Source organism: Microtus oregoni, unplaced genomic scaffold (genome assembly GCF_018167655.1).
Source record: "Microtus oregoni isolate MIOR12 unplaced genomic scaffold, Mior012 000056F_ref0000123, whole genome shotgun sequence".
NCBI lineage: Eukaryota > Metazoa > Chordata > Mammalia > Rodentia > Cricetidae > Microtus > Microtus oregoni.
In genome coordinates, this window is record NW_024543832.1 from 10,108,371 (window position 1) to 10,180,459 (window position 72,089).

Here is a 72,089-nt window from a genome sequence, read left to right on the forward strand (position 1 = left end):
ACATACAACAGTCAAGATCTCAAGATCCTTGGTCTTGACATCTATTGTGAAATCATCTTTTCTAGGATCAGAGAGTTGATTATATGCAACGTTAAAAAATTATCTTCCCTAATTTTTGAAAATTCCAATCCAGTCTATGTTGAGCTGTTTGTTTGTTTGTTAGCTTTTCTAGGTCTGAGACCAAGGATCATAGATGGGATACAAGTATGAGCAAGAGGAATCACTTGGCCCACTCATATCCTCCTCCTCTTGGCTTCCAGAGGTCAGGGGAATAGTAAGGGTTCCTCATTGATAACATGTTTATAGCACCTTTCTATCTTTGATTCCAAGGTTTTAATTTCTTTTTATACAACCCTGAGTCTACAATCCCCAACTCTCAATCCCTATTCATTAATCCAGAATGCTTCCCTGGACTGGAGTAGGCTGTGAGACAGATTAAGGTAAGTGAACGGTAGGGGTTATTCCTCTGGAGTACACATGACCTTCAGTTGTGTCCGTGAATACCATCACCCTGACCTGGAAAGTGCTTTCTTCTGCTGTTGACAAGCATGAGAAATATAAAGAAGTGGCTAGCATATGACTGAATTTTTCTTAAGGCTGTACTATTCCTACCTTTCCCCAGGAGAAAAGGCTTCCCAGAGGCGAGCATCATCTATTCTCTGCTAAGAAAGGTATGGGCCCCCATCCAAAGTCCTGGCTATTTTGTAACAAGGAAAGGTCTTTGACTCTCTCCCTGTCTGAAGCGCCAGGGAGAATTTTGAGACTTAAGATGCCTCTGTCTGCCCTAAGTTTAAGGTTAATATAAATCAATGGAGCAATGGAATTAATATAAAGTATTGAAGCAGATAGTTAGATGGAATTTTCTCAGTTTACTTTATCCTGACATTTTTATGTGTGGGCAGATGAATGTGCAAGCAGACACGCATATTTGCGTTTATATATATTTATATGTGTGTGGTCAGTGTTGGGTATCTGCTTTTTTTTCTTTTATGAGACAGTATCACTTTATGGGGCTATAGCTTGTTTATTTGACTAGTTATCTAACCAGCAAGCCCCAGGGATCCTCTTATCTTCTTCTCCCCAACATTGGGATTAAAAACACTGTTGTGCTTGGTTTTTACATGTATACTAAAGATACAAACTCAGGTGTTTATTCTTTTGCATCAAGCATTTTACCAAGAGAACCATTTCCCTGGACACTGGAAACAGTGTTTTGATGTCAAGAGTTTTTGTGGAAGTGGGTTTGCACTATCTCTGCCAATCACCCATCCTCATTTATCTCTTGTAGAAACCAAGGCCCATATAAAACTTAGAACAGAGAGAAACCATCACTCTTTATTAAGAGGAAAATAAGTATTTTGGGACACATTAAATATCTTGAATGTATTAACACAAGATAAATAATTTTTATAGGAACCAATTTTTTTTCTTTTGATTATGCTTTTCTACTCCTAAAAACTGGAGAGGAATTTTCTAGTTGGCTACGGACAACTTCTCCGAACAGCACAATGCCTAGGACAACAGAGATGGTTTTTTGGGTCTATGATAAATTGATAAATGGTAAATTTTCTGAGATGGTTGGTCTTTGATGTGCCTCTCCTTTGTAGAATACCTTCAGCAGGAGGAATTGCCTGGGTGACTGGGTTCTCTTCTTTGCTCTGAGTAGGAGGTTGGCTTATGGCCATAGGATGACTCTGGAACAGGGGGTGGAGGACTTTCCCGGTGCTGTTTGATCTTGGAAGCACAGAGTTTATGTTTCTCCATCATTTTATTTTCTAGCATCTGTCCAAGGGCTGTCATAAGTTCCTGGGCCTCAGCAACATTGCTGTCCACACGTGGTTTCTTTTCACTTGCTTTCATTGAACTTGTCAGTAGCTGCTGTAGGCTTACCTTTCTTAGGAGATTCCTGCCCTTTGATTTCCTTCTTGGGGTGAATCCATCGAAGAAATGGCACACAAAATTTTGGAAGGGACTGATTTTTTTTTCTAAATTTATCTTCTTTCTCCTTGACTCTGGTGAGCTTGGGCCCTTCTTCTTGGTTTCCTTTACTTTGTCTTTTACTTTCCTTGGTAAGTAGATGCCAACACTATTATTTGGCTCTTCAGTGAGACTTGATGCTTTGGAGTACTGGGCTTCTGCTACACCAGGCTTTTGTCCTCTCCTACCATCACAATGTCACCTAACCCCTGGGAAGCCAGTGTCTGCAGGAAGCAGTGTGCTCCTGGGATGCTCTGGAAGGAGCACAGCAGTGGTGTAGACTTGCGGCTGGCTGGCTGATTGTCTCCACACTTTGTGGAAACTTGCTAACAGCTTTTGTGACTTTTTGCCCTGGGTTTTGGACACTGGTCCTTCAAGGCAGTAAAAGGACTACTTGGGTCTCTCACTCTTTCTCTAAGACAGTCTCAATCTGAAATGGTGTATCCGTGATTTTGTGCTTGAGAGTTTTAGAATGATGCTTGCTCTCTGCTTTGGTTGGCAGGACCTGTGAAGGCTCATAGTCAGTACCAGATGGAAATGCTCTCAGGGTTCTCCTGATACCCTTACAGGAAGGGGAGGCGACGGAGAGACTCACCAGTGATAGAGAAGAATCCTCAATTACCTCCTCTCTCAAACATGTCTGACATGGTTTTTCTAGGAACCTGACACCTCAACTGCTGAACTGGCCCCAGATACAGAGGAGGTCAAGGAGGGCACGTCACACAGTGCAACAGGCAAGGACTCAACTTTTTTAAACTTAAAGAGATTTATGGGCTTGAGCATCTTGAGGGGTAGGCCCCACCAGTGCTTCACCCGAGCCTTAGAATATGTTCCTCCAGGGCCTGGTGAGTGCCTGGATCAAGAAAGGCAAGCTTCTGTGAAGAGCTGATGAAGTTTTCTGAGATCTTAGAGGATGCTAAATTCTTAGTTTCCATTTGAATGTCAGAAATGGAAAAAAATATTATTCATAGCAAGCCAGGATTGATGCAAACTCAGAGGGATCAGATCTCGATTGATGTGCTCTTTGTACCCACATGAGCTTTCAGGGTGCTTTCTAGATTGTTGTTCATCTGTTTTGTTGAGTCAGTTTTGGAGTCTCTCTTTAAGCTCTTCTCTGATTTCTTTCTGACTCCAAAAGATTTGCCCCTTATAACTTTACTGAAACTTTTTCCAAGTACCTGTTTGGATCTTTTAAGATCTTTCCTAGAATAGGTCCCAAATTCTTTCCAGATACCTTTTCTAGTTAGAATCTCACCTTGTGGCCATCCTTGCTATGGTCACCCACAGACACAGAGGATAATGAGGGGTCTGTTTGGTCTCTGGTTTGACAAGGTCCTGTTACTGTATTCTGAGGCTGCATCACTTTCCGAGACTCTTGGATTTTACAAGGAAAGTCCCATCGGTGTTGAATAAGCCACTTTTGAATGTGTTGCTCCAGTTCCTCTTGGAGCTCACAGCTGATAGGAAAATTGTCTGGATGGATAGAGACTGCCCAGTCTTGGCAAAGGTTGGGTGCCAGGACATCATAGACCTCTTGAGGTCTCTGATCCATCAAGGTAAAGGCAGCCTACTTTCTAGTTTTGTAAGCAAATGCCCTTCTGTGTGTTGTATTTCAGTAGGGAGACACTGTGACTGACTATGTGATTGAGAACAAGATGGCCCATAATCTCCATAATCACTTGTGTAGGGTAGAGAAGAGGGTAGTTGGGCTGGGAGAGGGGATTGAGGATGGACTTGATTCAGAGCTGGGGCCTGGAACTGGGGTGGAGAAAGAATTAAGGGAGGGGATTGGAGGTCCAGGTAGGACAGAGGACATGTACAGGAATGCGCTGGAGACATCTTATCCCGCATTTGAACTGGTTAAGCAGTTGAGATGACATTGAATAAAAAAAAGTGACAAGGGAGAGTAGAAGTAGCCTGAGGGATCCAGGCAGTGGCCACTAGGGATTCACTGTGCAGAGAAGGATACCTCAAAAGAGCTGGTTGCAAAAAAAATAAAAAAAAAAGAGCTGGTTGCATTTCTCTTGAAAATGGTCCCCCAAGGTGGTGGGATATGATAGTTTCTGAGTGGCTGTCTGCTCTTCTGATTTTTCTTTCAGGTTCCAGAAAGGTGGCAGGATAGTGCTGTCTTGCTTAGTACTTGGTGACTTAAACATGTTCCCTAAAGAATTCAAATGGTATCCTGGGCTAATTTCTTCTAGAAATGATTCATCTTTTTCTTTTTCTTTCAGCTTTTTCAGGCTTTCTTTCCAAGCTGGAAATTAGGACACTGGGTTATGATAGTGAAGGTAAGGCATAAGGTTTTTATAGTAAGCTAGATTTGTGGGTATCACATTAGAAAAGATTATGAGCTTAGACTCTACGGCCTGCTCATTAACATCCAAGGTCATGTAATCCATGATCAATATCGTTCTCAAGATAGATGGATGGACAGCACTTAATCATTCATAAATCGATCCCATAGCTGTTACCCTCTTCCCATGATCCTTCCATCTGACCTCTGGGAGAAAGGATGGCGTCACCTCAGAAAAGAATCAGCGTTACTCGGGGTCCCACCTCCAAATCCTGGTAACATTGCTCCTAATAGTCCAGAGCCCTCCCTGTTAGGAACACCTGTTGGCTGGCTCATCGCAGCTTTCTTCTAACACAAGAGCCTGAGTAGGGTATTCTTATTTTCTTCCCAGGAACCTCCCTTTTAGGCCTCTGCAACTCACCTGGGAAACATGGTGCTAGCTCCTCACAGGCAAGATAATGGCAGAGACTGACTTACCTTTGGGATCTTTCCTAGTGCCAAACCTTTTCCTGTACTGACTCTGCCAGGTCATCTGTCTTGGAGGCTAAGAGAGAAAGATGATTGATAGATTAGATAGATAGATAGATAGATAGATAGATAGATAGATAGATAGATAGACAGATTGATACATAGATGTTCTCATTATCCTCTAGATAAGCTACAGATATTCATGTATTTTTAAATTTGATATAGGCTTAATGCAATTTTCTATATGTGTGTGGGTCATTGTGTTGTGATGTGTTTGTGTGCCTGTTGGTGTGGTCTGTGTGTGGTTGGTTGTGGTGTGTGTGTGGTTGTGTGGTGTGGTATGTGTGTGTGTGGTGTATGGGATGTGTGGGGTGTGTATTTGTGTTGTGTGCCTAGCCACTAGCATAAACCAATATTAGTGTATTGGAACTTCTGGAACTAGAGTATAGGTGGTTGTTAGCTATGTGTTTTGGGAAGCAAGCTTTCTTCCTCTGGAAGAACAGCAAGTCTTCTTAAATGCTAAGATATCTCTCCAGCCTTGGCTGACCTGGAATTAACTATATAAATCAGTTTAGCCTTGAACTCACAGAGATCTACTTACCTCTGTCTTCCAAGTAATGGGTTTAAAGAAGTGTGCCACCAAGCTTGGTTGGTGGTTCTGTTCTGTTTTTGTTGGTTTAACTTCACATTTTTTATTTTTTTTAATTTTTTAATTTATTTATTTATTAAAGATTTCTGCCTCCTCCCCGCCACCGCCTCCCATTTCCCTCCCCCTCCCCCGATCAAGTCCCCCTCCCTCATCAGCCCGAAGAGCAAGCAGGGTTCCCTGACCTGTGGGAAGTCCAAGGACCACCCACCTCCATCCAGGTCTAGTAAGAACTTCACATTTTTTAAAGTGAGTGAAAAAGTACAGTTGTTTTCTCTCTCTCTCTCTCTCTCTCTCTCTCTCTCTCTCTCTCTCTTTCACTTTGTCCCCTCTCTTGTATGTATTCAACTGTATATGAATATGAAAGACCAGAGATATGTGTCTGTATTCTTCCTTCACTTTAAGTTTTAATGGCAGAGTCTCTGACTAAACCCGGAACTTACTGATGCAGTTAGAGTGGTTGTCCAGGAAACTTCACTGATCTTTCTTTGTTTCCTTAGCACCAAGACTACAGGCACACATCACTATGCCCAACTTTCTAATTGAGTGCTCAGTATATAAACCCAGGTCTTCATGCTTGCAAAACAAGCACTTACCTACTGAACACTTGTCAACCAGTTTTCTTTAAGAAATATAAAAAGGGAGATGTGGAGATGGCCTAGAGGGTAAGAACATTGCTGTGTGCGAACCTAAGTTCAGGTCCCCATCACTCATGTAGTTGCACATGTGCTTGTAACCCTAGTGTTATGGGAGGCAGACATAATTGAGGATCTGAACTTGGCACTAGGCTAGGAGACACCAACTTCCAGAGACCCTTTCCTGTCACTGCCTACTGTAGATGTGGAGTTGCAAGGTCTCTGCACAGCACATCTTCCATTCTTTTTTGGTCTCCTGATTGTTGCACAGGCATTTGCACTGTGAGGCCAACCTTGGATGTCTACAGTAACTGTTCTTTTGCTCAAGAGTCAAATCTCTGTAGCTGCTTCATAGTTGCCAGGTTGAATTCTGCTGCTTGAAGCCAGAAGTCACTCTGGCCTCTGGTCTAATACCTTTTGAGACTCAGCACAGTCCTCAGAGAAACCATCCCAGAGGAAAAGATTGTACAGGAGAAAAGAATATATGAACCAGTGCTCAGTGCTTGTCTTATCCCTGATATAGAAGCATATATCTTCATATCTTCATATCCCTGATATAAAGAATGCAGGACCTATCCATGAAACCATGGCATTCAAGTTCACCCTGGCACACCGGCATACCTCACAGACATACTATAAGCTCCAGATAGATGCCCTGGTGACTGCTCTCAACTCTGCTCCATCAGTTCCCAGGAGAATAGATTTCTGTTCCTTCTGGAGATGTCTCCCCAGCCATTTCTCTACTTGATTTGGACAAGTGGAAATTTGTAGTAAAATGTGGTGTTGGGGCAGAAGAGACCAGTAAAAGGATCCATGTCACATGAAAGCCGAAAAGTGGCTTGTGGGTAGTGGGGGAGCACAAGGTATGGAGGGAGATGAGGGAGAAGAGGGGAATGGAAGACAGCAATCAACAAAAAATGAAGTTTGTTTGAAGATCCCATCATTAAACCCAATACTTTGTATGCTAACTTAAAAATCAAGAAAGAGACACAGAGAAGGGAAGGATGGATTGGGGGAAGAAAGAGAAAAAGGGAGAGAGAGGGAGACAGGGAGGGAAGGAGGGGGGATGGAGAGGGGTGGGGAGAGAGATAGAAAGAGGTGTATTCTCTGTTAGATACATTTAGAGATTCTTACCTTCCTGGTGAACTTTATATTGGGTAGCGGTGAAGACAGATGACTATCAATGAAGGGAAGTAACAGAAGGTAGAGCCCCAGTCCACACACAATGGCAAATATCATGTCCATTGTGTCCATCGTGGAGCTGAGGCTCAGCCATGTGGCATATATGCTTTCCAGAAGAGAGGGAAGATTCTCCATTTGAACTGATCGGGCTCTCCCTGAGGAGTGAAGGATAACCCATGCCCACTTCTTCACATAACTGGGGACTCGACATCACAAAGCCAGGTCTCCACATCACAAAGGGATTCTGAGAGTGAAGGAGGGGCAATGCAGACAGGTGAATTCTCCCTCCTCAGTCTTTGGGGGTACTTCCTTTAAATTCCACCTACTCTATTTTTTCAATGTACTATTAACAGCTCCCTCATCCAAGGAATTCATATATTACCTAGTTCATTTTCTCATTTGCAGATCTTAATTTGAGGTCTTTTAAAGTCAGGGTTTTTGCTTGTTTGTATTTTATTTTACTTTATTTTATTTTATTTTTCTTTTTCAAGACAGAATTATACAATGTAACAGCCTTGGCTGTCCTTAAACTAGCTCTGTAGAACAGGCTAGCCTTGAACTCACAAGAATTTCCTGCCTCTGCCTCCCTAGTGCTGAAATTAAAGGCATGCACCACCGCTACCACACTTAAGATCAGTATTATCATCCTTAAAGTATCTTAGATTGGGGGAATGGAGAGATAGCTCAAGGCTAAGAGAGCTTGTTCAATCATGAAGATTTGAGTTCAGGTACTAGTAGCTACATAACAAGCTAGGCCTCTGTCACTTCTTATAATCCCACTCAAAAAGGAGTAGACAGAGAAGAGCACTTGCTGGAATGTAGAATAGTGATTATTAGAGGCTGAGAAGGAATTGAGAGGAGTGCTGAAAAGGAGGCTGCTTTTGGTTGTGCCTGCTATAAACATGTATTGAAATAAAACACTGAGTTAAATTAATGTTTACAACTAATACATGTTAATAAAATCTTTTATTTTTGTAGCACCCTTATTTGGGTTTCTATGAGAATAATGGTGACCTCCATTAGAGAAATTTGAAAGTGTTCTTTTGTCTTCAAATTTTAGAAACATTTGCTCAAAATTACAAAAGGAAGTCTGTTCCTAGAAAGAAGATCACAAAAATTACCCTCTAGTGAGCATTAATAAGAGAGAGGAGGGGAGCAGGGAGAGAATCTCACACCATGTGAAACTGTTATGGAGCTTTGAAATTGGGAACCATTAGGAAGGATAGCTCTCATGTATTGCTTGGCCCTAAGGGAAAAAGAAAGATAATTTATTGCTTTAATGTCAGGATATACATGGCTTCATGGCCATATATAGCCATTATTCACTCTTACAGGGAGATAGAAACTTCCTTTTAAATCTGAAGAACAGGGGAGTCTTTAATTCCTATAGATTTTCTACCCAAAGCTGTAATTCAGAATGGCCCTTGGTGTAGGATTTTCAGGAGGCAGGGCTTGCTCACAGCTGCAAGTGGGAAGGATATACTGAATTCTTTAAAATCTGTGAAGTTGCGGTACATTTTATCAACTCTTTTGAAGGAGAGAGGCTACCAGGCTGAGAGACCAAGGTTAGCTCAAGTTCTGAGAGAGAGAAAAGGCAGCTAGAGGGTCTATCCAACATTTGTGAAGCATGTCAAGTCTCCTTTAAATGTTTGGTAAAAGGATAAAGAAATGGTTTAGCAAATAAAAGCACTTGGTCTCAGAGAAGAATATAGTCCACTTCCTAGCATTCACCTTTGATTACTCCCAAATACCTGGGACTTAAAACTCTCTCTGGCCTCCTCAAAAACCTGCACATATGTGAGTACAAATACAAAGACACATGAATATGCATAAATAAAAATAAAATAAACCATTAATTTTAAAAGTCATTTCAATATTCAGTAGAATTCCCCATTAAAGCCATCTTCCTCTCCCCAACATGGGGATTAAAAATAGCATCGTGCTTGGTTTTTACATGTATGCTAAAGATACAATCTCAGGTGTTTATTCTTTTGCATCAAGCATTTTACCAAGAGAACCATCTCCCTGGACATTGGAAACAGTGTTTTGATGTCAAGAATGTTTACGGAAGTAGGTTTGAACTATCTTTGTCCATAACCCATCCCCGTTTATCTCTGGTAGGAAGCAAGATCCATATAAAACATGGAACAGAGAGAAACCATCGCTTTATATTAAGGTGAAAATGTGTGTTTTGTTGTACCTTAAATATCTTGAATGTGTTATTATTAGAAAAATAATTTTACATGGACTAAGGTTTTTTCTGTTGATTATGCTTTCCTATTAGTAAAAACTAGAGAGGAATTTTCTAGTTGGCTACAGATACTTCTCTGAACAGCACAGTGCCTAGGACAGCAGAGATGGCAACTTGCAACAGTAGGCACTATTGTTCCATGCTGGGAGCAACAAAGTAGGTCCAAGGTTGTGTTAGGGGGCAAGAGGCTGGGATTCTGAGGGGTCTGGGGTTCATTGCTCAATTGTACATTTTTCTGAGATGGTTGATCTTTAATGTGCCTCTCCTTTGTAGAATACCTTTGGCAGGAGGAATTGGCTGGGTGACTGGGTGCTCTTCCTTGCTCTGAGTAGGAGGCTGGCTTATGACCAGGGGCCGGGGGGGGGGGGGGGGGGGGGGGGGGGGGGGGGGGGGAGTTTCCCTGTGCTGTTTTACCTTGGAAGCACGGAGTTTATGTTGCTGCATCATGTTAATTTCTAACATCTCTCCATGTCATAAGTTCCTGGGCTTCAGCAACATTGCTGTCCACACGTGGTTTCTTTTTCACTTCGTTTCGTTGACTCTGGGCAGTAGCTACTGTAGGCTCACCTTTCTTAGGCAGATACCTGCCCTTCGATTGTTTGCGTGGGGTGAATTCCTGGAAGAAAGCGGCTCACACGGTTTTGGAAGGGGCTATTTGGAGGAACCTGTGTGGGTTTTGGCAGGGACTGATAATGTCTTTTAGTTTCCTCACCTTGGTAAGTAGGTGCCAACACTTTGATTTGGCTCTTTGGTGAGACTTGATGCTTTGGAGTACTGGGCTTCTGCTTCATCAGGCTCTTGTCCCCTCCTACCATCACAATGTCACCTAACCCCTGGGAAACCAAAGTGTCTGCAGGAAGCAGTGTGCTCCTGGGATGCTCTGGAAGGAGCACAGCAGTGGTGTAGACTTGCGGCTGGCTGGCTGATTGTCTCCACACTTTGTGGAAACTCACTAAGAGTTATTTCCTGGTGACTGTGTGCCCCTGGGTTTGGATACTGGTCCTTCTAGGCAGTAAAAGGACTTCTTGGGTCTCTCTCTCTCTTTCTCTAAGACAGTCCCACTCTGAGATGGTGTATCTATGAATTTATGCTTGAGAGTTTAAGAATGAAGCTTGCTTGCTCTCTGCTTTGGTTGGCAGGGCCCGTGAAGGCTCATGGTCAGCACCAGATGGAAATGCCCTCAGGGTTCTCTCGATATCCGTACAGGAAAAAGAAGAGACAAGGAAAAGATTCCGTAGTGATGAAGAAAAATCCTCAATTACCACCTTTCTCAACTGGCATGGTTTCCCTAGGAACCTGACTAGCTCAACTGCTGAACTGGTCCCAGATACAGACTTTGTTGGGACAGCAAGTCACACAGTGCAACGGGCAAGGACTCAGCTTTTTTCAGCTTAAAGAGATTTTTTTATGGGCTTGAGCCTCTTGAAGGGTAGGCCCCACATGGGCTTCATACGAAACCTTGCAATCTGTTCTTCCATGGCCTGGTGAGCATCTGAATCAAGAAAGACAAGCTTCTGGGAAGAGCTCATGGACTTTTCTGAACTCTTAGAGGATGTAAATTCTTAGTTTCCAATTGGATGTCAGACATGAAAAACCATCATTCATAGCAAGCCAGAATCGACACACACTCAGAGGGATCAGACTTTGATTGATTTGCTCTGACTTTGTGCCCACATGAGCTTTCAGCGTGCTTTCTAGATACTCGTTTATGTGTTTTGAGTCAGTTATGGAGTCTCTCTTCAAGCTCTTCACTGGATTTCTTTCTGACTCCAAAAGCTTTGTGGCTTGTAACTTTACTGAAGCTTTTTCCAGGTACCAGTTTGGATCTTTTGAGATCTTTCCTAGAATAGGTCCCAAATTCTTTCCAGATACCTTTTCTCGTTGGAATCTCACCTTGTGGCCATCCTTGCTATGGTCACCCATAGACACAGAGGATCATGAGGGGCCTGGTTTGTCTCTGGTCAGACAAGTTCCTGTTACTGTTTTCAGAAGCTGCATCATTTTATTGTATGCATGTGTGTGTTTTGCCCAAATGTCTGTCTTCTGTATGACATATACCTGGTCAGAAGAAGGCTTCAGATCCCCTGGACCTGAGTCCTGGAAGGTTGTGAGTCACTGATTCTCTGCAAGAGTAGCAAGTACTCTTCACCTCTGAGGTAATGCTCCTCAACTACTTCTTAAAATGGGCCTTGTTTTGTAGACTAGGCTGGTCTTGAACATTAAAATTTCCTGCCTCACCTTCTTGAGTGCTGGGATTCCGGGTGAGCACCACCACACTCAAGAATCCAGACTAGCTGAACATAGCGGTCAATGAGGAATACTGAGAACTCAAGAACAATCACAGTGGGTTTTTGATCCTACTGCACGTACTGGCTTTGGGGGAACCTAGGCAGTTTGGATGCTCACCTTACGAGACCTGGATAGAGTTGGGCGGTCCTTGGGCTTCCCACGGGTCAGGGAACCCTGATTGCTCTTCGAGCAGATGAAGGAGGGGGACTTGATCGGGGGAGGGGGAGGGAAATGGGAAGCGGTTGTGGGGAGAGGCAGAAATCCTTAATAAATAAATAAAAAAAAGAAAAATAATAATCTGATTTTGACCCAAATAAATAGTGTGCTTAAGAGAAAATGTCTGTTCATTAGGTTAGCTTTTAAAAGACCTAAAATACTGAATATAAAGCATATGGAAAATTCACACCTTTCTCCTTGCCTTCTACTGTGGGAGAGAAATGAGCAAAAAGTGGACTTTTCCCTAATTAAGGTAAATACCGTAAAGATGCCAAAACTGTTAGCAATAGATGGTTTATCAAGAATTTATAGTATGCCCCCCAGCACCCCCCCCAACCCTGCCCTGCTATATGCTAGGACCAGTGCTCAAGAACAGTTTTAAGCTCCTGCACTAAGGCTACCCACCCAGAGTGGTGAGTGCCGGCCTACCGGGCAGGCCTCAAGGTCCCCTGTAAGGGAGCCCGGGCACCTTCAGCTTGTGCTCCAGGGTTGCCTGTGCTCTCCTGGATCCCACCCTGAGTGCCCCGTTTTTCCTTTTGTCCCCAGATCATTGGGCTACCAGGCAGCCCTGTTTAGGTGCTGAGGAGTTCCATCTGGATGGGTGAGTGTGTGCTATCCAGGGGTGGATTATCCTGGAAGAGAGCACAAACCCCTCTCCCCCAGCTCCTTCTGCAGGGCTGTCTTTCTTACACATGACCTCCCCCCCCCCCCCAAGCCTGCGTTTTCTGCTAGGTCCTTTGCTCAGGAACAGTTTTCTGTTCCTACACTAAGGCTACCCACCCTTAGCAGTGAGTGCCTGCCTACCAGGCCAGCCTCAAGGACCCCTGAAAGGGAGCACGAGCACCTTCAGCTTTTGAAGCAGGGTGTCCTGTATTCTACTCGTCCCCGCCCCCCAAGTTCTCCCTTTTTCTGCGGGTCATTGGACTACCAGGCATCCATGTTTCAGTGCTGAGGAGTTCCATCTGGAAGGGACGGTTCCTGCTTCTACACTGAAGAGATACACCCAGAGACTCAGTCACAGCAAAGACTGGACCAAGACACCAGGCCTCTCCTGGCTCCATTTGAAGGAAGAGATGGGAAGGCGCCAATGCAAGAATTCCTCCAACAACCTGAAAGGCAACATAACATCACCAGAATCCAGGGATCCCGAAATAAGAAGAATTGTACACCCTACTCTAGAAGAATTAGAAGAAATCGAATCAAAAGTGAATTATATGAAAATAATAGAAGACCTTAAACAGGAGGTGAAAAACTGTCATAAACAATTAGAGATTACAAACAAAAAGGTATAGGAAATGAATAAATCGCTCGAAGATACCCAAGAAAACCAAGAGAAACAAGAAAAAGCAATCAAACCGGTAAGGGAAGCGGTTCAAGACTTGAAGAATGAAATGGAAGTAATGAAGAAAACACAAACCAAGGGAAGGATGGAGATGTAAAATCTGGGTAAACGAACAGGAACGACAGAGACAAGTACTACCAACAGATTACAAGAGATAGAAGAAAGAATTTCAGACACTGAAGATACCATAGAGAAAATAAACACACTGATCAAAGAAAAAGCAAAACCAACAAATTCTTGTTGCGGGAGGTCCTCCCACTCCTCCAGCCTATCACCGCTGATGGGATAATAGATTTGTAATTGTGAGTTACTGTCTTTAGACAAATATATTGGTATAGATTCTTGTATATTGATACAAAGTTAAATTATATTGACTATTGTACGCATGCATGTTTCTACCTCTGTTTAAAACATTTTTTATGTATTGACATATATTGTATTGATATATATATTGTATATATTTACCATATTGCAGTGTACATTTCTACCTCTGATTAAGATACTTATATAATATTTGTGTATTGATATATATTTACCTACTGCAATATATATTTGTACATTGTTTATATTTGGAGGTCATTGTCCTCATTTGTTTCACAGTCGTTTATTGTCTTAGTCTTTAAGTTAGATAGATATTGAGAACTATATAGACTAATAGTCATCTAAGTTTGTCATTTATAATAGATTATTCAGGTTCTTTAGATATATAGAGATTATACTCAGTATAGATAGATAATCTTCAACTTCTTCAAAGAGCTGTAGAAAATGGCCTTTAATCTAACTCAGAGTTTTGTGGTAGTGAGACACAATTGCTCCTGGCAACACCACTCTATTCCCAAGAGAATGTTGAGCACCAAAGACACTCCACCTGGAGTCTTCTTTTTGGCAGAACTGGCCTTTGGGCAAAGAAATGCCCATACCTCAACGACTGACAAAGATACAGAGCATGCATCAATGGATAAAACAGGGCTGTCATATCCTGCCAAGACAGGGTAAGATAGTTTTGAAAAGTTGCTTGCCTTTGAAAATGGTATGTCAGTTATGTTAGGCCTTAGCCAAAGTTGGTTGCTTCAACGCTGCTAACGTGATTTTGGGTGATTGCCCAGGTAGCCAGTTGTCTCTGTGATTTGTTGCATGTTTTGGAAGTTGTTTTACTGAACTTCCTAATTACCCAGGTAACATTATTTCCCTCTCTGATCTTCGATGGGGTTGAAGACTATATAAATGTAGTTACTTTCTCTCATGACTTGGCCAAGTTATTTATTATACAAGACCTAAGCTAGTTAGAATAGGATATTTGTACTTATTGTATATAATTTCATAGTAGGTTTAGAACGCTCTTATTTAAACAAAAGGGGGAGGTGTTGCGGGAGGTCCTCCCACTCCTCCAGCCTATCACCGCTGAGGTACCAGCCCATTGGGGCGTGGTTTCTCTCCCTTTAAAAAAGCGGCCACTTCCCTCTCCTCTCTCTCTTCACTTCCTGCTCCGCCTGAGACTAGACTCCTTTCCTGGTTGCTTAGAGGGCTGTTGCCTGGGACAGTGATCTGTAAGTTTTTTCCCCTTTAAATAAATACCACCCTAATAATCATAACCCCAAATTGGTGTGGCATTGTTTGTGACTTACGCCTTCAAATTCTCATCACAAAACATTCAGGAAATCTGGGACACAATAAAAAAACCAAACCTAAGAATAATTGGGATAGAAGAAGGAGAAGAAGTACAACTCAACGGTCCAGAATATATATTTAATAAAATTATAGAAGAGAACTTTCCCAACTTAAAGAAAGATATTCCTTTGAAGGTTCAAGAAGCATACAGAACACTGAATATACTGGACCAAAAAAAAATCTCCTCGCCATATAATAATCAAAACACAAAACATACAGAATGAAGAAAGAATATTAAAAGCTGCAAAGGAAAAAGGCCAAGTTACTTATAAAGGTAAACCTAACAGACTTACACCTGATTTCTCTATGGAAAAAATGAAAGCCAGAAGGTCCTCGATAGATGTACTGCAAAAACTAAGATACCATGGATGCAAGCCCAGAATATTACACCCAGCCAAGCTTTCGTTCACTATAAATGAAGAAAACAAAATTTTCCAGGATAAAAACAAATTTAAACAATACGTAGCCACAAATCCAGCCTTACAGAAAGTGATAGAAGGAAAATCACAAACCAAGGAGTCCAACAGACCACAATAACTCAAACATCTAGAGACCCTTCACCAGCACAACTCAAAGAAGGGAAACACACAAACTCTACGACTAAAAAAGTGACCGGAGTTAACAACCACTGGTCATTAATATCACTTAATGTCAATGGACTCAACTCACCTATAAAAAGGCACAGACTAAGAGATTGGGTACGAAATCAGGATCCAACATTCTGCTGTTTACAAGAAACACACCTTAACCACAAAGACAGGCACCTACTCAGAGTAAAGGGATGGGAAAAGGTTTATCTAGCAAATGGACCTAAGAAACAAGCAGGTGTGGCCATACTAATTTCTAACAAAGTTGACTTCAAACTTAAATCAATCAGAAGAGATGGAGAGGGACATTTTATACTCATAACAGGAACAATTCATCAGGATGAAGTCTCAATCCTGAATATCTATGCCCCTAATATAAAATCACCCACATACGTAAAAGAAATATTACTAAAACTCAAGGCTGCCATCAAACCGTACACACTAATAGTAGGAGACTTCAACACTCCTCTCTCACCAAAGGACAGGTCAATCAGACAGAAACCTAACAGAGAAATTAGAGAATTAATGGAGGTAATGGATCAAATGGACTTAACAGACATCTATAGAAAATTCTACCCAATAGGAAAGAATATACCTTCTTCTCTGCAGCTCATGGAACCTTCTCGAAAATTGACCACATACTTGGTAACAAAGCAAACTTCCACAGTTACAAAAAAATATTCGTAACCTCCTGTGTCTTATCAGATCACCATGGATTAAATTTAGAATTCAATAACAATGCTACCCCCAGAAAGACTACAAACTCATGGAAACTGAACAGTAAATTACTGAACCTCACCTGGATCAAGAGAGAAATAAAAAAAGAAATTAAAGTCTTCCTTGAATTCAATGAAAATAAAGAAACAACCTACTCAACCTTATGGGACACTATGAAAGCAGTCCTAAGAGGAAAGTACATAGCACTAAGCGCCCACTTAAAGAAAACGGAGAAAGCACACATTGGAGACTTAACAGCCCACCTGAAAGCTCTAGAAAAGAAAGAAGCACACTCACCTAGGAGGAGTAGAAGACTGGAAATAATCAAATTGAGGGTGGAAATCAACAAAATAGAAACACAGAAAACAATCCAAAGAATCAATGAAACAAAAAGCTGGTTCCTGGAGAAAATCAACAAGATTGATAAACCCCTATCCAAACTAATCAAACGGCAGAGAGAGAATTTCCAAATTAATAAGATCAGAAATGAAAAGGGGGACATGAACACAGACACAGAGGAAATTCAGAGAATCATTAGATCTTACTACAAAAGCCTGTATGCCACAAAACTGAAAAATGTAAAGGAAATGGACACATTTTTAGATAAATACCATATACCAAAGTTAAACCAGGACCAGGTGAACAATCTAAACAGACCTGTTGGTCGTAAAGAATTAGAAGCTGTTATCAAAACCTCCCTACCAAAAAAAGCCCAGGACCAGATGGTTTCAATGTGGAATTCTACCAGAACTTCCAAGAAGACCTAATACCTATACTCATTAATGTATTTCACAATATAGAAACAGAAGAGGCATTGCCAAATTCCTTTTATGAAGCTACAGTTACTCTGATACCCAAACCGCACAAAGACTCAACCAAGAAAGAAAATTATAGACCAATCTCACTCATGAACATCGATGCAAAAATCCTCAACAAAATACTGGCAAACCGAATCCAAAAACACATTAGGAAAATTATCCATTATGATCAAGTAGGCTTCATCTCAGAGATGTAGGGCTGGTTCCACATACGAAAATCTATCAATGTAATCCAGCATATAAATAAACTGAAAGAAAAAAACCATATGATCATTTCATTAGATGCTGAAAAAGCATTTGACAAAATTCAACATCCCTTTATAATAAAGATCTTGGAGAGATTAGGGATACAAGGGTCATACCTAAATATAATAAAAGCTATATACAGCAAGCCGACAGCTAACATCAAATTAAATGGAGAGAAACTCAAAGCCATCCCACTAAAATCAGGAACATGACAAGGCTGTTCACTCTCGCCATACCTCTTCAATATAGTGCTTGAAGTTCTAGCAATAGCAATAAGACAATATAAGGGGATTAAGGGGATTCGAATTGGAAAGGAAGAAGTGAAACTTTCGTTATTTGCAGATGATATGATAGTGTACATAAGCGACCCCCAAAACTCCACCAAAGAACTTTTACAGCTGATAAACTCCTTTAGAGGGAAATCAAAGAAGCTTCACCTTTCACGATAGCCACTAACAGCATAAAATATCTGGGGGTAACTCTAACCAAGGAAGTGAAAGATCTATTTGACAAGAACTTTAAGGCATTGAAGAAAGAAACTGAGGAGTATACCAGAAAATGGAAGGACCTCCCTTGCTCTTGGATTGGGAGGATCAACATAGTAAAAATGGCAATTCTACCTAAGGCAATTTATAGATTCAATGCAATCCCCATCAATATTCTTCACAGACCTTGAGAGGACAGTAATCAACTTTATATGTAAAAACAAAAAACCCAGGATAGCCAAAACAATCCTATACAATAAGGGATCTTCTGGAGGCATTACCATCCCTTACTTCAAACTCTATTACAGAGCTACATTGATGAAAACAGTGTGGTACTGGCATAAAAACAGAGAAGTCGACCAATGGAATCGTATAGAAGACCCGAATTTTAACCCACAAACCTATGAACACCTCATTTTTGATAAAGGAGCTAAAAGTATACAATGGAAGAAAGAAAGCATCTTCAACAAATGGTGCTGGCATAACTGGATGTCAACCTGTAGAAGAATGAAAATAGACCCATATCTATCACCGTGCACAAAACTCAAGTCCAAATGGATTAAAGACCTCACTGTCAGTCTGAACACATTGAACCTGATAGAAGAGAAAGTGGGAAGTACCCTACCACAGATGGGCAGAGGAGATCGCTTCCTATGTATCACCCCAGCAGCACAGACATTAAGGGCAACCTTGAATAAATTGGACCTACTAACACTGAGAAGCTTCTGTAAAGCAAAGGACACTGTCACTAAGACAAAAAGGCAACCTACTGATGAGAGAAGATCTTCACCAACCCCGCAACAGACAAAGGTCTGATCTCCAAAATATATAGAGAACTCAGGAAACTAGACTTTAAAATGCTAATTAACCCAATTAAAAAATGGGGCACTGAACTTAACAGAGAATTCTCAACAGAAGAAGTTCAAATGGCCAAAAGACACTTAAGGTCATGCTCAACCTCCTTAGCGATCAGGGAAATGCAAATCAAAACAACTTTGAGATATCATTTTACACCTGTCAGAATGAATAAAATAAAAACTCCAATGATAGCCTTTGCCGGAGAGGCTGTGGAGGAAGGGTACCCTCAGCCATTGCTGGTGGGAATGCAATCTTGTTCACCCACGATGGAAATCAGTGTTTCGTTTTCCCAGGAAATTCGGGATCAACCTACCCCTGGACCCAGCAATACCACTCCTGGGAATGTACCCAAGAGATGCCCTATCATATGACAAGGGCATTTGTTCAACTATGTTCATAGCAGTATTATTTGTAATAGCCAGATCCTGGAAACAACCTAGATGCCCTTCAATGGAAGAATGGATTAAGAAAGTGTGGAATGGCGAACAATGAGGGCTGATGAGAAGCCAAGGACAATGGCACTGGATTTTGATCCTACTTAATGTGCTGGCTTTGTGGGAGCCTAGCCAGTTTGGATGTTCACCTTCCTAGATGTGGACGGAGGGGGAGGACCTTGGACTTTCCACAGGGCAGAGAACCCTGGCTGATCTTTGGACTGGAGAGGGAGGGGGAGAGGAGGAAGGGGAGGGGGAGAAGGGTGGGAGGAGGGGGAGAAGGGTGGGAGGAGGGGGAGAAGGGTGGGAGGAGGGTGAGGGAAATGGGAGGCTGGGAGGAGGCGGAAACTTGTTTTTTTCCTTTTCTCAATAAAAAAAATAAAAATATTCAAAGACCTGTGAAAAGATATATGCAGTTAAATATACATATATACACATACATAATTTTATCATATATGTTATATACAATTTGTTGTAATAATATTTAAAACAACTGGAAATAAACTTCTTATCAAATAAAAAAAAACTCATGAAATGTTTATTTCAGTTTTGTGAATTAACCAATTCACAGAACTAACCATTTTTCTTTGGTTTAGAATTTTAATGTTCTTTTATTATTTTTTATTAAAAATTTCTGCCTCCTTCCCACCTTCCATTTCCCTCCCCCGCCCCCCACTCCGCTTCCCCTCCCTCTCCAGTCAGAAGAGCAGTAAGGGTTCCCTGCCCTGTGGGAAGTCCAAGGTCCTCCTTCCTCCATCCAGGTCTAGGAAGGTGAGCATCCAAAGAGGCTAGGCCCCCCCAAAGCCAGTACATGCAGTAGGATCAAAACCCAGTGCCATGATCCTTCTCAGCAGCCCTCATTGTCCACCACGTTCAGGGAGTCCGGTTTTATCCCATGCTTATTCAGTCCCAGTCCAGCTGGCCTTGGTGAGCTCCCAATAGATCATCCCCACTGTCTCAGTGGTTGGGTGCACCCCTTGTGGTCCTGACTTCCTTGCTCATGTTCTCCCTCTTTCTGCTCCTCATTTGGACCTGGGGAGCTCAGTCCAGTGCTCAATTGTGATGCTCTGTCTCTATCTCCATCCATCACCAGATGAAGGTTCTATGGTGATATGTAAGATATTCATCAGTATGGCTATATGATCGGGCCATTTCAGGCTCCCTCTCCTTAGCTGCCCAAGGAACTAGCTGGAGACATTTCCTTGGACACCTGGGAGCCCCTCTAGAGTCAAGTCTCTTGCCAACCCTAAAATGGCTCCCTTAATTAAGATATATACTTCCCTACTCCCATATCCACCCTTCCTTTATCCCAACCATCCCATTCCCCCAAGCTCTCCCCATCCTTCCCTTCACACTTTTCTCTCCCCATATCCCTTTACCCCCATCCAACCCCACCCCCAAGTTCCCAATTTTTGCCGGGCAATCTTGTCTACTCCCAATATCCAGGAGGATAACTATATGTTTATCTTTGGGTTCACCTTCTTATTTAGCTTCTCTAGGATCACAAGTTATAGGCTCAATGTCCTTTATTTATGGCTAGAAACCAATTACGAGTGAGTACATCCCATGTTCATCTTTTTGGGTCTGGGATACCTCACTCAGGATAGTGTTTTCTATTTCCATCCATTTGCATGCAAAATTTAACATGTCATTGTTTTTTTACTGCTGAGTAGTACTCTAATATGTATATATTCCACACTTTCTTCATCCATTCTTCCATGGAAGGGCATCTAGGTTGTTTCCAGGTTCTAGCTATTACAAATAATGCTGCTATGAACATAGTTGAACAAATACTTTTGTAGTATGATAGAGCATCTCTTGGGTATATTCCCAAGAGTGTTATTGCTGGGTAGGTTGATCCCGAATTTCCTGAGAAACCGCCACACTGATTTCCATAGTGGTTGCGCAAGTTTGCATTCCCACCAGCAATGGATGAGGGTTCCACTAGGTAGAAAGGAGGGCTCTAGCTGTGCTTCCAGCTCCTGCAGCTTTTTGTTGGCAACCACATTTGCTGCTGTGATGTAAGTGGCTGGGGCTGCTAGGGAATAAAGGGACAAAACCAAACAAATGAGGGGTTTCCTCCACTCTCCTGACTTAGGAATTTTTTTTACTGCCCCATGCTGAACCAGAAGAGTTCCAGGTCAGAAGAAAACAGAACTGACTTTTCCTGACCAGACCCGTGCTGCTCAAATTCTGGCCTTTCTTGATCCACCTCGAATTAATCCTTTTTTTGATTCTGAAGCTGCACTTTGTGGGAGAATTTGCCAGTGTATGCTCCATCTTTCTGGGAAGTCTTCTCCCCATCCTTTCTTCCTGAAATCTCTGTTTTGTTGTCTTCCACTGCATGAGAATAGCGTGCGGCACCAACAACATTAAATGCATATTTCTAAACCATTGTCTTACTCACCTTCCAATTACTGTAAGAAAAAAATAACCAGAAAAAGCAACTTAAGAGAGAAGAGATTTATTGTTTTGGTTTACTCTTCCAGTGGCATATAGGCCATCATTCCATAGACCATACAGCAGCAGGCAGGGGAAGGTTGGTGGCCAGAGAAGAGCCCAGAGAGAACAGGAAGTGAGGCCTCTTTACAAATCCCCACATCCTCCAGCAGGACTCCACTTCCAAAATAGTCTCAACCCCCACCCCCTGCGGACCATTGAAACATGTGAGCCTATGGGAGATATTTAACATTAAAATCACTAACAAGCAGATGTTATGAACATCTCTCCATGTCAATACATATAAATCAATGTAACTTTTAATATATTGCATTTATTTGATGTGTGTGTATGAGAGAGAGAGTGTGTGTGCACGTGTGCATATGGAGATCAGAGCTGTGAGAATCCTTTCTCACTTCGCACCTGTAGCTCCTAGGGAGTGAACTTAGGTCGCCAGCACCCTTACCTGCTGGCCTGCTCACGGGCCCCTACAGTGTTTTCCATATAGCAAACCACACACAACACATCTTATGACCTTAGTCATTTTTAGGAGGTTGTTTTGAGTTTTATGGGTGCTTTGGCTGCATGTATGTATGCATCACAGGTGTGCAGTGCACCCCGAGTTCAGATCCTCTGAAACTGACTGAGAGATGGTTGGAGCTGCTGTGTCGCTGAGGGAACCCATGTCCTCCAGAAGAGCAGCCAGTGCTCTTTACTGTGGAGCCATGTCTCCATTTTAAGTGCATATTTCAGTGACAGCCAGGATATTTCACACTGTTATGCAACCATTACCTCCATCAGCAGCAGAATTTTTTTTATCTTTTCAAACTGAAACCCTGTATTCCTTAAGCAGTGCTTTTAGTGGCTTTGAGATATAATGCATATAATTTACTTCTGAATTATTAATATGTATTATTATATAAGAATATAAGGTATTCTTATTATTATACATCCAGGTATACTTTCTACTCTAAGCACTCTTGGTGCTGGAGAGCTGGTTCCATAGTAAAACACCTGTGCTGCTCTTGCAGAGAACCTGAGCTTAGTTCCCAGAATGCATATCAGGTGGCTCACACAACTACAGCTCCAAGGGCATCTAGTATCCCTGGTCTTCGAGTGACACACACACACACACACACACACACACACGTCAGATTGAGAGGCAAAAGTGGCTTACAGAGTGTTTTTTGCCCCACGCCCCTAGTGCTTTCGAAATCGAACCCAGTCCTCTAACATGCTTGGACTTAACACTCATTATTTGGATAAGAAGCACAGATGGGTTTTTAAAAATCTGCATGCCATACTGTCTTGATTTCAAACCTAGAAAGTAGATCAGTTTAGAATAGATGATATTATGTGTATTTTAAACAAACAACAAATTACGTCTGATTTTCCATTTCACAACCTCTCGTTTCACATCAAGTACAGATACGTGTGCCTCGCTAAGATCTTCCAACCTTCACGTCACTTAAATATCCAGCTTGAGGTTTGGACCTGAAATTTGTGAAGTTCAGCTTTGCATCTCAGATCAAAGCCCCAAATTCACCTTACATGCAGTTTCCAAATCCAGAGGCATCAGTACCTCTGGGGGCTCGGTCGGCAGTGGGACTGAGAATTTCGGAAATTTGCTCAGGCTGCTGTTCTGGGGCCCACCCTCTGGCCACTACTGCTTTGCAAAGATGTAGATCACAAAGCAACCCTCTGATATTCCCAGCCCCAGGCTCAACCTGTTGGCTGTTTCCTGACACTCACCAGCAGAACCAGAGGCTGGGTGAGAGCGGGCGTCCATGGTACGGCGGGAGGCGGCCACCAGGGGCAGCCTCGCGCTCGCTTCGGACCGCTTCCTGCCAAGCGGGAGTAGTGGGCAGCGAGCCAGATTTGGTGGGTATCAGGTAGGCTCGGGAGAATAGTGGAGCAGACTGGGGCTCTGCGGGGCCTTTCCTAGCCTGGACCACCTCCCCAACCCAGCCACAGGATGGGATGACTTGGTTCTCCCGGGCTTCAGCTGAGCCTCGCCTTGGAGCAAGTGGTGCTCTCCAGATACTTACCGTGAACCCCCGTCCCTCCGGGTGCTCATTGTGCACCCGCACCCTCGGTGATCACCGTGCACCGCCCCGCTCTGGGTGATCACCATGCACCGACCTCCTCTGGGTGATCACCACGCACCCCCTCCGGGAGATCACCATACAGCCCCTCCGTGTGCTCTCCGCGCAACCCTCTCCGGGTCTCTCTGTGCACCGGGCGCCACCACTCAACTGTGTGAACCCCACTTCCCTCCTCTATTAAAAAGCAATATTTGGAGTTTATGAAGTTTGACATCCCACTCTTTGCCTGTACTAGCTACATAATATCCAGATTATTTAAAATAATTATCGGACAGTGAGGTTTAGCCTGAATTGTCTTGGTGACACCAACATCTCGAATTATGTAAAACATTGTGCATATTGGCAGTTCATTTAGTTGGCTTATTTTCTTTGTCTAAGCAGCCCCCTCCAGTGACCACACTGGGTTCAAGTCTGCCTAACCCCTGAGCTTTGCAAGACCCTGAGGAAGAACGTGGATTTGAGGCAGCCCTTCAATGTACATGGTGTAGATCTTGGATGAACGCCTTCACCTTTGAGTCCGTTCCCTTCTCTGGAAAATTATCTACCTCTCAGAATTGATTTGAGTTTGATATTGTGTGATACTGTGTGAGGTGAGTTTAAGGATGATTGCTTTTTTTCCTAGGGAGATTCAGAATGTGAGGATTATAACTAAAAGATACAAAATACAGTCCATAAATGCCCTAAGGGCTTGCCAACTAATGAGGGTCATATTTTCATTTGAAAAGAGGACTCTAAGGCCAGTGGTTAAGAGCACTTGTTTTTGCAGAGGACCGGGGTTCAATTCCCGAATGGCTCACTGCTGTTCAGAATTTCAGTTCCAGGGAATCCAGCACCCTATTCCAACCTCCCTGGGCACCAATGCATGCAAACAAGCACTCATTCATATAAAATAAATAAGTCTTTTATTTATTCATTTATTTTGGTTTTTGAGACAGGGTGTCTCTGTAGTAAATAAATCTTTTTAAAAAAGAAAATATGAATTCCAGGTTCTTGCAGAATTTTGTTCCTGGTGTTGGTAGCATTTGAGTGTTAGCTTGTATTACTATAATCAGCTTTTTTAAATGATTTGTTTATTTATTTTTGCTTTTGTGAATTTCTATGTGAGGGTGCCATGTTTCCGGGAACTGGAGTTATAAACAGTCGTGAGCTGTTATATGGGTGTTGGGACTTGAACCTGGATCCTCAGCCAGTGCTCTTAACCACTGAGCTATTGCTCCACCCTTACTATAGGAGGCTCTTAGAAGGGAAGGGTTTATTTGGGCTCAGTCCTGGGGGTTCATTCCGTGATGGGCCTTTGCATAGGGACCTTTGCTTATGGCCTGTGGTCATTCTGCGCATCGTGGCAGGAGAGATCCGTGGTGGAAGGGGAATCTGATGGGAGAAGACGGCAATGGAAGAGGTGGCCTTCCTTCATGGCATCCTGGATGCAGAGAGACACAGGCTGGGGTCCCAGTATCTCCTTCTAGGCCGTGCTGTTCCTGACAGAAACTTCCTTGTAGCAAACTCTACGTTTTTAAGATGCTGCCACCATCCAGCAACAGCTGAAGATCAAGTCTTGAATGACTGAGCCTTAGGGGGATATTTTTACCAGAGCACGAGAGTGAAGGTGTGTGTGGAGCTGGAGAGTGAGTGGTGGGTGTGGATTTAGACTTAAGCTCCTCTGCTCGGCCACAAGTCTCTTGCAAAACCCAGGAAAGGGGCTGACAATTTTGAGCTCCAAAGTCTGTGCACTGGAAAGGGTGTGTGCCGGTGTGTGTGTTTCACACGTGTCGTGGCACGCATGCGGAGGACAGGGTACAAGATGGGTGCTGGTCTTGGCCCTCTCCCTTGTTTGAGCCAGGATCACTCTGTGGTGTGCCATGGGTCAGACTGGCTGGCCCAGCAGCCTCCATGGATTCTCTTCACCACCGGCATCACTGTAGGAACAATGGCTTCTCTTGGGTTCTGGGGATTTCAGCTTGGATCTGCGCACCTTACCCACTGGGCCATCTGCCCTGTTTGTGTGTGTTCTTTTCTTAGGGAACCCCCTTTCCTTCCTAAAACTGTAAGCTCTAGGCACCATAAAACTTGTAGTCACACAATAGAAAAGTCAGAGGTGGAAGTTGGGGTGAAAGAGATTTAACACTTGGAAGATGTAACTGTGATATTGATGCAATTGGATGAAAGAAATGGCGGATGGGAGGTGCTCAAGGGCAGGTCCCACAGAGAACTGAAGGGAAACACAGGAAGACAGCAATTGTGTGCCAGACGCCCATGAACACAGAGAAGTGTGGTGTGACTGTCTATTCAGTGTGCCTTGGTCCCTGCTCTGTGCCAGGCACTGCAGATGGTGGGGAACCAAACAGAACAGGTGACAAACATCTTGAAGCACAATCTAAGGGTCCACAGATCTCCTAACGGGTTTCTTTGGGCACCAAAGAGTGTTTGGGGGCTGGAGTATAGAACACTGGGGGGCTCTGTAGTTTACTTTCCTGGGGTTTACTTTTCCCTTGGTGCAGGAGTCAGACCCAGGGCATGTGCTAAGCATTGACTCTCTCACGATCTACATCCCTGGCCACTCAAGACTCATCTCAGAATTTAGACTTGTTTTTCAAGGCACAGTGGGACTATTGAATGTTGTGTTCTTGGCAGGATTTTATCTGTCGTTTGGAAGTATCCCCTCCATGTCAAACAAGAATTCTTCCACATACACGTAGGGAAATATGTACAAAGTTTCTTTCACACCAGGCTGGTTGTGAATACCTATAATTCAGCCCATGGGAGACTTAGACAAGAGGGTGGTATAGTTGGTTTGTCTACACAATGAGACTGTCTGGACCAGGGGGAGTTATTTCACTGATGATGCTCTCTTCGACTGAGAGTAACAGAGCAGAATAGATGAATCTCTAAAGCATAATGTGATGTGCTGGCGAGATGGCTTCGTTGCGATGGGTACTTGCTGCCAAACCCAGTAACCTGAGTTCAACACTCAGGATCCATAGTGGAAGGAAAGACCTGATTCCTGTAAGTTGTGCTCTGACCTCCTCATGCATGTCTTGGCAGGTGTCCTCCCTTCGCGGTCAAAGAAATAAAATGTAAGAAATTAAAACAACAACAACAAGATCAATCTGAACTTCAAAGCCGTTAGCTGCAGAGCGGCTCTCCAGTATACCAGAAGTGACACAGTGCCTGAGAAGCTGCTTATGGTCAGGGACTTGTGACCACGGAGGACGTGGTTTAACCGTGCCCACCCAGAGGGCCTCAGATTTTAGCATTCATCCAGACCACCTGGAGGACTCTAAAAGCAGATTTTGTTTCTGATCAGTAGGTCTGAAGTGAGCACCTATGAAATGGCGTTTCTTCCCAAGTCCCCCGGTCCCCGGCCAGAGAATCCCAGAGAATAACCATGAGGCTAATGGCGGCTGGGGATGGAGAGGGCATGGAAGGTGCTTCAGTTCTATATGTAATATTTTATTTCTTTCACAAAGGTCAGGCTTGGTGGAGAATCCTATGCCCTGAGAGACCCTGGGTTGGGTCCCCAGTATGCCACACTCCCCAAAAATGTTATTTTTAAAAAATTGAAATATATTTAGGACAACTGTAAATTGACAAAACACTGAATAGATTGTCCTAATCTTACTTGTTTTTCCTTTTGGAACATTTCATTAAAGAAGGAAGATCCCATCTGCTGTGTAGAGAATGGATGGGAACAAAGAAAGATAATGCAGGAATCAGCTGTAGACGTGCAGGTAAGAGGCCAAGGTGGAGTCAGGAAAGGACTGAATGTAGGGCTTGGCTGATTCTGAGGTCAGGGGAGGGAGGAACTGAGTCATCCTGGTTTGTGATATGAATGATGATAAGCTGTGTCTCCACGATAGAGTGGGAGCCCCGAAGAGATGTGCTGGGGAAAAAGGGGCACAACAAGGTCAGCAGTGGACACTGAGCCCACAGAGCATTGGGAGAAGGATCTAGACTGCAGTATAGATGTAGGAATCCCAAGAAGCTTGAGAGCTACCAGAGACACTGCACGAGGTGAGATTACATCGGCCTGCAGCACCCTCAAAGGAATAGTATCATCCTCTGCCAGGTTTGGCCAGCTACAATCCACTGCCTGTTTTCTTTTTATAGCCCTGAGCTAAGCAAGCACTTTACTAGTGAGCTGTGGTCCTGGCCTTTTTTAACCTGGTAAATGTTGGGTAAGAGATATTTGTTGAGAAAGCACAGGTTTGTTTTTCTACGCCATAGGGGCTGCTCTTATGTACTCTGGCTACAGGGCTGAGTGGCACAGGCAGAGACAACGCATGATATCATACCACCCCTCTGCACCTCACATCTGTGATGCGGTTATCACTTGATTTTGGCATTGACTGCTAGAGAAAAAAGCAGTTGCAAAGAAACCCTTTGTCCTAAGGTCCACGTTGAGACACACCTGGTCCCTCTAAAGATTATGAAGAAAGGTGAGCTGGAGAGATGGCTCCGTGGGTAAAGGTGCTGGTCATGCAAGCCTGTTGCATCCCCAAAACCCACTTAAAGAGAGAAGAGAGAATCAGCTCTGCTGAGTTGTCCTCTGGCCTCCACACGTGCGCTGTGGCATGTGCTTGCCCATGCCCACACGTAATACATACAATGATAATTAACATAAAGTTTTTTAAAGTATGATGAAATAGATAATACAACAGATGCAGCAGCCTGGGTGGAAACAGCCGCCGCGGCTCTGTTCAGTCTCTAAAGATGAGCCGAGGAAGAGGCCTGAGGTCAAGATGAGGGTCTCGAGTCCCCATGGAAAGACGAACAAGTGACCTGAATCTGAACCTGGCCAGGGAGACCCCAGAGTGTGGGGTGAATGGGCAAGATGGCCTCCAGGTGGCCTGTGAATGAAACCAGAGTGATTGCAGATTTATGACCCCGTGATATAAGGAATAAACACCAGTGTTGAATTCTGTTTTCTAAGCGAAGCTACTGAACTGTCAGATCTAATGTTTTGGGGTTAGAAGTAGTCGCATTGCTTGCTGTGGCAGCACTTCACCCATGTCCTCATTGGTTTAGAAACAGGAAGCTGTGGTTTCTTATTTGCTGACAGGAACTATGCAAAAGGATTTGGGGGACAAGACTTGAGTTTATTCTTTGAAGTTGAGATATAATTCTTTTTTATTTTGTCTGTGCACTGTGTGACTGCAGTACTCTCACAGGCCAGAAGACACCATCTGATCTCTTGGGATGGAGTTACAGAGGCTGTGAGCTGCCATGTAGTACCAAGCACAACTGTGAGCGACCCAGGCATGTGGATGGAGACCCAGCTGAGAGAAAGGAGAGACTCCTGAAGGTAGCCCTGTCAAGATTGACTCTGGGCATCCAAACTGGCTAGGCTCCCACACAACCAGAACATGAAGTAGGATCAAAACCCAGTGCCATTGTCCTTGGCTCCTCAGCAGCCCTCATTGTCCGCCATATTCAGAGAGTCCGGTTTTATCCCCTGCTTTTTCAGTCACAGTCCAGCTGGCCTTGGTGAGCTCCCAATAGATCAGCCCCACTTCCTAGACCAGGATGGGCGGGGGAGGACTTTGGACTTTCCACAGGGCAAGGAACCCTGACTGCTCTTCAGACATGAGAGGGAGGGGGAGAAGAGTGAGGGGAGAGGGAGAGGAGTGGGGAGACGGGGAGAGGAGTGGGGGGGAGGAGTGGGAGGCTGGGAGGAGGTGGAAATTTTTTTTTCTCAATAAAACAAAAAGAAAGTTAAAAAAAAAAGATTGACTCTGGGTCCCTTGTCTCCCAGCCTAATGGTCACTTTGGAACACTTCTGTCCAGCAGTTTGAGGTACAAGCATCCTTTGCTCAAGAGTCCATCCCAGGTCTGTCCCCTTCCAGCTCCCTCAGCCATGGTCCTGCAGTGATCTCTATTCTGGATTTTTTGGGTTCCTGCTACCAGTGTCTCCCGAGTCATCTCTTTGGAAAGTCTTAGACAGTTAGAATTAAACCATCATTCTCACAAGTTTGTCAACTCTTATCCTGGATTATCATCAGGGCCTAATTTCTGCACCTCCATCTTCCTACCCCAAAGCTTCTGAAAAGTTAGCCTTGCTTCTTTACTGGGCCATCGCTCGGGGATAGGGTGCTCAACTAGCTTAATCAAGGCCCTGTGTTCAATCCCCCGGGGCCACAGAAAAAAAAAAGCCTAAATATTTTGTTGTTGCTGTGTTAGGGTTCAAGCCCAGGATCTTGCGCAAGCTGGAAGCTCCCTGAGCTGTATCACCAGAAGACCCTAACTTCTCAGCTTCAGGAAACCCTTGTCTGTTTCCTACGCTCACTAAGCCTCTTTGTCTGCCTTCTATCCCAGTCCCACAATACACATCTACACTCAGGCCACCCACCTAGTGCAAGCTCCCGTGGGAGAAAAAGACTAGATGTGGTCTGGATGAACTCCCATTTTAGCTTGTAATGAAGAATGGTGTTTATCAGGGCAGCTCACATTGCAGTGCATTTATGCCTTCAAGTGATGCTGATCCTGACCAAACCCACCAGTGACGGTGACCACCTTCGGCCCACTAGTGGCATCAGAACACTCCCGTGGAAATCAGCATAGACGTTGATTCTACACCCTGTCTCATGTTCTGTTGTAGGAACTGACATGGGACAGCAACATGGAAGCAGGAAAGGTCTCACCCACAGAGAAGTCCCCTGGGGCGTTGGGCTGTTGCTCTCCTTGGCCCTTATGAATGTGCTCTTTTACCTCTGCCTCGACTGCTTTTCCATTTTCCCCGATCTCCTGAGGATCCCAGGCGCTGTCCTCATGGTTACTTCAGAATGGGACAGATAAGAAACCTCTTGCGCTGGTTGTCCTGCGAGGAGCTGAGGCTGGAAGCAAGGCAGCTGAGGCGCGTTGGGGAAGGAGCCATGAAGAGGGTAAGTGTTCACGTCTGTACTGTCCTCACTGTCAGCTCAGGTACGCTGACACTTGTTGTACCTGGGAGTCCAAGGCAAAAAGATTGCCTGGGGCTGGGCTGTGGTGGCGCATGCCTCTAATCTCAGCACTCGGAAAGCAGAGGCAGGTAGATCTCTGAGTTTGAGGCCAGCCTGGTCTACAAGAGCAGTTCCAGGACAGGCTCCAAAGCTACAGAGAAACCCTGTGTCAAAATTAAAAAAAAAAAAGTACACTTTACAGAAAGAATTTACAGATAGAAGCTCTGTCCTCTGTAGCCGCTGCTCTTTCTGTTTCTGTGATAGGAAAGCTTGTTCACCACCTCCACCTCCCGCCCTCTCCATCACTGTCATCCTTTCCAGGGTGGCCTCCACACACCAGGAAACCTCAGACTGAACACTACTTTCCTCTTGGCCCCTTTAGCAGCCATGGAAGCCGAGGAAGTGTCTCTCTGTGTCTCTAGATATAATCTATATCTAGACCTAGTCTAATGCTGTTGTCTTTGCATATTTAATAAATTCCCAGATGGTTCTCTCGAGACCTGTCTCTCCCGGACTCCCAGAACCGTGCAGTCAACCGCTTATTTGTCAGCTGCACTTGGAGTTCTCTGAGCAAGTCAGAACGTCCTGGGTGGGACTCTTGTTTGTTTGTTTCTTCCTTCCGAATAGAGTCTTACTGTATAGCCTTCAAATTCATGATCTTCCTGCTTCAGCTTCTTGAGTTTCGGGATTACCCATATGTGTCACTACAGGCGGCTTGGTGTGGAACGGTTGATCATCTCTTCTATGGTGCCTGCTGTCCCCTTCTTTGTAGATGGCATCACTTTCCACCCAGGTCCTTTAGCCATACACCTGGGAATCATCTTGGGTCCTCCTGCCCCTTCTGTCGGCCAGGAGCAGGCTGTGCTCTTCACACTGCGGTCCATGGCGACTCTCGGGTTTTGGGAAGCCTTTGGAAGAGTCCGTGGTCTCCGCCTTGGCCCTGCTCTTCCTTCTTCCTTCCTTCCCCTTCCCAGTTAGCTGCTCGCCCTGCTGAGTGCTGCGAGTCTCTCTTCACAGCTCTGGGATGGCAGAGACGGAACCATATCTGGTTTGTTTCCGCGTCCTCTGCACCACGCCTGCCTCCTAAGAGGTGTTCGTTTCACAGCGTGATTTGGTGGAAGCCTGGGTCTGACGTTCTCCATGGCCCTGTTTCAGGGCTTTCTGTCCGAGTGGAATGAGCACAAAGTTGCTCTCTCACGGCTCACCAGGCTGGAGATGAAGGACGATTTCTTCCACGGACTGCAGATGCTTAAGTCTCTGCAGAGCGAGACGTGGTCACGCTGGTTGGCTACTGAGGGGAGGATGGCACCGTTCTCACGGAGTATCACCCCGTGGGTTCCCTGAGAAACCTGGAAGAAACACTAAACCTTTCAAAGTACCAAGATGTGAACACCTGGCAGCACCGGCTGCAGCTGGCCGTGGAGTATGTCGCCATCATCAACTACCTGCACCAGAGTCCCCTGGGCATGAGGGTCATGTGTGACTTTAACGACCTGCCCAAAACGCTGTCTCAGTACCTGCTGACAAGTAACTTCAGCATTGTGGCCAATGACCTGGGTGCGCTGCCCCTGGTGGACTACGCCTCCAGGATCCTGGTGAAGTGTGGCCACAGGGAACTCCACGGGGATTTTGTGGCTCCAGAGCAGTTATGGCCTTATGGGGAAGACACGCCCTTCCGTGATGATCTCATGCCCTCCTATGATGAGAAGATTGACATCTGGAAGATTCTGGATGTCTCCAGTTTCCTTCTGGGGCACGTGGAAGGCAGCGATATGGTTCTATTCCACTTGTTTGATATCCATAAGGCATGTAAGAGCCAGATCCCCGCAGAAAGACCCACGGCTCAGGATGTACTGGACACTTATCAGAAGGATTTACATTCACTCAGAGACTCTGTAATGTCTCAGACAAAAGAGATGCTGAAAGGACAGACCATTAAGTGATGGACTTGATGGCTGAATGGCATCCCAGCTGTTCTACTCTTGGCGATGGACGTGCTTTCGTGAACCTCATGATTTGTGGATGCAGGGTCTCCTCCACATTGCCTGTACATCTGAGTGTGCCCTGCTTTCCCAGCCACCTGGATGAAGTAGCCAAGCGGGAAAACCTTGCTTCAGTGTGCTTCCTGGTGAAGATGCAGAGAATTCATGGGTCTACATAGAATTGAAGGAAGTGATAAAAAGGTAATCATGAAGACACATCGCCTATCCCGGTAACTGTGTTTATAGATTGGTAGGAAATGGAAATCTTTAAATGACCACTTGGAAAAAAACATACACTAATTCTTCGGAGAACATCTCTCCTAATTTGAGCAGTCCTGTTGGAAGCTTGGGATATAGAGCCCAATGGTCGGGCACTTACCTGGTTCTGTGCAAAGCCTTGGACCTGACACATAGCATACACACACACACACACACACACACACACACACACACACACACTCAAAGGCCGTTTTGGGTGTGCAAAGCGCAGCCCTCGTCAGTGAGGTCCTTGTCAGTGTTGGAGATGACTGTCTGTGAAGGTTCCATGCAGTTTCCTCTCACTGAGCCAAGTACACTGTGGCAGCATGCTCTGGAGAGAGACGGTGAATGGCTAGTGCTGACTGCTGGGAACGGCAGGCTGTGGGGACTTCCTTACCTGCCTGGGATGATGCTGACCTGAGGTTTCTGTGTGAACGTTTCATTTCATATCCAGTGTTCCTCTTTACTAGACAGTGTCGAGCCTCCCCGGGCTTGCACAACTGAACACCTTAAACAAAAATTGTGGCACCAGGAACGGTGGTGCACACCTGTGATCCTAGCACCTGGGGAACAGATTGGAGAAACCAAGAGTCCAGGCCTGTCACGGGCTATATACCACGATCCCGTCTGTCCACGCCCCCACCCCAATAAAAAAGTCGCTCCTGTGGTGCTGGCATCCTTATTATGGGAGACATGAGAGAGTCGGTGTGTCTTCATGGCCACTCACGAGGTGTCCCCTGAACCCGAGCAGGCGACAGGGCCCACCTCGGAGTCTCTAGCTTCACAGGGCTAGAGGGAAGTCCAAGGGTTTTCATTTGTAACTGGTTCACCATGCTGCTGTCCCTGGTGTTTCCCTGCTCCTACAGGGACCACTGTTCAAGACTCATGTCCCCCTTGAGAGGAAGGTACCACAGGCAAAAGAAGTAGTACTGTATTGTCTTGTGTAGCCTGTGACTAGGGGGTGAACTTGCCCAGGGTATCTGAACCGTCTCTGTGAAGCACACAGGGTGCTCCATGCACTTTGTGTTTGTTGTCTTACAAAACCTCCACCAAAACCCACTGGCTTAAAGATATTAACAAGTGCTGGCCTGGATGTGGAGTAACTGGACCCCTGACTTTGTTGCTAGTGTTCCCAACATGCAAAAGCATGTAGGGGAAAGAGTCAGGTGGTTAGTTCCTCAGAAACTTTAGATAGAACGATCACATGACCCAGTAGTTCTTCGAAACATGTTTACATTAGCCATGAGCTTGATGGTACAGTGATTGATAATAGGCAAAGGGTTAAAAATTAGTCCAAATGTCAGTCAGTTATAAACTCTGTGTGTGTGTGTGTGTGTGTGTGTAGTAGAATATTACTCAGCCTTAAAGAATGGCATCCCTTTGCATGCTACAGTGAGTAAGCCTTGAAAACACTGCATGGAAGAAGCTGCTCATAGAATATGACGTGTTGCATAATTGTATCTGGATCATCCCAGTCTAAAACCATAGAAACAGGAAGATCAGTGTGTGTGACAGGGTGGTAGCAGGGCACAATCTAAGAACAGGAAGCGATGAAACATGCTAAGCTTGCGCAGTGGGAGACTCCAGCCATCCTCACCGCTCAGTTGTATGCAAAGGGAAAAATTTCAAAGATGACCGCAAGCCTGAACGTTTCTGGTCTTTCCCTTGATGAGGGCAGCTGTAGTCAACCTCAGGGACATTTACAGTGGAATGATTTGGACGTTCAAAGCCCAGAGAGGACGCTGAATACAAAAGAAGATGTAGGACACAAAGTCCTAGTTCCTCGTCTATGACACAGGCACTGTGTTCACCAACACTCCTCTCCGCACCCAAAGGAGGAACTGGTACTTGGCACAAATTCCAAAAAGGAACATCAGAAGTGAAACGTGACTAGCAGTGCTGCTCTAACTGGTGAAGTGTGTGGTCTTCCGCTCACCTTTCTGTGCTTCTGTGAATGGGCTCCCAAAGTTTTTTTTTAATTCCCACAAAAAATTTGATTTTTATCATCTCACATATAGAAGGGAGAAGCCAAAAATATTAAAAATAAATAACTAAATACACGACCATATAAGCGACATTCATAGGAGTCCCTGAAACGGGAGTTAGAGGTGCTTGTGAGCCTCCTGATGTGGGTACTGGGAGCTGACCCTTGGTCCTCTGCAAGAGCGATAAGCATTCTTCTAGCATCATGAGTTACGTGGGTTTTTTTTTGTTTGTTTGTTTTTTATCTATTTTATGTATATGAGTGTTTTGCCTGCATGTATGTCTGTATACTTGTTATAGTACTGACGGAGGCAAGAGGAGGGTGTTGGATCCCCTGGAACTGGGGTTACAAATGCTTGTGAACTGCCATGTAGGTCCTGGGATTCAAACTTGTGTCCCCTGGAAGAGCAGCCAGTGCTCTCAACTGCTGAGCCGTCTCTCCAGCCCCATGAATGATGTTCTCAAGAGTTCTGCCGAGCCCCATGGGGTCTGTGAGGTCTGCCACAATGATTCAGAAGTTGGTCATCTATAGCATGATTAATAAAAGCCCAGAGATAGAAATTGGGGTTCAACCTGAAGGTCAGAAAAGCAAAATAGCCAGCCACCTCCACCTCAGTCCGAAATGGTGATCCTGCCTCCAGGAATCTCAGCATGAGACTGCACATCTGAGCTGTCTCCCCCTGTTTTAGAATCCTCTCTAGGGCTGGGATTAAAGGCATGCACTGCCCAGTTTCTATGGCAAACTAGTGTGGCTACTGGGATTAGAGGTGTGTGTCACCATTGCCTGGTCTGTAAGGCAGATCATTGTGGCGGTTTCACCCTCTGAACTTCAAGCAAGCTTTATTTATTAAAATACAAATGAGCTATCACTGTCTGTGGCAGCTCTTTGAGTCACTTGGCTGCAGAACTCCACAGGGACCTCTTATCTGCTCTGTCTTTTCCAGGTTGTCAGAGACAAGCTGAGGCCCCTCGAGACCATCAGCAATGTCTTGATGTAGTGAAAGACCCTTGTTTTCAAGGGCAGTGGGAGAAATCCCCCAGACTCAGTAATTCAGGCCAACATATGCAATTAGCAAGAGGTGTCTTTATTGATTACACAGGTGCCTGAGGGTGCAACAGCAGCTTACACCAACTGCACACCCCGGGCAAATTCAAACAGCCATATTTATAGGGAAAAATGATTACATAAGAGGGTAGTATAGCACAAGCATTTCATTGGATCTCAAATTGGTGGGCTTAGCTCACCCTGGGAATGGCCCCATGTCTATTCTCGAATTTCCCTGAAAAACCATAAAGACAGATAAAACACCCTGCAGCCAGTTGATAGTTTATATAGAATGTCTTGGGGTTAGAGTATCCCTCCCCTCGCCTAGTCAGTGAGTCTGCAACCCATAGATATCCAGTTTTAGCATCGGCTGAGCCGGGGGGGGGGGGGGAGGCAGGTAAATTTCAGCAGAGTTTAACATAGTACGTGGGCACAGGGGTCCTTCAAGTATTGGGGGGGTCTTTCAGTAGGAGATGCCCAGGGCTTTCTTGGGTATGGGCAGCCCACAGAGTTAAAATAGTAATGAGGCCCAGCAAGATGGCTCAGCAGTTAAAGCCCTTGCCACCAAGCCTGAGGATCCAAGTTCAGTCCCTGGAGCTCACGTGGAGAGATCAGACTCCTGCAAGCTGGCCTCTGACCTCCGCACATGCACAGTACAGCACACATATGTACACACCAAAATTAAATGTAAACACAGATAAAACATAATAAATGTCACTGATGAAAAACTAAAAGTATAAAAACTGCAGGGTTATTATGAAACAAAGAAGAGGAAAATAAAAATAATGCTTAAGTTGCCTTTAGAGTAAGTAACAGGAACACTTAATATGGACGGTAACTTAAAGTTGTCCATTGAGGGCCACTGTGATGGCTCAGCAGGTAAAGGAGCTTGTTGCTGAGCCTGGACCTGGAAGCTGCTGTGTGCTGTGACACCAAACAGACAGGCTCTTGCCAGCTTAGCGTGTCTCTGTCACACAGTCAGCTGCAGGTGCCTCCTCAGTGTGTATGTATGTCATGTGGTCAGTTATAGGAGTCATACTCCTCAGTATGAAAGAATTGTTGGTAGGTTTGCGTGACACTGTGAAGAAGTTTTAGGTTTTCAGAAATGTTTCAGAAAGTTTCTGAATACCCTTTATCTAGCTGTGGTGTATGTCCTTAAATGGTATAATCATACTATAATTACCCTGTATATAAATATTGGGGCCAGGAACTTAACATTTACACAGCCCCGATCTATACACGTTTAAATGTCTCAAGTTGTCTTTTTTAACATACATTTGTTTATTTATTCTGTTGTTGGTTCCACAGTCCACGTGTTGTGGAGTCAAAGGTCAACTTCGGGGCTTTTGTTCTCTTCTCTACCCCGGGGGTCCTGGGTTGAAACTAGGGTTGCAGGCTTGGTAGCAAGGACATTTATTGCTGAGCCATTTCCCCTGGTGTCGCTGCTCTCACTCAGGAGCTAGTCTAGGATCCCACGTTGCATTCAGTTAACAAAACTGCCTTGCCAGCGTCCTCTTGGCCATGCTTTGTCTTTCATGACCTTGATGGTTTTGAGAACTGGTTGTTTAGTAGACTGACCCTGTTGTGTGGTACGACAGGAGACACACGGGGTCACCAGACCTTCTGCAGGACCCATGTCTTATGAACACAGTGAAGTACATAGGGATGAAATGACAAATACCTGGGTTTAAAGTATGTTAGCAAAACAAGAAGAGACTCAATAGATGAAACCTCACAATACTGTTTTTGTTTTGCTGAAGATAGAACCCAAGTGCTTGAAAATGCAAGGTCAGTGCTCCACCACTGAGCTGCGTCCCCAGCTCCAAGGGAGATGGTCTTTTGATGATAGTAATCAATCATCCAGGAACTAAGTGATGGATGCATTGTGAGGATGTCATGCAATGCTCCTGCATGCTTTGTTCTTAATTGTTTATACAACGTTTAACATAGGGATGTGAGCTTTGCTCATATTGCTGTCACTGACAGGGTAATGTGATGCCCCAACAGCTTTGATACTTACGATGCCATTTTGAGGATAATGCTTTCTTCTTTTATAGTTGTGAGCATCGCCTTCCTTGTTGGTCTAGCACTCATCATCGCAACATCTTTCCTGACAATGGAACCAAGTCCCACTTACACAGACAGGAGCAGTAAAAGAAACAGGTAAATGCAGCCTGCAGCCCTCCCTCCCAACTCACATAAGCATTTATTTTTTCTTTTTTTTTCTTCACTGAGGGAAGCCAGGACAGGAACACTGAGGCAAAATAAATAAATAAATAAATAAAAATAAAAACCTTGAGGCAAGATAGAGCAGAGCCCAAGAAAGACCGCTGCTTACTGCCTTGTTCCCTCTGGCTCCCTCAGCTTGCTTGCTTTCTTCACTTTTTTTTATTTATTTATTTTTATTGAAAAAATTTCTGCCTCCTCCCCACCTCCCATTTCCCTCCCCCTCCCCCCACTTCTTTCCTCCTCCCTCTCCAGTCTGAAGAGCAGTCAGGGTTCCCTGCCCTGTGGGAAGTCCAAGGTCCTCCCCTCCTCCCTCCAGGTCTAGGAAGGTGAGCATCCAAACAGCCTAGGCTCCCACAAAGCCAGTTCATGCAGTAGGATCAAAACCCAGTGCAATTGTCCTTGGCTTCATTTTTTCTTAACAATGTACCCAGAGAATGAACTTTCATGAGTGAGGTTTTCCCTCCAAAATAACATAAAAGGCTGACAGAATGTCTCAGCACTAAAGTGTGTTGTCAAACCCGACTGCTTGAGTCCGGTCCCTGAAGCCGACATGGTGATAGGAAGAAGCCACTCCAGTCCCTACATGATTATCATCTTTGTGCCATTCTAATAATTGTATTTGTTTTTATACAACCCTAACTGTACAATTTAGGAAACAAAATCTTGATACTATGTGTTATTATGCTCTCTTTGAATTGTTTGAATGCTAAGGAAGGATCAACAGCTGCTAAAAGATACTTGTTCATAAATGCTGCTAAGTTAATCCAAAAGAGGTATTTTTTTCAGCATCTAATGAAATGATCATATTGTTTTTTCTTTCAGTTTATTTATATGATGGATTACATTGATAGATATTCGTATGTTGAACCAACCCTGCATCTCTGGGATGAAGCCTACTTGATCATAATAAATAATTTTTTATGTGTTCTTGGATTCAGTTTGCCAGTATTTTATTGAGAATATTTGCATCGATGTTCATGAGCGAGACTGGTCTGTAATTCTCTTTCTTAGTTGAGTCTTTGTGTGGTTTTGGTATCAGGGTAACTGTAGCTTCATAAAAAGTTTGGCAATGATTCTTCTGTTTCTATTATGGAAACACATCAGCTCTTCTTGGAAGTTCTGGGGGATTCCAGGTGTCCAAGGGAATATCCCCAGCTAGGTCCTTGAGCAGGAGAGAAGAGGGTACCTGAACTGGCCTTCTCCCATAGCCACACTGATGAATATCTTGAATATCACCATAGAACCTTCATCTGGAGATGGATGGATATAGAGACAGAGACCAACATTGGAGCACTGGACTGAGCTCCCAAGGTCCAGATGAAGAGCAGAAGGAGGGAGAAGATGAGCAAGGAAGTCAGGACCATGAGATGTTGGTCCACCCACTGAGACAATGTGCCTGATCTAAGCTGGTCTGGGACTGAATGAGCATGTGATCAAACTGGGCTCTCTGAATGTGGCTGACAATGGAGGCTGAATGAGAAGCCATTGATAATGGCACTGAGACTCATTTCTACTGTATATATTGGCTTTTGGGGAGCCCAGTCTATTTGGATGCACACATTCCTAGGCCTGGATGGAGGAAGAAGAGCCTTGAACTTTTCACAGAGCAGGGTACCCTGCCCTCTCTTAAGACTGGAGGGGGAGGAAGGAGGGTGACTGGAGGAGCAGGATGGGAATGGGAGGAGGGGAGGAAGTGGGAATTTTTGAATGGAAAAAATAAATAGATAAATAAATAAATGAAAGAAATTGCTTCTCTTTAGAGAGAAAAGTGCATTTCTTTGAGGGAAACTCATGGTTGTGTGAAGAAGCTAAACACACTTTCATAAGAATGTGTTTATCTTTCCAAGTACAGCATATAGAGTGTAGGGGAACACTCCTTTTACTTCTCACATTGCTTTGAACTGTTTGAAGAAATTGCTTCTCTTTCGAAAGAAACACATATGCATTTTTTATGAAAGCTTATGAAGGTGCTAACAATGAATTAGAAAACTTTAACATGCTTCTTTCTCAGAAAGCTTCATGCATTTTTTTTTTTTTTTGAGAAAAACTCCTGGTTCTATTTAGAAGCTAAATACACTTCAAAAGAGTGTGCTTTTCTTTCAAAGTACCGCATATAATCTCTAGGGGAACACTCATTGTACTTTCAACAATGCTTTGAACAGCTTAAAGAAACTACTTGCGAACAATGAGGGCTGATGAGAAGCCAAGGACAATGGCACAGGGTTTTGAACCTACGTAATGTGCTGGCTTTGTGGGAGCCTAGCCAGTTTGGATGTTCACCTTCCTAGGAATGGACGGAGAGGGGAGGACCTAGGACTTACCACAGGGCAGGGAACCCTGACTGCTCTTTGGACTGGAGAGGGAGGGGGAGAGGAGTGGGGGGAGGGGGAGAAGGGTGGGAGGAGGGGAAGAAGGGTGGGAGGAGGGGGAGGGAAATGGGAGGCTGGGAGGAGGTGGAAACATGTTTTTTTTTCTCCTTTTCTCAATAAAAAAAAATGGAAAAAAAAAGAAACTACTTTTCTTTATAGAGAAACGTGTGTTTCTTTCTCACAAAGCTTCTTGCATTTCTTTGGGGGAAACTCATGGTTCTATTAAGAAGCTAAATACAATTTCAAAAGAGTGTGCTTATCTTTCAAACTACAGCATATATAGTGTAGGGGAACACCCCTTTTATTTCTAACAATGCTTTGTACAGTTTAAAGAAATTGCTTTTCTTTAGAGAGAAACATACGTGTGTTTTTCATGAAAGCTTATTTTTTCATTACTTTATTGATACTAGGAATCAAAATTTCCACTTCCTCCCCTCCTCCCACTTTTCTCCCACTCCCCCACTCACCCTCCCTCTTTCTCCTCCAGTCCTAAGAGAGGGCAGGGTACCCTGCCCTGTGGGAAGTCCAAGGCCCTCCCCCCTCCACCCAGGCTTAGGAAGGTATGCATCCAAACAGACTAGGATCCCAAAAAGCCAGTACATGCTATAGAGACAAATCCCAGTGCCATTATCATTGGCTTCTCAGTCTGCCCCAATTGTCAGTCACATTCAGAGGGTCCTGTTTGATTCCATGCTCATTCAGCCCCAATCCAGCTAACTTTGGTGAGCTTCCCTTATTTCAGGCACACCGTCTCAGTGGGTGGATCAACCCCTCGTGGTCCTGACTTCCTTGGTCATATTCTTCTTCTTTCTGCTCTTCAGTGAACCTTGGGAGCTCAGTCTAGTACTCCCATGTGTGATTGGACGAAGGGTCTATGGTGATATTCACGATCAGTCTGACTACAAGACAAGACCAGTTCAGGCACCCTCTCTTCTACTGACCAGTGTCCTAGCTGGAGACATCCCTGTGGATTCCTGGGAATTTTTCTAGATCCAAGTTGCTTTATAACCCCCAAATTCTTTCTCAAAAAGATATCTCTTTCCTTTCTCTAATATCTGCCCTTCCTCCATCTCAACTATCCCATTCCCTCAAGCTCTCCCTAACCCTCTCCTTCTCTCCTCTTCCTCTTATTCCCTTCATTTTACTTCCCACCCCGGCCACTAATGAGTAGGAAGATCTTCACCAACCCCACATCAGACAAAGGACTAATCTCCAAAATATATAAGAAAAACTCGAGAAATTAGATATTAAATTTCTTAATAACCAAATTAAAAAATGGTGTACTGAGCTAAACAGAGATTTCCCAACAGAAGAATTTAAAATGGTCAAAAGATACTTAAGGACAGGTTCAACTTCCTTAGCTATTGGGGAAATGCAAATTGAAACAACTACTGGACTTTCAAAAAAGAGTTATTACCAATATACCTCAAATTATTCCACAAAATAGAAATAGAAAAAATATTGCCCTTTTATGATTGCTGTGATACTTAAAACACATAAAGACCCAACTAGAGTGATATTTTATTTGTGTTTTGATAAATAAAGCTTGCCTGAATATCATAGCACAAAGCTAGCCACACTAGTCAGCCATAAAGGCCAGGCAGTGGTGACACATACCTTTAATCCCAGAATCCACATGAGTTAACCACAGAGGTTAGGCAGTGGTGGTGCATTCCTTTAATCCCAGCACTAGAGAGGAATGTAATACAGAAGGAGACAGGAACTCAGGGTCTTAGTCTGCAGTAAGTCTGCAGTCATGCTGAGGATAAGATCTCCCAACCTGAGAAGAGGTAAAAATTCTCTAGTGGTTGGCTGCTTTGCTTTTCTGATCTTTAGCTTGAGCCCCAATATCTGTCTCTGTATTTTTATAATTCATGGTACATCTGGTGCCCAACGTTTGGGGTATGAATTCACACACACACAAAAAAGCCATTTGCCTGTGGCTTTGCAGTCACCAGTATAGGCTAGAGCTACACACAATCAGAGTCACTGCCCTACTGGCAAGATTCTCCTTTCTTCTCTCCTTGTGGGTTTTGCCTGAACCCCCTTGTTGGGCTGCTGCCAAACTAGGTGACTGCCTCAAAATCCAGTCAGGTTTTTATTGTTCTACACAGCAGCAATAAGCTTCAAATCTTCAACAAATTTGGCAGCAGATCTGGTGAGAAAACTTGAAATTCTTAAGGGAGGAATTAGTTAAAAGGGAGCATTTTTCCCATGTTAAAAATGGGAAACACAATTATGATAGAGAAATCTGGATCTCTGTATGATTATAACTTAAAATGGAACAATGAAATGAAGGGATAATCAACTTTACCAGAATTGACTTACTGTTATCATTTTAATAATCCTTATTGTCATTTTTGTAATTCTTGGTTTGACTTCCAAGATACAAGTCTTAAAAAAAAACTTAATAAAACAGATAATAGAGATAGTCAGATCCAGACAGAAGAATTTAATGGGAACCAATCTCATCATTGCAATATAAAGTTAGAGAGGAACAGCATAAGATTTTTTCAAACAACCAATCTTAAAATATCCAGCAAGCTTTCAGGAATTGTCAAATGATAGAGGATTTGTAAAAGCTAATTGGACTCCTGTACCAATGTTAGATTTAAGAAAAATCAAGAAGGCAATAGTCTCATATGGCATGCATTCACCTTTTGTGAAACACATGTTAAACTTGTGCTCAGTTTGTGATAGAATTATCCCTAAAGAGATAGAATTGCTTAAAGTTGTTTTAGAGCCTAGTCCACAATTCCAGTGAAGTACCTGGTTCAGAGAAGAGTATAAGACTCTTGAAAAAAAAATGGAGTAAAGCTAGAGGTATAGAAATCTCCTAAAATCAACTTCTTGGAGCAGGAAATTATATGACTATAGAAAGGCAATCTCTATATGAGGATCATAATCATACCTTGGCTTTATGCAGTGTATCAGCTTTGAATGCTTGGGACAAAAGAGGAGTAGGAAAGAAAATTGAGTCATTTACTTAAGATACACAGGGCCCAAATAAAGCCTTCATGGATTTCTTACAAAGATTGACTTCAGCAGTAAAAGAATGATACAAAATTCAGAAACCAGACAAATAATTACTGAATCTAAATTTTGAAAATGCTAATTCTCAATACAAAAGGAAAATTATGCCTTTAAAGGCAGGGTCAACACCCTTAGTGGAATGGATCTGTGATACAATAAATATTGAATATCATGACCATAGTGATTCCAGAGGTTTGAGGAAAAATAGAAATGTCAACTATTTTAATTGTGGCAAAAAGGTCACTTTAAAAAGTATTGAAAATAGGAAATTTCTAGAAACAATGTTTTGTCTAAGCTTAATTCAGTAGAATGTTCCACCCTCATGGAATTATGAAGATGGTGTGGCAAAGAACTCATTGGACTAATGAATAGATCAACAAGAGTCATTCATGGTAATTCTTTGCCATTGGGAAACTCATTGAGGGATCTCTCACAGGCCCCTATACCAAATCCAGATAAGTTGTTCCCTGCAATTGTAGAGGAACTCCTTCCCAGAGAAATTAAAAAAAAAAAAACATAATGCCTATTGTAAAAAAAAAAAATACTGTTCTTGATAATAGAACAGTTACAGAAGAAAGAACAAAAATTCAGGAGAAGCAAGTATTTTGACAAACTTTTATTAAAAAACAAAGACTAAATAAAATATACAAATAAAATACGATGAACAGTTCCTGCTCCTGTGCTGAGGAGATCAGTCCAGAGGGGTGTGTGCACGCCCGGCCCCGGCCGGAAGGTCTCTGGAAGGGGGTACAGGGCACCTCCAGCTCCTGCTGCAGGGGCTTCTTTGTTACACATGACCCTGCCTCCCCCAAGCCTGCCCTATTGTCTGTGAGATCCTTGGCCCAGGAACAGATCCTGCTCCTGCACTGAGGAGATCGAGCCAAAGGGCACTCCTTTCCATCTGCGAGGTTCTTAGATCCACTAGCATGACCATCTCCACTGTTGAGGGGCCCCAAGATAGGCAAGACCAAGAAAATTCCTCAAGTACACAGTCAGTCACAGCAAAGATTGGACCAAGACGCCAAGACTCTTCTGGCTGCAATTGAAGGAAGAGATGGGCAGGTGCCAATGCAAGAATTCCTCCAACAATCTGAAAGGCAACATGACAACACCAGAATCCAGGGATCATGCAACAAGAAGACTTGAACACCCTATTCCAGAAGAAGTAGAAGAAATCAACTTTAAACATAACATTATGAATAGAGGCCCTTAAACAGGATGTGAAAAATTCCTTTAACGAAATGGAAAAGACAAACAAAAAGGTACAAGAAATGAATAAATTTCTCAAAGATACCCAAGGAAACAAAGAAAAAGCTATCAAAGAAGTAATGGAAACAGTTCAAGACTTGAAAAATGAAATGGAGGTAATAAAGAAAACACAAACCGAGGGAAGGCTGGGTGTGGAAAATCTAGGTAAATGAACAGTTACTACAAAGATAAGCATAACCAACAGAACACAAGAGATAGAAGAAAGAATCTAAGATGCTGAAGATGCTATTAAGGAAATAAACTCATTGATTAACGAACAAAGCAAATCCAACAAATTCTTACCACAATACATTCAGGAAATTGGAGACACCATGAAAAGACCAAACCTAAGAATAATCGGGGTAGAAGAAGGAGAATTATAGCTCAAAGGCCCAGAAAATTTATTCAACAAGATTATAGAAGAAAACTTTCCCAACCTAAAGAAAGATATTCCTATGAAGGTACAAGAAGCATACAGAACACCAAATAGATTGGATTTAAAAAAAATCCCCTCGCCATATAATAATCAAACACAAACATAGAGAATAAAGAACGAATATTAAGAGCTGCAAGGGAAAAAGGTCAAGTAACACATAAAGGGAAACCTATCTGAATTACACCTGACTTCTCAATGGAAACCATGAAAGCCAGAAGGTCTTGGATAGATGTGCTGCAGACACTAAGAGACCATGGATGCAAGCCCAGACTACTATACAGAGCAAAGCTTGCATTCAACATCGATGGAGAAAACAAGATATCCCAAGACAAAAAACAGATTTAAAAAAAATATGTAGTCACAAACGCAGCCTAACAGAAAGTACTAGAAAGAAAACCACAAACCAAGGAAGTTAACAACACCCATAATAACATAGGCATCTGACAACCCTCCACCAGTACAACTCAAAGAAAGAAAACACACAAACACTACCACCAAAAAAAAAAAATAACCGGAGTTAACAACCACTGGTCATTAATATCAGTTAATATCAATGGACTCAATTCACCTATAAAAAGGCACAGGTTAAGAGAATGGATATGAAAACAGAATCCAACATTCTGCTGTTTACAAGAAACACACCTCAACCTCAAAGACAGACACTACATTTTCCAACGTTGTGGCATATAGGCTTTTGTAGTAAGATCCTAATGATTCTCTGAATTTCCTCAATGTCTGTTGTTATGTACCCTTTTTTATTTCTGATCTTGTTAATTTATGTGTTCTCTTTCTGCCTTTTGATTTGTTTGGATTAAGGTTTGTCAATCTTGTTGACTTTCTCAAAGAACCAGCTCTTTGTTTCACTGATTGTTTGGATTGTTTTTTGTGTTTCTATTTTGTTGATTTCAGCCCTCATTTTGATTATTTCCAGTCTTCTACTCATCCTGGGTGAGTCTGCTTCTTTTTTTTCTAGAGCTTTCAAGTGTGTTGTTAAGTCTCTAATGTGAGCTTTCTCCATTTTTTTAATGTGGGCACTTAGAGCTATGAACTTTCCTCTTAGCACTGCTTTCATAGTGTCCCATAGGTTTGGCTATGTTGTGTCTTTAATTTCATTGAATTCAAAGAAGACTTTAATTTTTTTCTTTATTTCTTCCCTGACCCAGGGGTGGTACGGTAATTTACTGTTCAGTTTCCATGAGTTTGTAGGCTTTCTGGGGGGTAGAATTGTTGTTAAAGTATAACTTTATTCCATGGTGATCCAATAAGACACAAGTGGTTACTAAAATTTTTTTTGTATCTGTGGAAGTTTGCTTTGTTACAGAGTATGTGATCAACTATGCATGTTTTCACTGGGCAACTATTTTAAGTTCTGAATAGGCTGATTCGGTATTCACACATTTACCAGAAGTTATAGCCATTATGGGTATATTTGTCCAAATAAAGAATGACAATGCTTCAGCAAATGTCTCTAAGAAAATGAAACCATTTTTGATATTGTAATATTAACCATATAACAGGCATACCAAACAATCCTAGAGGGCAGACAGTTATGAAAGATCAAATCAAACTCTAAAGGATATATTAAATAGAGATTATAAAGACCCCCAGAAATAGATTGCATAATACTTTGTTAACTTTGAATTTTCTAAGTGATAATGAGAAAGGAACAAAAGCTATGGGGAGACACTGAATAGCAGAAGAGACTATGGAATTAAATCAGCCTGTATACTTTAAAGATGTACTGACCTCAGAATAAAAACCAGGACATGTGTTATGTTGGGGAGGAGATTTTGCTTTTGCTTCCACAGAAAATATCATCAAAATTGATAAAGAGATGATAGTTCATCAAATTGTCTGGCTGTCTAATCTAAAATAGCCTATAAAACTAATAAATGTTTTTCATTTGATCAGAAATAACTTGCCATCAGAGAACATCTCCAAAATTAGGGTTGGGAAAAGGTGTTGTTTTTTGTCTTTTCAGGAGAATAAAGAACTAAGGAATAACTTAACTAAGTAGTTAAGACTACTGGACAAATGAGATATCTGAAGAAAAAAGACAAATCATCAAGAAAAAGATCTCATAAAAGGAATAAATTAGCTTATTGGTATATCACATTTCCAACATATAAATTTCATAAATCTTCCCAAATATTTGTTTCTGCTATTCTCTACAGACATATAATGCAAATGGTATTTTTGTAGTCCCAGTCCAACCAAAGATTAAAGCTGGCTTTGGAGTTGGAGTGTAGCTCTCCTCTTTCCTTCTCTAAACCCAAACATGCTTATTAAAGTGTTATCCAAAATCTCTGTCTCATGTCAGAAGAGCCACCTGATATGGGACAGAAAACAAATTTTAAGGACTATTTTATTGCCACTAATTTCATAATTTTTGGTTATATATTGACTTTTTAACAGCTTTTCCTGAGGTATAAATATTATCTCAAAATTCCTAAGATTAATACATTCTGTACATGATTTTATGTTTGAGTCTCTATAAGTTTCCTGCAGTGAACCATAAGCATGCCTAACAATGATCTTTGAAGACTCAAAGAGGATGATGAGGCCCCACAATGATGATTACTCTAGGACCATGATAACACCACTACGCTGAAAAACACCACTTAAAAATTGACTTTGGGCTACAAACAGCTCAAAACAATTTTGAGGCGGCTAGCTGACATGATCCAGCCTCACAGACTACTCTAGCCAGTATTTGAGACAAGCCCTGAACTTTTCCATTAATCAGAGACTAGACAACAAATGATAAAGTTACTACTCCCAGTGCTTGACAATTAACCCAAATTTTTCTTTTCAGGATCCCCTAAAGATGCTGTCACCCGCAAACAGCAGGAAGTAAATTTAAGAACATGATACCCACCTTCCCAAGAGGTGGGGTGGGTGGTTTTGGTCATTCAATGGGTAATGGATATTTGTCACTGTTTAGGGTAGTTGGTTACAAGTTGTTATTGGTTACAGTGAGGAGAAAAGTTAAGCAAGGGAAATTAGAATCAAAGTTCTTATTTTGAAAAGAAAGAGAGGGTGCACATTGTTATTGGTTACAGTCAGGAGGAAAGTTGCACAAGGGAGATTAGATTCAAAATTCTTGTTTTGAAAAGAAAAGGGGGAATAGAGATATGACAAAGAAAAGGGTAGATTATTGAATCTACTCTGGAAAACAATAAGGGAGGATATAAATATGGTAATATAGAGGATTTCAATAAATTAGTCCCACACTAGCTCAGAATGGAGTACAGTAAAGGGTTCTTTACTTAAGGATAGACTCTTTGCATAGGTATACAAATATTATAAACAAAAAAAGGCATATTCAATATAACAAATATAATTTGAATTTGTATCAATAAATAAGAATATATACCAATGTAAATTCTCTATAAATAAGAGTTCACAAGTATCCACTCTTTTACTCGCTATTATTATTAGTGTGAGTAAGCTCATTCTAATCTACCTATTATTCCACACAATTTCCCCTTTTTTTTCAAAGAAGATCCCTGAGCCTACATTTCCACCCTCATCCCCAATGCTTACTAGTTGTAATCAACCCCATATTGATGTCCCTAATTATGAGGAAAAATTTTTTGGGGAGAAGGAATGTCATCTTCTAGAACGGCTTCCAGCTGTCACAGTGGTGATATTCTTCTATGGGATCCTGTAAAACTAAAACAATAGTTAAATTTCAATATTACAGTCTGGTATAATTGCAAATATTCTTTGAGTAATTGGGGTTTTCTGAATTTCTTAATTGAAATTCTGGCCAAATTGTTGTAAGAAGGTGCACAATTTCAGCTAACCAAATTGGAATCATTTTAAGCAGCTGGTACCCAAAACCAATCTTAAAGTAGTGCTATCAGCATTATGACATCATGTCAAACAGGCAGAATCATTGTGGTGCCTTTGCTTCTATGACCTGCCTGCACCAAGCAGGGTAGGCGCTTTGTTTGCGAGCTGCCCCATCAGCACCAAGGCCTGATCTCTCGGCGCCAGGAAAGCCTGCATTGGGGTGAGTTTCTGGCCCCGCAGCGCCAGCCTGGGACAGGGAGCTCAGAGGTTCCTTGGCCCCCTATCCTTCTTGGGCTCTCTGCAGGGCCTCTACTCCCAGCATACCGCCTCTTTCTTCCTAGCCCACCCAGCTTCCATCCAGAACCCTCCCCACTTCGGCCCCACCACCCTCTTTCGGCACATAACATCACCCAGCCCAGCCTGTCTGGGCACTGGGTCCGAATCCTTGGGGCACCCAAGCGGGTGGGAGTTCCTTTGCTTCTATGGCCTGCCTGCACCAAGCAGGGTAGGCGCTTTGTTTGCAAGCTGCCCCATCAGCACGGAGGCCTGATCTCTCGGCGCCAGGAGAGCCAGCATTGGGGAGAGCCAGCGTTGGGGCACCAGGAGAGCCAGCATTGGGGAGAGCCAGCATTGGGGAGAGCCAGCGTTGGGTAGGCAAGAAGACCTGATCCAGTAAAAGAAGATCCATAAAGGAGCATTTGGAACAAGAGATGGGCAGACACCGAGGCAAGAATTCGCCCAACAAGCTGAAAAGCAAAATGAAGCCACCAGAAACCAGCGACCTCACAACGAGAGGACATGAACACCTTAATCAAGAAGAAGTAGAAAAGATTGACTTCATGAAAGTGATTGACGCCTTTAAACAGCATGTAAAAAACGCCCTTATAGAAATGGATGGGAAATATAACAGAAAGTTTGAAGAATGAATAAATCAGTGAATGATACCCTAGAAAACCAAGGAAAAACAATCAAACAGATAATGGAAACAGTTCAAGACTTGAAAACTGAAATGGAGGCAAAGAAGAAAACACAAATAGAGGGCCAGCTGGACATGGAAAATTTAAGTAAACAAACAGAGTCTACAGAAACAAGCATAACCAACAGAATACAAGAGTTAGAAGAAAGAATTTCAAATTCTGAAGATACCATAGAGAAAATAAACACACTGATCAAAGAAAACAGCAAGTCCAACAAACTCTCATCACAAAACATTCATGAAATATGGGACACAATAAAAAGACCAAACCTAAGAATAATAGGAATAGAAGAAGGAGAAGAAGTGCAGCTCAATGGTCCAGAAAATATATTTAATAAAATTATAGAAGAAAACTTTCCCAACCTGAAGAAAGATATACCTATGAAGGTTCAAGAAGCATACAGAACACCGAATAGGCTGGATCAAAAAAAAAAAAAAAACATCCCCTCGCCACATAATTATCAAAACACAAAGCATACAGAATAAGGAAAGAATATTAAGAGCTGCAAAGGAAAAAGGCCAAATTACTTATAAAGGTAAACCTATCAGACTTACACCTGACTTCTCCATGCAAACCATGAAAGCCAGAAGGTCCTGGATAGACGTACTGCAGAAACTGAGAGACCATGGATGCAAGCCCAGATTACTATACCCAGCCAAGCTTTCATTCACTATAAATGGAGAAAATGAAATTTTCCAGGATAAAAACAAATTTAAACAATACGTAGCCACAAATCCAGCCTTACAGAAAGTAATAGAAGGAAAATCACTAACCAAGGAGTCCAACAATGACCACAATAACTCAAATATCTAGAGACCCTTCACCAACACAAATCAAAGAAGGGAAACACACAAACTCTACGACTAAAAAAGTGACCGGAGTTAACAACCACTGGTCATTAATATCACTTAATGTCAATGGACTCAACTCACCTATAAAAAGGCACAGGCTAAGAGATTGGATACGAAAACAGGATCCAACATTCTGCTGTTTACAAGAAACACACCTCAACCACAAAGACAGGCACCTACTCAGAGTAAAGGGCTGGGAAAAGGCTTATCAAGCAAACGGACCTAAGAAACAAGCAGGTGTGGCCATACTAATCTCTAACAAAGTTGACTTCAAACTTAAATCAGTCAGAAGAGATGGAGAGGGGCATTTTATAATCATAACAGGAACAGTTCATCAGGATGAAGTCTCAATCCTGAATATATATGCAGCTAATATAAAAGCACCCACGTACATAAAAGAAACATTGCTAAAACTCAAGGCAGCCATCAAACCGCACACACTAATAGTAGGAGATTTAAGACTCCTCTCTCACCAATGGACAGGCAATTCAGACAGAAACCTAACAGAGAAATAAGAGAATTAATGGAGATAATGGATCAAATGGACTTAACAGACATCTATAGAACATTCCACCCAAATAGGAAAGAATATACCTTCTTCTCTGCAGCTCATGGAACTTTCTCAAAAATCGACCACATAGCCGGTAACAAAGCAAACATCCACAGTTACAAAAAAATATTAGAAACCACCTGTGTCTTATCAGATCACCATGGATTAAAGTTAGAATTCAACAACAATGCTACCCTCAGAAAGCCTACAAATTCATGGAAACTGAACAGTCAACTACTGAACCATACCTGGATTAAAGAAGAAATTAAGAAAGAAATTAAAGTCTTCCTGGAATTCAATGAAAATAAACAAACAACATACTCAAACTTATGGGACACTATGAAAGCAGTCCTAAGAGGAAAGTTCATAGCACTAAGTGCCCACTTAAAGAAAACAGAGAAAGCTCACACTGGAGACTTAACAGCCCACCTGAAAGCTCTAGAAAAAAAAAAGAAGCACACTCACCTAGGAGGAGTAGAAGACTGGAAATAATCAAACTGAGGGCTGAAATCAACAAAATAGAAACACAGAAAACAATACAAAGGATCAATGAAACAAAAAGCTGGTTCCTGGAGAAAATCAACAAGATTGACAAACCCCTATCCAAACTAATCAAACGGCAGAGAGAGAATTTCCAAATTAATAAGATCAGAAATGAAAAGGGGGAAATAACCAAAGACACAGAGGAAATTCAGAGAATCATTAGATCTTACTACAAAAGCCTGTATGCCACAAAACTGGAAAATGTAAAAGAAATGGACACATTTTTAGATAAATACCATATACCAAAGTTAAACAAGGACCAGGTGAGCAATCTAAATAGACCTGTTAGTCACGAAGAATTAGAAGATGTTATCAAAAACCTCCCTACCAAAAAAAAACCCAGGACCAGATGGTTTCAATGCGGAATTCTACCAGAACATCCAAGAAGACCTAATACCTATACTCCTTAATGTATTTCACAATATAGAAACAGAAGAGGCATTGCCAAATTCCTTTTATGAAGCTACAGTTACTCTGATACCAAAACCGCACAAAGACTCAACCAAGAAAGAGAATTATAGACCAATCTTACTCATGAACATCGATGCAAAAATCGTCAACAAAATACTGGCAAACCGAATCCAAGAAAACATCAGAAAAATTATCCATTATGATCAAGTAGGCTTCATCCCAGGGATGCAGGGCTGGTTCAACATACGAAAATCTATCAATGTAATCCATCAAATATATTAACTGAAAGAAAAAAACCATATGATCATTTCATTAGATGCTGAAAAAGCATTTGACAAAATTCAACATTCCTTTTTGATAAAAGTATTGGAGAGATTAGTTATACAAGGGTCATACCTAAATATAATAAAAGCTATATACAGCAAGCCGACAGCAAACATCAAATTAAATGGAGAGAAACTCAAAGCCATCCCACTAAACTCAGGAACACGACAAGGCTGTCCACTCTTGCCATACCTCTTCAATATAGTGCTTGAAGTTCTAGCAATAGCAATAAGACAACATAAGGAGAACAAGGGGATTCGAATTCGAAAGGAAGAAGTGAAACTTTCTTTATTTGCAGATGATATGATAGTGTACATAAGCAACCCCCAAAACTCCACCAAAGAACTTTTACAGCTGAAAAGCACCTTTAGTAATGTGGCAGGATACAAGATCAACTCCAAAAAATCAGTCGCCCTCTGATACGCAAAGGATATGGAAGCAGAGAGAGAAATCAGAGCAGCTTCACCTTTCACGATAGCCACAAACAGCATAAAATATCTTGGGGTAACTCTAACCAAGGAAGTGAAAGATCTATTTGACAAGAACTTTAAGGCATTGAAGAAAGAAACTGAGGAGTATACCAGAAAATGGAAGGACCTCCCTTGCTCTTGGATTGGGAGGATCAACATAGTAAAAATGGCAATTCTACCAAAGGCAATTTATAGATTCAATGCAATCCCCATCAAGGTCCCATCAAAATTCTTCACAGATCTTGAGAGGACAATAATCAACTTTATATGGAAAAACAAAAAAACCAGGATAGCCAAAACAATCCTATACAATAAAGGATTGTCTGGAGGCATTACCATCCCTTACTTCAAACTCTATTACAGAGCTACAGTGATGAAAACAGTGTGGTACTGGCATAAAAACAGAGAAGTCGACCAATGGAATCGTATAGAAGACCCGAATTTTAACCCACTAACCAATGAACACCTCATTTTTGATAAAGGAGCTAAAAGTATACAATGGAAGAAAGAAAGCATCTTCAACAAATGGTGCTGGCATAACTGGATGTCAACCTGTAGAAGAATGAAAATAGACCCATATCTATCACCGTGCACACAACTCAAGTCCAAATGGATTAAAGACCTCAATATCAGCCCGAACACACTGAACCTGATAGAAGAGAAAGTGGGAAATACCCTACAACAGATGGGCACAGGAGATCGCTTCCTATGTATAACCCCAGAAGCACAGACATTAAGGGCAACATTGAATAAATGGGACCTACTTAAACTGAGAAGCTTCTGTAAAGCAAAGGACATTGTCACTAAGACACAAAGGCAACCTACTGATGAGAGATCTTCACCAACCCCGCAACAGACAAAGGTCTGATCTCCAAAATATATAGAGAACTCAAGAAACTAGACTTTAAAATGCTAATTAACCCAATTAAAAAATGGGGCACTGATCTGAACAGAGAATTCTCAACAGAAGAAGTTCAAATGCCAAAAGACACTTAAGGTCGTGCTCAACTTCCTTAGCAATCAGGGAAATGCAAATCAAAACAACTTTGAGATATCATCTTACACCTGTCAGAATGGCTAAACTCAAAAACACCAAGGATAACCTTTGCTGGAGAGGCTGTGGAGGAACAGGTACCCTCATCCATTGCTGGTGGGAATGCAATCTTGTGCAACCACTGTGGAAGTCAGTGTTTCGGTTTCTCAGGAAATTCGGGATCAACTTACCCCTGGACCCAGCAATACCACTCCTGGGAATATACCCAAGAGATGCTCTATCATATGACAAAAGCATTTGTTCAACTATGTTTATAGCAGTATTATTTGTAATAGCCAGAACCTGGAAACAACCTAGATGCCCTCCAATGGAAGAATGGATGAAGAAAGTATGGAATATATACACGCTAGAGTACTACGCTGCGGTAAAAAACAATGACTTCTCAAATTTTGCATGCAAATGGATGGAAATAGAAAACACTATCCTGAGTTAGGTATCCCAGACCCAAAAAGATGAACATGGGATGTACTCGCTCATAATTGGTTTCTAGCCATAAATAAGGGCCACGGAGTCTACAATTGGTGAACCTAAAGAAGCTAAGTAAGAAGGTGAACCCAAGGAAAAACATATAGTTATCCTCTTGGCTAAGGGAAGTAGACAAAATTGCCGGGGAGAAAATTGGGATCTTGGGGGTGGGGTGGGATGGGGGTAAGGGGAGATGGGGAGAGAAAAGGTAGAAGGGAAGGAGGGGGGACTTGGGGAAACAGGAGAATTGGGATAAAGGAAAGGTGGATAGGGGAGCACGGAACCACAATTCTTAGTTAAGGGAGCCACTTTAGGGTGGGCAAGAGACTTGACCCTAGAGGGGCTCCCAAGTGCCCAAGATGATGTACCCAGTTAGTTCCTTGGGCAGCTGAGGATTGGGATCCTGAATTGACCCTATCCTAGAGCAATACTGACGAATGTCTTGCATATCATCATAGAACCTTCATCTGGTGATGGATAGAGATAGAGACAGAGACCCACACAGGAGCACTGGACTGAGCTCCCAAGGTCCCAATGAGGAGCAGAAGGAGGGAGAACATGAGCAAAGAAGTCGGGACCACGAGGCGTGCACCCACTCACTGAGACAGTGGAGCTGATCTACTGGGAGCTCACCAAGGCCAGCTGGACTGTGACTGAAAAAGCATGGGATAAAACCGGACTCTCTGAACATGGCGAACAATGAGGGCTGATGAGACGCCAAGGACAATGGCACGGGGTTTTGATCCTACTTAATGTGCTGGCTTTGTGGGAGCCTAGCCAGTTTGGATGTTCACCTTCCTAGATATGGACGGAGGGGGGAGGACCTAGGACTTACCACAGGGCAGGGAACCCGGACTGCTCTGTGGACTGGAGTGGGAGGGGGAGAGGAGTGGGGGGAGGGGGAGAAGGGTGGGAGGAGGGGCAGAAGTGTGGGAGGAGGGAGAGGGAAATGGGAGGCTGGGAGGAGGTGGAAATTTGTTTTTTGTTTATGTTTTTTTTTCTTCTTTTCTCAATAAAAAAAAAAAGATACAGCCCAATCTGGAAGGACAAAGTAATTATTCTAATTTAAGCAGTGGTTAGATGAATATACACATTTGTCAAAATCTGTAAGGCATTATACACTAAAGTCAGCAAATTTGAATAAATGTAAAGGATGTAATTTTAGAGAATGAAAGAAGTGGGAGACTAAGGAGACATAGTGACAATGTACTGAGTGAAGCCTGACTTTCCCTAGCTCACATCTGTGTGTGGTGTGTGCATTATGATGCAGGCCGTGTGCTAGTGCGTGTACCTAGGGAGGACAGTGGGTGTCAGCTGTCTTCCTCCTATCACTCTCCTCCTTAGTCTTTGAGACAGTCACTCAGAGAACATGGTGCTCACAGACTGGCTAGAATAGCTGGCTAGGAGCCTCGGGGATCCTCCTGTCTCCAACTTCCAGCCCTCAGATTACAGACACATGGTGTCATGCCTGGTCCTCAAGGTTACCACATTGACATTTTACCTACTGACCAATTAAACAGCCCATACATAGATTTTCGAATGGATGCTAAAAGAACATTGGATTTATGCCAAAAAATATAGTATTGTCACATTAGATATAAATAACTGGGTCTTGTTAGGTATGATTAAGGCTCAACAACTTACTTGTGTAAAAGTCTATAGCGCCAAAACAGTCATAGACATTATGGGTGTGGCTGCATCTCACCTAATCCTTATTTACATAAACAGGCAGCAGGCCAGAGAGATAGCACTACAATATCAAAAATGCGGGAAAAAAAATGCAGAGTACCCTAATGGTTGCCTATGGTAGAGTAGGCAAATGTTGAGCATTAAATAGACTAGCCTAGAAGGTGGCCGGTCTATCAGACCTGAAAATGGTAGAAATGTTGTTTTCACCCTATTGAGTTACAGACAAGTATGCTTTATTATGACTCAATAAACCTTATATTCTTAAAATGGGTGTATTTATTGCATTCTATAATACCTTAACAAACTTGATTTATTTTTAAAATGAAATTGAAATTTTCATATGAAAGCATCAATGATATAGAAAAGCCTGACCTCTGAGTCAGCCTACTAGGTAATTTTTCCTTATCCTAAAAATTGGTTAATAATTTCATTCTCAGGATTCTTTCTTGGTCCCCACCACAGGAGGGACGGTGTTGAGAATGAAATGATGAAAATAGGTAAAATAAAGGGTACTTAGCACAGAAGAAAACTGAGTGAACTAATTTTAAATGATAAGTATGAAAATGACAGTAAAGAACTGCAGCTACACTGACCTCCTCCGTAGTCTGCTTCAAATATCCAGACACTGTTCACTGTTTACCGCTGTTTCACCTGACATCAGACCCCAGCATCAAAGTCAGCTGCTGCATCCACTGTGATTTGCATCTAACAAGCATTCTGAACCGAAAGTTAGTTTAAAAATACTCCCTGATAAATATTCAAAGAGATAATATGAGAAGACCCAAACAGAAAATAAAAACAGGCCAGTTTTCCCAAGCAAGAGGAAGGACAGATGTCTTATACTAGTTTAGTTGCTTTCCATGGGGGAAAATAACAGCGAGGCTAATGGCAAGTTTTCCCTTGAGGGCTAGGGTTTCCATTTTGTCCATACCAGGAGCTGATCAATGAAACTGCACCAGCACACAGTGTGGGGCTTTCTGGACTGTTTCTCACAACAGCAGCATTTAGCTGACAGGATAATAGTGGGGAGTGGGGGTGGAGGTGGAGGTGGAAATAAGAAGCAAAGATACAAAGTCTGAGAAAGATAAAGTTGCTTGCACAAGATCAGACAGTGAAAAATGGCAATGTCCTTTAGTAGAGATCACAGGAGAGTGCCAACTTGAGGTTCTACAAAACTTGTTGCTTAACTTCTAGGAAAGGCTTTCCTCTATTTTGACACCTCAAATTAAAAAGGGCAGTTGGTTGTAGTGTACCAACCTAAAAAAATTCCATACCTTTCATAAATAATACATTATTTGTGGTGGCAGGAACTGATTCTAAGATCAAGAGCAGGCTTATGATCAGCAAATTAAAATCCACACAAGAAGCTTACATCATGGCATAAAGAGTAAATGCCTCACACCTTCCCCTTTCTTTCACTTACCAGCCATATCATACAAATGTCCCAAGATGCAGCTCTGAAGAGGTAAAACAAAGCACCCCATTGGACAATGCAGAATTCAATCACAGTGTTTCAGTACTGATCCACCAGTCAAACCTCCCAGCAAAGATTGATAAAAATAATGTCTGATCTATATACAATGACCTGATCAACACAAATATGGACTAGAAACTATATACTTGAGGACATGTGCATGAAATAAACATCTTCCTACTAACAGCTTCCTTCTCTCTCCCACAGTGCAGTAAGCTAGGCAAAACACACAGCACAATGACAATCACTTCCATAAGGATGTTTGTCCTTGTCAGTAATAACTAACAAGGAGGGGTCCCTTTGTTTGTCCTAGCTGCCCAACTAGCTTACACCCAAAATAATCACACAAAGACTGTATTCATTTAAACCCTGCCTGGCCCACTAGCTCTAATTTCTTATTGGCTAACTCTTACATATTAGTTTAACCCATCTTCATTAATGTGTATCGCCATGTGACTGTGGCTTACCAGCAAGATTCTAACCAGCGTCCATCTTAGGCAGGAGAATCCTAAAGAAACTGAGGCAAGGAAGCCCTGAGTTCAGAGCCAGCCTACACTACAAGACAAACCCTAAAACAAAGAGAAAGGGGGAGTTAGGCCTTTAATTCCAGCACTCAGAAGGCAGGTAGATATGTGTGAGTTCAAGATCAGCCTGGGTTACATAGTGAGATCCTATCTCAAAACAGAGAGAAGCCTTAGCAAATTTTCCTAATCTAAGTTTCACCACAGATGTGCAAGGTAATTCCCATCCCGTTCAAGGCCCAAGAATTACTAAGTCTCTCCCATGTACACTATCAGTAGCTGATAATTAATCACTTCACCGAAATCAAACGAAAGCTCAGTGCCAACCATTGTGTAGATACTTTTCTATTAAAGTCAATACATAGCAAAATACAGTCCATCAGAGTCCTTAAGGAGGAAAAAGACTAGAAAAGACTATTTATACTACATACTGCCTCCATTTAGTGAAGCAAGTAAAATACTAAGGAACCCTAACACAAACTTATGTGTTGTCACATGTTATCACAGTCCAGGGAAGGGAAAGCAACTGGAGTCCTGGTCACCTGATTTTGTAGGCAATTATGTTTGTATTATGTGACTCCCTAATAACTTCCAACTCCTGCCAACCTCCTTTCCCTCACCACACCCACACATGAAAGGAAAACCAAGCACAAAGATTTTGAATCCTGGATTCGTGTGACTTAAGAATATTTTCCCTTGGTTTCATCCGGTAAACAGAGCTGAACTCCAAGTCAATAAAAGCCAAACAAACCAGAAAACCCAAGCCACTCTTCTCTACGTTATTACATAGAAAAGAAAGCAAAATATCATTTGCAGTATTTTTCACAGAAAATTTTAACGTTATAAGATGCCAAAGAGATGCAACTGAAATTAACATGAAATGGCATGGCCATCGTGCTTCAATATGAATGACAGGACACTTAAGCCAGTTCTACTTGGGAACTAAAACAGAATCATAACCATAGCATAAACCCAGCCAAGAAAATGCAGTGGAATGAATCCACCCCAAACTTAAGAAGGCACGTGGTCAATGCAGTTAGGAAAGCCCCAAGAAATAAAGGTGTACAAAATGACACCGGTTTATCTCACAGATACCTGAACTCATGGGAACGTCTTTACAGACAGTGACCTTAAAAAACTGGAGCACTTCTCCAGACCCGGGCACTCCAAAGGTTTAAAGAAATGAATAAATGACTTTGGGAAATAAGAGGGGATAATAAGGGGGTGATGGTAGTAATCCAAAAAACCACATCACTTTGGCAATGAAATTCCAAAGTAGCTTCATTGTGGAGTGCCAAAGCAAAGACCGAATACTAAAATGTTGCTCAATCCAATTTTCATCAATTCAGTAGAGTACAGAAACTTAATGTGATCCAGATAATCAGAGGCAACATAGGGGTGGGAATGGGGCTAGACAGTTTCTCAACTAGAAGAACAGGGTTTTCTACATCAATTGTTGCATGCATCCTGAGAGTCCTATTTACCAAAAACAGCAACGTCTGGGTCTGAAAGTGTTAGCCTCTGCACTAGGGCCCCAGCTGAGGTTCTGAATGCAGTTTTCTGAGCCTTGGTCACGCCCCCCCCCACACCCCCTGAGAAAGCGTGGGAAAATGCCCTAAGACTGCCAGGGCACGCCGTGCTTACCTGACTGATCCACTGTACCAGGGAGCTCTTTCCTGCAATGTCCACGCCGAGCACCTGTCCATCAGAGGAAAGTCCCACAGGAGCCACTGAAGCTCGCAGCAGGAGAACGCGGATCCATGGAGGCTGGGATCAGCAGACGCACCACCCACTCCTGGCCACGGATGCTCTGGCCTGACCAGGGTCCTGCATCTCGTGCGTGGCCACGGGCAACCGAGGCAGGGAGGCCATTGCGCCCGACCGCTCCTCACGTTCAGACTTCCCTCAACTAAGTTGAGCCCTCACCGGTCGGCTCCCCGGGCTCACCCGCGGCCAAGTCCGAGCACCTCCACGCCTTGGCGGTGACCGACGATAGGCGGCAGCTCTTTGGTGGCGTCTGGGGAAGAGGTCAAGACTCCGAGCTGTTGAAGGAGCCAGAAGCTTAACAGGGGTCTCCTTGACTCCCCCTGCATACAGCCCCGCCCACCCGCGCATGCGCTGCCTGTGGACTTTGAGTAGACAGCTGCACCCCCCCTCCGTGAACGCCCCTTCTGGGGGCGGGGCTTCTGAGGAGCTGTTTACAGTTGATCTCTCCTGCAGAAAGAGAGTCAATTTGAGAATTGGAAGCCCTTTGATCAACCATGTCTCAGTGGATACCCAACCCCCAATTCCAGTCCGTATACTGGCAGCAGAAATTGAACACAGTGAAATTGTGTGTGTGTGTGCGCGCGCGGGCGCGCGTGTATGTGCATGCATATAAATGTGTGTGTATATTTATATACACATACACGCACATATATGTAGATATATGCCTTAAATATATATACATATATATATATTTTTTTAAAAGAAGGAGAAGTTGAGAGGGATGGCATGGGTTGAATATGTCCAAAATATATGAATATACAAAAATTTCAAAGAATTATATGAACACTTTCCCCTCTCAGTCCTAGGACGACTGGATTGAACCTGTGCAAATCTTGTGATTGATGCCACAGTCTACATAAGTTCATATGTACATCAGTCCATCTGTGCCTGGAAGTCACTCTTCCCTTGGAGTCATGCATCACCTCTGGCTCTTACAGGTTTTCTGCCTCCTCTCCTCATACCTCCCTGAGCCTTGTGGGGAGCGGTTCAATCAAAACATCCCATTTGGGACTCAGTGCTACAATGTCTGTCACTTTCTATACATTGTGCACTTGGGTTTTTTTTATCTACTAGAAGAAAAAGCTTTTCTGGTGTGAATTGGGCAAGACTGATCTATGGGTATAGCCAGCTGCCATTAAGAGACATTTTATTAATATGTTACATTATCAGAATAATAGTAGGCATCCCCTAAGACAATGACATATCAGTTTGAGGCTCTTAGCCACTTTGCAGTGTAGGTATGACTTCCATCTCAGGGAATCACAAAGTTATTGGTTGCTCCCACAAAATTTGTGCCGCTCTTAAGATAGTGTGTCATACAGGCAGGTCACTGCTGTCACAGGTTTGTAGCCCGGTAATATCGGGGATTACCTTTCTCTTATGCTATCAAGCAGAGTACCTTCTAGAACCAAATAGCTGATCAATAATGGTAAAGCTTCTAATTAGGCACTAGCTCATCACTTCCATATTTGATGATAAAAGTAAATGCTATTGTCTGCAATAGAGCCATACTATCAGTTTATGGAAAGTGATCAGTAGCATTGGAAATAACCTGTGATGTTTGAGGATTTCCATGGGGCCTCTTTGGCCAACAGCTCAACAAGGTATCACCTATTCCGGGCACTGGAGGTTTTACTTGGTGGCATAAGATGTCCAGTTGTCTCCACTGTATTTGGTAACACCATTTAGATCCCTTTCAATCATGCATGTGTTTTAGGAATCTTCTACAGTAGTAGGTTTCCACATTAATTTCTCAAACGTCCTTTAGTGTTAGTTGTCCTCCCCATAGTCCCTCCTTTACCCTTTTCTCCCATCTCCTCCCATTTTAATTCTCCTAGTATCCCTGTCTCTCCACAACAACATATTCTATCTTTTATTCCTCCAGGGAATCGCATTCCCCGAGTCCTTTACTTGGTATCCAACCTATGTGGTTATTTGTAAAATAACACATATATTGAAAGCTTAAAAGCTAACATCTACATATGAAAGAAATCATACAATGTCTTTTAAGATCTATTTTACCTCAGCTGAGATAATGTGTTTTAGCTTTATCCATTTACCTGAGAATTTTATGATTTTTTAAGAGGCGAATAATATTTCATTGTTTATTTTTTATTTTTTTGGTTTTTCGAGACAGGGTTTCTCTGTGGCTTTGGAGCCTGTCCTGGAACTAGCTCTGTAGACCAGGCTGGTCTCGAACTCACAGAGATCCACCTGCCTCTGCCTCCCAAGTGCTGGGATTAAAGGCGTGCGCCACCATCGCCCGGCAATATTTCATTGTTTAAATGTATCACATTTTCAATATCCATTCATCAGTTTGTTGACATCTAGGTTGCTTCCTGTGTCCAGCTATTATGAATAGAGCAGCAATGAACATGAATCAGAAAATATTTCTGTATTTTGGTATATATCTAAAAATGGTTTAGCTAGATCTTGAGGTAGATTAATTTCTAGCTTCCTGGGAAACCACCACACTGATTTTCATAGTGGCTGGAGAAGGTTGCACTCCCACCAGCAATGGATAAGTGTTACCTTTCCCTACATCATTGAAAAATTTTATTGATCTTGGCCAACGTTGTAAGAGGTAGAACAATATCCCTAGCCAGACTCCCCAAAACCTGTCCATGTCTGCCAAATCCAACCTTGGAAGGGGAACAGAGCATCCCCAGCCTGGCTCACTAGCTATTGGCCATCAGTCGTGGAATAGTGGGTGCATCTTCTGCAGCCTGGATCTGCTGGGCATGGTCAGACCTGGCAAAGTCATCTGTGAAAGAGAGTGCACAATTTTCCAACCCTAGATCCCAGAGAATGGCTGGCCCTGGGAAGTACATTCGTGGGAGAGGTTGGGGCAGCTCCACCAGCCTGATTTTCCATGAGATGGTCAGCCCAAGAGAAGTCTGTCATGGAAAAGCAGTGTGCCACATCCCTAGCCTGGCTCTCCAAATACTCTCCGGTCCAGGGTAAGCCAGGAGTTGAAGAAGGGGAACAACTTACTTGGCCTGTCAGTCACTGGGAAGGCTATCCAAAGAGGAGGTGGCACAGATTATTGTCAAGGGCAGAGGCACCCAGGTAAGCCACCCCAGGGCCTGTCCTTTACTGTGGAGACCAGCTGTGGATGATTGGTGGCACAGCTTCCCCAGCATTTCTCCTAAGGGGTGGTTCAGCCCGGAGTTTATCATATGTGGAAGATAGGGGCACAGCATCCCAGGCCTAGCTCTACAGGACCTGTTGTGACCAACCATGGAAGATAGGGATGCAGCTTCCCCCTACTGTCTCTGCAGAGCCTGTTTAGTCCTGTTGAGGTCAATCATAAAGATGTGGGTGCAGACCCCTTGACTGGGCCTGCTGAATCTGGCCATACAGAAACCAGTTCTGAAGGAGGTGCGCATACTATACCAGGACTGGAATCCCATGTCTATTCTGGCCCTGCATTGGACAGCTGTGGAAGGAGGGATTCAGCTTCCCAAGCCTGAACTCTGCAGGGCAAGGTAGAACCTGGGGAGGCCAGTCATGGAAGAAGGGCACAGGTAATCCATGGAAGAGTGGCACAGCTTCCATCACCTGGCTTCCCATTCTATTGCTGGCCACTGGGATTTCTGTCATGGAGGAAGGAGCACAGCTTGCCTTGCCTGGCACCACAATCCATGTTCTGTCCTGGAAAGCCAGTTGTGAATACAGGGTGTGACTCCCCCAGGCTCTCAGACCCAGTGGAGGAGTCACAGACCAGGCATGGAAGATGGGGCAGAGCTTTCACACAATACACAGCAGTTACTGGCCAGTCCTGGAGAGGCCAGGCATGGAAGAGGAGAGGCAGATTCCCTGTCTTGACTCCCCATGCCCTGTTCATCCCTGGGAAGGCCATTCATGGAAGAGGGGTGTGAAGCATCTCTGGCTGGGCTCCCCTGGTACTCTTCTGTCCATAGCAGGCCAGCAATCAATGAAGGGTATAACTTGGCTGTTCTGGCAGTCCCAAGGAAGGACATGCTTAAAGAGGTGGCATAATTCCTCAGCCAGGCTCCAGATGTCCTGTCTGGCCCAGCAGAGGCTCGCCATGGAAGAGGGGACATAGCATCTCAGGCATGACACCATAGGTCCTAGCCTGCTACTAAAGGACTTGTCAGACCCTGCAGTGGACAGTCATGGAAGACAGGGGTGCAGCTTCCCCACTTTGGATTCCAAGGGCTTGTTTGACCCTAAGACATCAGCATTAAAACTGGGATGTCAGGGTGCCTGGTATGGCTCTCCAGAGACTCTCTCACCATACTGAGGCAGTTGTGAAGAGGGGAGCACAGCTTACAGGGCCTGGCTTCCCATGTCTTGTCTGGCCCTGCCTAGGGCAGCTGTGAAAGAGGGCAGTGCAACTTCCCCAGCCTGGCTCCACAGTACAGGGAAGGCCCTGAGGAGACCAGTCTTGTATAAGGGTGCAGCCCATACACATTAGAGTGGGCACAGCGTTCATGGCCTCGCTCCCCATGCCATGGCTGGTCCCCAGAAACCCAGTCGTGGGGGGGATGCAGCTTCTCTGGGATGGTACCACAGGGCCTTTCCTGGGGAGGCCAGACATATAAGAGGGGAAACAACTTTTTCAGCCTGGCAGACCCTGGTTAGGTGACAGTTGGAAAGTGGGCACAGCTTCCCCGGGTTGGCAGGCTCTGTGGAAGAGGGTCACAGGCCAGGCACAGAACAGGCAGCATAGCTTCCCACATTACACCCCAGTTACTGGACAGTCTAGGATCCCAGCCATGGAAGAAGGGATTCCAGCTTCCCCAGCAAATATTATCTATAACTTTCCAGTCCTTCAGTGCCCGAAAGTGGAAGAGGGGGACTCAGTCCGTGGTCTGGCCCCCCAATCCTGTCAGATTCTGCTAGACCAGCTGTGAAAGAGGAGAGAACAGCATCCCCATCCTGGCTCCCTAGTGTGTGGCCAGACCTGGGGAGGTCAGCCATGGAATAGTGGGTACAGCCTCCACAGCCTGGCTCACCAGTGCTTGGCTGGTCTTGGAGAGCCCAGCCATTGGAGAGAGGGACTCAGCTAACCCAGTCTTGCTCCCCATGGTTTCTCCAGACATAGAGAGCACAGCGGTAGAAAAAGGGCTCAACTTCTCTGACCTGGCAGGTCCTGGTGAGGACAGATGTGGAAGAGTGGGCACAGTTTCCCCAAGCTGTCTGGCCCAGAGGAGGTCAGTCATGAAAGAAGAGGGCACAGTCCAGCCATGGACTAGGAGGCAGAGCTTCCCCAGTCTGACAGCCAAGGGCCTGTACTGTCCTGGAGAGACCATCTGTAGAAGAGGGAGGGATAGCTTCCCCAGCATATTTCCCCAGGGACTCTCTGGCCAGCTGGTGGCCAGCTGAGAAAGGGGAAGCAGGTTACCTTGCCTGGCTCCATAGGGTCTTTCTGGCCCTGAGGATGCCAGCCTTGGAAGGTAGGGGCACAGCATCCCTGACCTGGTTTCCTTTGGCTTGACTGGCCCAGATAGAACCACCTGTGGAACAAGGGGCTCAGATTCCAAGGCCTGTGTCACCAGGGTCTGTAAAGCTCTGCAGATCCCAGCAGTTTTAGAGGGGGTCACAGGTTCCCTGGACTGACTCCCCAGGTCCTGTCTGACTTTGCAGAGGAAAGCCATGGTAGAGCAGGGCACAGGTTCCCTGCTATGGCTCCCAGTTCTTCTGTTGTCTTGCCGAGTCCAGTCATGGGTTAGAGGTTGCAGATTCATATGGTCTGGGTTCTCAGGGCATGTTGACCTTGTGGAAGCCAGTCATGGTAAATGGGACACAGTTTTCCCTGCCTGATTCTCAAGGGTCTGTATGGCAGTCTGGAGAACAGCTGTGGAAAAGGGGTTATAGGTACCATGGAGTGGAATCCAGGGCATGTGGGTCTTGGGATGGGCAGATTTGGAAACAAAGAAGCAAACTCAGGGTGGTGTCACATGGCTGCAGTAAATGTTTATAAAGAAAACTATGGGAAGGCATGTGTTTATTTGCCTATGCTTTGGATGGTACCAATAGATTTTGTAAAGATTATGGTTTCAAAGAGCAGCAGTAATTTTTAATGGAATTAATTGAAGACATTGGGTGATAATGTAAATGATGGTGTAGAGAAGGTATATATGACTCGATACAAATCCTACTGAGTACAATCAGGTCAAAAGAGTTAAAATAGCATTGTGTTGGAAAGGAACTTTGCAAAATATGGTTATTGGGTTACAATGTAAAACACATATAAAAGACATATCTGTTTTATACTTAATTATTAATTATATGCAATTTACTCTCCACTACTGAGAATGATAAGCAACAAAATTAATGTTTTGAATTGCTCCTTGTTGATCTTGTTATATGTAAAAGGGATTTGATAAATCAAGACATAAACTATATACCTAGTCAGAATGAAAGAAAATGCTGCATTTTTTTATGTGTGTCTAATTTTCAGCTTTGGGTTGTTTTTGCAGCGGGGGGTGAGGTGGGTAGGGTGTTGAGACAGAATATCTCTATATAACAGGTGTGGCTATGCTGGAACTTGATGTTTAGACTAGCCTGATCTCAAACTACAGAGATCTGTCTGCCTTTGCCTCCCAAGTGCTGGGATTAAATGTGTTCTCCACTACTGCCTGGCATGTGATCATATTTTTTATTTTCTTATTTTTTTTTCAAAATTCTTTGTTTTTTAGAACAATCTTTTCTGATTTAGCCTACCAAACCCAGTTCCCACTCCCTTCCCTCCTACTTCTCCATCTTCCCTCCTTCACACCCATTGGATCCTCAGAGTGTATAAGACTTCCCATGGGGAGTCAACATAGTGTGTTGCTATATTTTTTGTTATTATTTTTCTCCTTTATTGTTTTTATTGCACTATACATTTTGCTCTTCTTCCCTCTCATCTTCTCTACTTTGCTACACTTTCCTGTGATTCCCCCATGCTCCCCATTTACTAGGGGATCTTGTCTTTTTCTCCTTCCCATTTAGATCCATGTTTGTTTGTCTTAGGGACATCTTTGTTGTTTAGATTCTCTGGGATTGTGGATTGTAGGCTGGTTTTCCTTTGCTTCATGTTTAAAAGCCACTTATGAGTGAGTACATTTTAAAACAAAAGATTTAGGTAAGTGGAGTAAAGATATTTTTTTGCTTGAAAAATTAAGGAAATACTCTCTATTTTTCAATTTTAATCTATTGATCTGATGGAATTGCAGTAAATAATAACAATCATACTAACAGAAAACTAATCTTTCAAAAAGTGAGGGGCTGTACTACATTTCTCTCTTTATGTGTCAAGTGTTTTGCCTTGCCAGTTTACAAAATAACCTTGTTCATGTTGCTTTACAAATAGGTTAAAAAATTTCAAAAAATAAACATTTAAAACAACAAAACCCTCCAAAACCAATTCTATAAAATAAAATCAGACCCAAAAAGAAAAAGAAAATAAGCAAACAAAAACTCCACCAAACTGTAACCAAATTAAAGCATTAACACACAAAATGTGGAGTCCATTATGTGTTGGTCAGTTATTCTGGAAAGCGAGGCCTGTCCTGGGTGGGTATCCAGTGTCACGCTATAAAAGAAAAGTGATTATCCTTGTCTGAGCTAGCATAACTGACAATTCTTTTGTTAACTTTTATCATAGTGTCTGAAGTGTTCATTCATTGAACCATTAATACATTTTTAAAAAAATATCAAAATAAAATGTAAAATAAAACAAAAACTATCGTATCTGAGTTGGGCAAGACAAACCAGCAGTAGGAAAAGAGTCTAAGAGAGGGCATAGGAATCAGAGATCCACTCAGTCACACACTCAGAAATCCCATAAAATCATTAAACTGGAGCAATAAGGTAAACTGCAGACCTGGTGCAGGCAGACCCTGCACACCATGTCCATGCTGCCTTAGTCTCTGTGAGTCCATAAGAGCTTTGCTCCTGTTGATTCTGAGGGCCTTCTTCTCTTGGTGTTCTCCATCCACCTCCTTTTTATGGAGTTCCCTGACCCCCAAGGACATGAATTTCATGGGTACATCCCCTTCATGGAAAAGTGGTTCAAAGTCTCTCACTCTCTGTACAATGTCTGGCTGTGGGTCAGGGTTTTGCTCTTATGTGCTGCAGAGGGAAGCTTCTCAGATAATATCAGAACAAGACACTGATCTATGAGTTTATCAAAATATCATTGGGGTAATGTTATTAATGTATTTTTGTTAAACCTGCATTATCATAAGTGTCTTATAAACCGCAATATGAAAATGTATTGTTTATACATTTTATTAATGCATTTTTCATACCATCATTATTTCATTTTCAATAGGTCCTTTGGCTATTAGTTTAGGGAGGGAAAATATGATCAAAATACCTTGAAATTAGAAAGTTTAATTAATACAAAATATAAAAAGAAAATCTGTCTGTGTCTTTCTGATTGTGTGTGTGTGTGTGTGCGCGCGCGCGAGCATGTGTGTGTGTAATCTCAACCTGCTGCTAGAAGACAAAATAAGAAGTATATAGTGCTATACACCACTGTTTCCTCGGGTCAGAATAACTGGAAAAGCTAGAACTAAAGCTTTTAACCTGGAAATGGTTCATTCAGGGAAGGAAACTGAGACAGGGTGGTAAAATATTCCACTTGACTGAAGAACTTGTAGCCATAGTGATCTCCCCATTGGATGTGGAACTAAGGAAGAGCTCTAAACTGCTAAAGGCTCTTGCAGACCCCTTTCCTGCTCAGATCTACAAAATCCTTGATTAATTAATGGTTCTCCCTCCATGACAAGTGACGTGGTCTTCAAAGAACTTCTTTCTCCTGCTGTTGGTCTGAGGTGAGGCTTTAGCTGCTCCACTGCAGAAGCTATGTAGTCAAAGAACGCCATGGACAGCTGGTCCATGAGCTTCTTGCCTGACTGGGGATAGGTCTGTGGGTGTGGGAAATGTGCAGGGGTGAGTGAGGGGTCAGAGGAACTTTGCACGCAGAGACAATGCTTGATCCACATTTCTGGAGTCAGAACAGCTCTGTGGAGATGGTGTTAGAGCAGAAGGACTCCATTTACTGTATTTTAATAAAACAATTTTCTTAAATAAACAGATATTCCTCTCTTCTACGAAGTGATCATGCAGCAATTTATTCTTTTCAGTTTCTTTACATAAATATAAATGCTTTATACAGTGTGGTTGTTCTGTCACCCTTTCTTTTGTGTCTATCTATGTTGTATTACTATTCACTCTCTATTTTTCCATTTTGCATAATATAATACCTTATGTGATTATAATAGTATAAATCTATTGTAATTTGTATGCTTCTAATTTTCTAGTGGATTCTTCCTTTGTATTAATGACACTGGGAACCTATTAGGCATTTTCTGGAAATAGATTGTCCAACAGTTCTAATAAGCCAGAGCAAAGTTAATGCATTCATAGTGACAAAACAGATGGCTAGGAGATCAAATTCTGAATCACTTTATTTGATATTGATACATTTTGTATCTAATGGAGTCATATACATATGTAGTTTGGAAATTTGTCTAGTGTTCCTGCACCATTAGTGCTATAGGCATGAGCCCATTGCAGTACATGCACCATGAGAGGTGGGATACACATTTCAGCTTCCCAGAGTATCTACAATGCGAGTGCTGGAAAACACTCATCAGCTTCTCACAGTGTATGCACTCTGAGTGCTGGGTTACTTGTTGGTGGTCACCCAGAACCCTCCAAAGGAGGTCTGGGATATAGGTGTCAGCATCCATAGTACAATAACAATGAGTCCTGGATTACATCAGCTTGTCCTTCCCACACGAGTGCTTCTGAGATACAGTCATCAGCCTTCCACATTATATGCACAATCAAATATGTGTGACAGCCATGAGCCCACCACAGTATATGCACCATGAGAGGGGAGATACATATCTCCCACAGTATGTACCATGAGAGCTGGGTTACAGCTATGTGCCCACAGCAGTACATATACCATGAATGCTGGGTAATAGAAAATCCATTCCAAAAGTACATACACTATCAGTTCTGGGTTATAGCTATAAGCCTACCATTGTATATGCACAATGGATGCCAGGTTATTGGCATGGTCCACCCACAGTGCATGCAGCTTGAGTTTGGAGTTCATTATGGCACAGTACATTCACAATGAGAACATGGTGGAGGACACAAGTCCACTACACTATGTTCCATAAGAATGCTGGACTGATGGTTTGAGCCTCATACAGTAGATCACGAGTGCTGCAATACAGCTGTCCAGTTCCCATTGTGAATGCACGATTAATGCTGAGCACTTCAGTACATGCTGGGATATATGTATGACCCTGTCACAGTACACCACCATGTGTGGTTGGAAATGTGTCAGCCCTCCATAGTACATGCACACTGAGTGTCAGGATACAACCACGAGCCCATGATAGTGCTTGCACCATGAAGGCGTGGATATAGGCATGAGACTCTTGCTGTATACACATGACTTGTGCTCAGTTACTGGTTTGAGTCTCACACATAACATTTACAATGAGTGCTGGATTTTAAGCATGAGTTTCCCTTTAATGTGCTGGGATCATGGTTGTATCTAGCACTCATGGTTCATGTCCTGCTGGAAGCTCTTACTTAAAACTAAGAATTCATTGTTCATGAATTATTGTGGGCTTATGGGTGGAAACCAGCACTGAATGTGAATGTACTGTGGGAGACTTAGATGAGTCTCACAGAACTCATGGTGCATGTGCTGTGGGGGGATCATGCCTAAACTCCAGCAATAATGTGAATGTACTGAGCGAGACTGAAGAACTAATGGTTTATGTGTGGATGGAGACTCACATAGCTAACCTATCACTCATGGGGCAGGTACGTCAGAAGTTCATGTCTATATCCCACCACTCACTGTGACTGCACTGCCCCAAATGCAAACCAGTAGCCCAGCACTTCCACTGCATGCACTGCAGGAGGCCGACACAACCTCAGCAGCACTCATGGTGCATATCCTGTGTGAGACTGACACTTGTACCAGCAAGCATGGCGCGTGCACTGCAAGGTGCGTGCAACAGTCTTATGAACCAGCTTCCGGGCTGCTGACAGCACTGAAGGAAAGTCCACAGTGTAGCACAAACTGAAACTTCTTTATCTGAGGGCTTAGGAAATGTACACTCAGACCTATTCTGAGGGATTCCTTCTTTATTCTCTCACGGTGCTTTCATGATGCCCCTTTGTTACCCTCCCTGCTTTCTCCATCTCTCATTCTAACTCTGTCTTTACTCTTGATGTTTCGCTCCTGATTCTCTCACGCATGATGTTATTATTCTTCTAGCCCATTTTAACTCCTTCTCTCATGGTTTTCCTCTGATGCTACGAAGTTTCTTTGCTTTTCACAGCTTTTTCAAGCAATATAGTGTCTGACTTGGAAAAAAAATCATCTGATGTCAGGATAAGGTCTGGAGCACCCTATACATTCTTTGTATTAAGGCAAGGCCATGTTGCTTCATCATTAAAATGGGTTCTTGTCTTGCTTCACGCCTTGCTGTGGTTAGGATTGTCCTAGGTCAAATGAGATGAGGGTGTGGCTCAAATGCCCTTGAATTTAAGCTTTCCCCAGATGCCTTGGTAATTAGGGAGCTGCCACGCTGGTTCTTTGTAAGGACTGAATGTTTCTGTGTCCCTTCTATTTTACATGTGGTTCCAAGCTTTGAATTCTCAGATTAATGGTTTTAATTTAGAATACCTGTTAAAGCCAGAAAGCATGAAATGGATCATTAGAGGAGAATAGGGCTTGAGGGAAGTGGGATGGCAGAAGAAATGCACTGTGGACAGGACAGGGGAATCTTGCAAGTGGAAAGGTTTAACCAGGGATGGAAGAAGTGTGGTGTTGGGGAAAGGGTTAGCCAAAAGTATGCATAGAGGAAAAAATCCTTTTGGACAAATATTACATTTTAAATTGTTTAAGTTTAGCATGTTAAGGTTCTTGATGCCAACAATATAATGTTAAGTTTGATGTTGGGAAGTCACACAGTAAAAGGTCAGAAAATGATCCTCTAACCTCCACACATGGACCGTGGTTTG

At 43.0% G+C, this 72,089-nt stretch overlaps 3 pseudogenes; 1 reads left to right on the top strand and 2 right to left on the bottom strand.

The window, feature by feature from the left end:
- Positions 1–1,512: 1,512 nt before the first annotated feature.
- LOC121438569 lies at positions 1,513–7,336 on the bottom strand (annotated as a pseudogene).
- A 2,132-nt stretch (positions 7,337–9,468) lies between these two features.
- Positions 9,469–11,450, bottom strand: LOC121438570 (annotated as a pseudogene).
- Positions 11,451–30,259: 18,809 nt separating this feature from the next.
- LOC121438571 lies at positions 30,260–32,534 on the top strand (annotated as a pseudogene).
- Positions 32,535–72,089: the final 39,555 nt, after the last annotated feature.